Source organism: Eublepharis macularius, chromosome 2 (assembly GCF_028583425.1).
Source record: "Eublepharis macularius isolate TG4126 chromosome 2, MPM_Emac_v1.0, whole genome shotgun sequence".
NCBI classification, from domain to species: Eukaryota; Metazoa; Chordata; class Lepidosauria; order Squamata; family Eublepharidae; genus Eublepharis; species Eublepharis macularius.
Window position 1 is genome coordinate 21,340,612 of NC_072791.1, and position 72,089 is coordinate 21,412,700.

At 44.8% G+C, this 72,089-nt stretch overlaps 1 protein-coding gene across 2 annotated transcripts; it reads right to left on the minus strand.

Annotated features, from left to right (window-relative positions):
• Window positions 1-27,219: 27,219 nt before the first annotated feature.
• Window positions 27,220-59,521, minus strand: TNFAIP2 (TNF alpha induced protein 2). Of its 2 annotated transcripts, none has more exons than XM_054972691.1 (12): window positions 59,453-59,521; window positions 48,436-48,782; window positions 47,279-47,906; window positions 43,442-43,556; window positions 41,714-41,836; window positions 40,440-40,540; window positions 40,247-40,345; window positions 37,502-37,628; window positions 36,640-36,762; window positions 35,300-35,455; window positions 31,056-31,177; window positions 27,220-29,405 (listed from the first exon to the last, which is right to left on the minus strand). In XM_054972691.1, exons 2-12 carry the CDS (start codon window positions 48,638-48,640, stop codon window positions 29,264-29,266), a joined length of 1,941 nt encoding a protein of 646 aa, XP_054828666.1. In that variant the 5' UTR covers window positions 48,641-48,782; window positions 59,453-59,521; the 3' UTR covers window positions 27,220-29,263. The 2 variants fall into 2 exon arrangements, with proteins under 2 accessions (XP_054828666.1, XP_054828665.1); XM_054972690.1 differs by having other exon boundaries at window positions 48,436-48,826.
• Between the last annotated feature and the right edge of the window lie 12,568 nt (window positions 59,522-72,089).

Here is a 72,089-nt window from a genome sequence, read left to right on the forward strand (position 1 = left end):
CCCATGCCTGTGATCACTGGGATGGTTTCCGTTGTTACAGGATTCATGTTGGTACCATCCATTTGTTCAAAGATTACTGGATTTTGTAAATCCCGAGTTGGTAGGACTAGTCCATTGACTAACGCAGGGGCGATAATGTCTCTTGAGCAGCCCGAGTCAATAAGAGCTTGCACCCGAATGTGCATCTTCCTCTCTGGGTTGAGTAGAGTCACTGGCATGAATAAGATGGACCCAGGCGGCCGGTCCCGTGCAGGGACGGGCTTTTGGTGGATCTGTCGTTTGGGTCCTTTTACGACAGATCCATTTCGTTTCCCGACTGGGGACTTTCTGGATTGACTTCTGCGGTTGGGGAAGCGGGATCATATTCCATGACTTCTTCCGCTTCCAACCCTCTCTCTGAGGCTGGCCTTTGGGAAGTGCCACGACCTCTATTCGCCCGGGGTGCTGGAGTCGGGCGTTGGGGCGCAGGAAACGGAGCCGGAGTTGGACGCCGTAGTTGGAGCGGAGGTCTTTGCACAGGCCGGTAAGGGCATTGTGCTGCAAAGTGACCAGCCTGTCCGCAATGCAAGCACAGCCCTTGTTGCCATCTAGCATCTCTCGCTCCACGGGTGGCGTAGCTAGCTCCCCGTGCTGCCCTCTGTAAGGTTAATGGTCTTCTTTGTCCCGTTTGTTGTTGTTGTTCAACCAAACGGACTTCCAAAATGCGATTCTCCACTTCGCAAACAAGTTGGATCCACCCTAACAGCGTGGGGGGATTGTCTTGCATGAGGGCTCTGTCCAAAAGTCTCGGGTTAAGGCCTTGTTTGAACAGGATAATTTTGGTGGACTCCTCACACCTGGGGCACTTGGCTGCTAATTGTCGGAATTTTGTAACATAGTCTCGTGCTGACATGCTGCCTTGTTTAATGGCTTGCAATTCTGTTCGGGCCCTGGTTTCCTCTAAGGGGTCTTCATATTGAGCACGGATAGCATCCACTAACCCCTGAAGAGTATCAAGTTCTGGGGCCCCGACATTGTAAAGTCCTACATACCAGTCTGCTGCCTTGCCTTGTAAACGAGATCCAAGGTGTTCGATTTGACTGGCCTCACTGCCGAACAGGTGCCCCCAATGGTTGAAAAACTGTACCACTTGTACTAAGAAAAATCCCAGTTTGGAGGGGTCCCCATCGAAGGTGGTTTCCAGCTTTACCCAGCCCATCGGGAGTTCTTGTCTCGGAGCAGGCGCTGGGTAAAAGTCCATCGGCATTTCTAGTTGCCCCTGAGGTACAGGAGGAGGTAACTGGGGTCTCGGTAGGGGCAGCGGTGCCGGTTGTACTGGCGGCGGTTGAGCCGGCGGTGCCGGCTGGGGTTGAGCTGGTGGTGCGGGCGGAGGTTGCCGTGGTTGCGTTGTCGGGGTTGGTCTTGGTTGGGCCGGCGGCTGCAATGGCGGGCGAGCAGGTGGCGGTATTCTCGGTCTGGCGGGTAATACGGGAGGCGTTGGCGGTGGCTGTCGAGGTGGAGGAGGTTGGTGTGGTTGATTGGGGATCGGCCGCTGCGGAGGTGGTCGGAGGGGTCGTAGTGGTGCAGGCCGTCCCGGTTGGTTCGGAGGTGGTAAGACGGGCTGGTCCTGAGGCTGCTGCCCCGGTATGAGCTGCGGTCGAGGTAAGAGGGGCCGCAGCGGCGAGGGTTGAGTAGGTGGAAGGCCGCGCGGGCTTGCCCTTCCGGGCGTTGTTAATCTGGGAAGCAGCGGCTGGCCTCTGGGCGCTATTGGACCTTCTCCCGTAGGTTGCCCGACGGGGACAGTGTCTGGCGGTTGACGAGGGGTTCCCCCTTGGTCCGGCCGGACCGCTATAGGAGACGTAAGAGGGGGTATCACCGGTGTATCACTGGGCCTTTCTTCGCCTTCAGTAGGCCTTTCAACGGGAGTCTCATCTGGCGGCGCATCCCCTTCCTGGTTAGGTTGTTCGGTGGGGGTTTCTCCGGGTGGCTCAACCGGGTCATCCCTTCTCGGTGGAATTTTCTGCTGCTGCTCGGGAAGTTCCTCGGGTTGCTCTCCCGATTCGCCCGGATAGGTGCCCCCTTCGCCGGTAGATGACGGCTGCTGCTGGGCATCCTCCACCGGATAGGAGATGACACTTTGAAGGGTAGCTATCTGTATCGCCATCTCTTCAGGGGATAATCTTTCCCCTGCTCCCATTGCCGAAATTAAATGGATGGCATGAGCCAAACTTTCTTCCATATCTATTAGTTTAGCTTCTAACTGTTGCATTCGACTCGCCCCCGGTTGCTCGCTTATGGAAGCTTCATTCGTTGCACTCACCGGGGACAAGGGGCCCCAAGGAGGAGGGTCCCCTTGGACGACTCTCGATCTCGCGGCTAGAATTCCCTTGGCCATACCCGTCACAGCCGAGATGCTGGTATCCACCGCATAGGTGCGACCTTGTATTTGCTCCCAACTTTGTTCAGGGACCTCCGTTGGCTCTTTCCACGGAGCAAGTTCGGAGTAATCCCAACTCAGGGCGCCGCGGCGAGACGTGTCCCCCTCCGTCTGCTCGAGCGTCCTGTTCCAATAGCTCCATGATTGGCTGCTGTCTAGCTCCAGGACTGTTCCTAGGCTTCGGCGCCTTTCCATAGAAACTCGAGGATGGAGCCCACCTACCCGACGCTCTCTGGTTTCTCGGGGTCTGGCACCCCACTCCGACGGGGTAGGTACCGAAATCAAGGGGAGAGCGGTCGCTTTCGGCCTTGCCCCGAGGTCGGCTTCGGTCTCGGCCCGAGTACTGAGATCGATGAGAGGCGGGGTGGAAGTGGAGACTCCGTTTCCATTCCCGGCTGCTCCCAGCTCCTGGGAGTCTTGGGCTTGCACGGGTTGCACAGGTTGATTGTCGGGAGACACATACGGCTCAAACAAAGGATCCCTGTCCGGGACAGCCTTGGATTCCGCTGGGCCCGACTCAGCCATGATTGGTAACAAAATGTCAGACTGTGGCTAAATAAGGCACTCTCTACAGGATTCCCTTTAGAGGCAAACACAAGTCCAGTGTCTGGAAAAGGAAACTTTATTGCAGAAAAGGTCCATTATAGTCCACTGTCCTGAATAGGAGACTCAGGATGGTACATGATCATTGTTACCAATGAAGGGCAAGCATAAGGTACAGAGTAACAATACCCATCTGGATCAGCCTCCCCCCACAGTTCTCAAAACAACATCTCTCAGTCCTGGGAAGCTGCTCTCCTTCAAGGCCAATGCTTGGTGGAACGGCGTTAGACAAAACAGTCTCCTCTGGTGGGAATGCTGCCTGGGAACTGGTGCACCTAGGAAGAAAACACTCAAACACTAGAAGCATTAGAAAATGGAGTCAGTACAGTTTAGGTATACACTGGACCTGACATTGCCTTCAGCATCATCACTAGATCATGGTAGTTTTAAATAGTTTTTTGTTGTTGTTGGTAATAGCTAGAAAAAGAAGCAAACTCTTTAATAATCTACCTAAGGTTATCCTTCTACTGGTGACAAAAATAATGCTTCTAATGGCAATCATTTGTTTTTCAGCTTTCAATTAGATACCTGTCTTCTGTAGCAAACTTTATGGCAGATAGAAGATTTGAACTTAGATTTCCCAGAGCCTAGTTTGACACTTTTTAAAAGTTTCTTTTATTTTTTAAACAGTAAACAATGAATGAATGGTTTAAAAAACAAACAGCATACACATAAAATACAAGCAAAAAATTATCAGAATAATGAAACTACATAATATTTTCCCTCTCCATCCCCATACATACTTTACATACAGCCTTTTATATTTTACATTTTATATTCAACATTATATTCAATCTTATAATGTTGAGCATATTAACATACTAATTAACTATTTAGTTTATCTATTCATCTATTTTAATATTTACTTTAACCACAGCAGCGCTATCATTGAATATGACAAGGCATATCATGGAAAACAACAATAATAACAACAGGATAATTTATTTCAGTATTTAAAGTCATCATATGGCATAATCATAGAGGGATATAATACAAGATATTAGCTAGTCTGAGTTAGAAGCATTTTGATATTATTAAGTGTTGACTAAAGAAACCTAACTAATTTTGTGGACAGGAGATGATTTAGGAGATTTATTTGTCAGGAAATTTTTGCGCCTCCTCTCTGGAGGCTTAACAACAACAACAACAACAGCAACATTCGATTTATATACCACCCTTCAGGACAACTTAATGCCCACTCAGAGCGGTTTACAAAGTATGCTATTATTATCCCCACAACAAAACACCCCGTGAGGTGTGTGGGGCTGAGAGAACTCTGAGAAGCTGTGACTGAACCAAGGTCACCCAGCTGGCTTCAAGTGGAGGAGTGGGGAATTAAACCTGGTTCTCCAGATTAGAGTCCTCGCACTCTTAACCGGTACACCAAACTGGCTTTCTCTTCCTTCATGTGGAGTACTGTTAAAATAATACATTATCATTATAGAAACAAACAATTAAAATATGTGCAGGGACATAAAAACATCATATAACTATCCATAAAACAATCTTCAGACTAGAAGCAGACCATATAACAGCTAGAAAGATGAAAACCCAGTCAAAAGCCTGGAGTAAAAAGAAATGAATTGGCCTGGCACCTAAAAGTAAGGTAGGTACCAGGTGAGCCTCCAGAGGAAGGCCATTCTACATGTGCGGTGCCACCCAGAAAGCTCTGTCTCTAGTTACCACCTGTCTCACCTCTGAAGGTGCAGGGCACAGGGAGCAGCAGGACTTGGGAGGCAGATCTTGACTGAAGTGTCACATTTCTACCTTCCTTGTAATCTCAAAGGCTAATTTGCTTCCACTCCTACAACCCCCCACATTTATGCGAGTTAACCTCAAACAAGTATCTTCCACTCAAGACTAGAGATGAACATGAACCAAAATATGAACCAAAATTCAGCACGAACCAGGCCAGTTCGTGGTTCGTGAACCGTGGTTCATCAGATCCCATTACTGATGAACCACCACGAACTTTAGACTGGTTCGTTTGGTTCATTTTTTGGTTTGTGACTGCAGACAGCCTGGTGCCAATCAATCAGTTCCCTAGGCAACAGGGGATGGACTTCCTGCAGACCTTCTGCTGACCCGGAAGTGACCTTCTGCTGGCCCGGAAGTGGCCTTCTGCTGGCCCAGAAGTGATGATTTTCTGACCTGGATGTGACATTTTCATGAACCAAACGAACCGGTTTGTGAACCGGGGCAGGTTCGTGAAAGTTCGTGGTTCGTGACATTTGATGAACCACGAACTGCATGGTTTGGTTTTTTTCCAGTTCATGCCCATCTCTACTCAAGACACTCTCCCAAAGCCGACTATGAGGATGTCAAGGCACTTCCTTTGGGAAATCCTTAACTTTGTGTTTCTCCAAAGATCTTGCCAGAGTATAGATAATGCTTAGTCATGTGTAGCTTTCTTTGAATGTAAGAGATCTGTATTATTTTTGATTTAGGGTCAAAACAGTTGAGAGGCAAGGAACTTAAGTGGGGAAAATGTTGAGGGAGAAAGAGTTCAGAAGCCCATTCCCGCCCTCGTTGCCATAAATGACTGTCTACGGGAGGCTGAAGCTCTGACAGACATGAATGAGGCAGTTGAGAGAACCTTCCTTAAGAAGACATCCCTTCACCCAATGACCTAAACATTTACCGGTGTTGTGTACTGGGTTGAGTTAGGCCAAGCAAGTAAGGTAATTACTGTATTGTAAGGCCAAGTAAGGTAATTACTGTATTGAATGTTATGCACTGTTAGCTTCAGGTTATGTCAAGGTTCCTAATGCCTGCACTCTCATTGGTTACATTCCATAGGCAGCAGCCAATCGGTCCTGAGGAATAAAGACCAATCACTGGCCTGCCTATCTTATACATTGTATATAGTTCATGCAAATGACAGTATCGTAAAGTACATGTTCCTATTGGTTACTGGCTATTCTTGGGGTGGGGTTTCTGTGTATATATTGAGGGCTTCTGTTCAGCTTGTGTGTCATCTAGTGAGTAGCGTCTGCTGTCGTCTGTCTGTTCTGGCTTGCAATAAAGAACCTCCCCATGATTTTATTTATTTTAGCTCTGGTTTTAATTGTTTTAATGATGCATGTGGTGGTTTTAATGGTTTCTAAGTTGAGATTTTATTATGCTTGTTTTAATTTGTTCTCCATCTTGGTGCCCTTATGAGGGCAGATAGGTGGGGTAAAATTTTTATGAAATAAATAAATAAATGAAAATCCTGACCTACAAGCACAAGAGAACATTACAATGTGGGGTCCAGGTGTGTAGAGGGAAAGCTGTAACGTGCAGCAACTGTGCAATCCAAAATTGAGTAACTCCAACAGCTAGACCTGAATATAATTGCTTTGTGCCTTATCAGTTGTCATACAGGGAACTTCATTTATAGCGCAATCCTCTGCAGAGCAGAGTCAGTGAGTTTAGTCATTAAAGTTAATGGGTTTAGACTGGAGAAAGTCTGCATAGGATTTCTCTGTTATTCCGGGAAATTCAGTTATAGTGAGTTATACAGAAACATTTTTTTCTTGTGGTCTGTCTTTAATAAAACACAGTCTTTTCAAACATGCAAGGCATTCTAGGAAGTCATGTGATTTCATGGTTGCCTTTCACAGCGGTGATGTAACTACAAACTATTGCCTGTGCAATCCCCCAAAGCAAAATAAAACTATCCGCAGAAGAAGAGCAGTTCTGAGTCACACGCTTGCAGGAGATGGTTTCCCCCCTTATTTGCATTTTCTCTCTCTCTCTCTCTCTCTCTCTCTCTCTCTCTCTCTCTCTCTCTCTCTCTCTCTCTCTCTCTCTCTTGCATTTCAGCTTAGGTCAAATTCCAACATTATGGATTATCCCGGGAAAATCCGGAGTCAAAGAGACATCTGTGTCTGTCGAGCACATGTATCTGCTTGTTTGTCCATCCTTCAGAATCTGTTGATCTCAGATTCGGTGAAAACGCCCCATGATTGTAGATTATTTTCAAATAACTTTGATTTTTATACTACCCATTTTCCATGGAGGCTAAGAGTGACGTAAACTGGTGTCTTCTCCAATTTTATACTCGCAACTACTCTGGGAGGCTGATAGGGAGTGACTGGCCCAAAGTTGCCGGATAAATTTTATGCAATAGTTAAATAGCATAAATTCCATTGGGTGCCCCCCCCAGCAATTTTCCCTGCGTTGAACATCTCTGCTTCCTGGTCTATAACCAGTTCTGGATCACCAAGCGGACTTGTCCTCTTATCATGTGATTGATAAGATTACTTATTCACCTTTTGCAAGAAGATTTCTGGAAGCCCAAGTAGATATCTACTGTATTACCCCTGTAGAGACACTTGTTAATACAATTTTCTTTGGCTAGTGAGGTAGGCAGAACATCTGTTGGAGGAAAATGCCTTCCCTTTACTCCTCAGATAAAATATAGGAAACAACTAGCAAAAGGGATGCGAACTGACTTTTTCTTGTTTTCAAAACTTGCCTAGGAGATCCTGGATAACTCCAAAGCTTGGCCACTGTACTTCATATTTTCTGAAAATGAAAAGGTTGTTTAAGACAAATGGCACTTGTGAATCAAAATGTATGCTGTAATAGAGGCTCACCAGATTTGACATTTTGGCTTTGCTGAGAAAATGAAACCATACTTGAACATGAATTTTTGTGTACTACAGCACAATGTTGCCATCTGTATCCAAAGACATATCTGAATGGAAAGCTTCTTACTAGAGATGAGCACAAACCGAAATACAAACCAAAGTTCATGATGAACTGGGCCAGTTTGTGGTTCGCGAACCAGCGGTTCGTCAGAGCCCGTTCGTCACTGCAGACAGCCTGGCACCGATCAATCAGTTTCCTAGGCAACAGGGGATGGACTTCCTACAGACCTTCTGCTGACCCGGAAGTGGCCTTCTGCTGACTTGGTAGTGACGATTTGCTGACCTGGATGCGACATTTTCACAAATCAAATCAATCAGTTTGTGAAACGAGGCAGGTTCGTGAAAGTTCTTAGTTCGTGGTTCATGAAATGTGACAAACCACGAACCGACCGGTTCATTTTTTCCCCAGTTCGTGCCCATCTCTACTTCTTACCCAGAACTGGCTATCTTTGGTTCTCTGTATATATCTGTTATGTGAAGTTCGCATCTCTTCAAGTGTGCTGCCCAGGGCATGTGTTATGATGAGTCTGGGCCTACGTTGTGAGGCCTAGTGGCTCTGAGGAAATCTGTACTAGAGGGACTGTAGGGCCTACATTTCTCAGGCCTCCTTTGGACCCTGTGATTGGTTAACAGAGGAGTTGGAGAGGAAAATCACACCAATAGAGAAGTAGGGAGATGGTGCCTGAGAAGAAGGGATAAAAGTCCTGAGCCATAGTGGGAGAGTGTTCAGTCCTAGGGAGCGGAGCTGAGGAGAGGCTGCTGGAGACGGAAGTATCCCTCATCCAGAAGGGGTGCCAGACTGAAGCCAATCACCAAGAGGCAGCTAGGAACAGTCTAGATAGACACTGAGAGCCTCACTACAAGTGACATCTTTCACGCGAAGGGCACTTGATCATTTTCGCAAGTCTTTCTGGGTACTGAAGTTCCTCTCCCACACCCCTTTTCCTTCTGTTCCTTCCCCTCTCTGTTAGCACGGCTGCCTGAAGAGACGGAGAAAGCCTACAACAGCAGCTTTTGCAAATCGTCTTGCCGGGGGTGGGGTGGGGGGTGTCAGCTTTCTCTAGAGCATTCCCCACCCCCCAGCAAGACGATTTGCAAAAGCTGCTGTCATAGGCTTTCTCCATCTCTTCAGGCAGCCGTGCTAACAGAGAGGGGAAGGAACAGAAGGAAAAGGGGTGTGGGAGAGGGACTTCAGTACCCAGAAAGACTTGCGAAAATGATCAAGTGCCCTTTGCGTGAAAGATGTCACTTGTAGCGAGGCTCTCAGACTAAAGCAGTGTTATGTTCAGCAGCTCCTGTGAGTACAGCGATTTATTGTATTATCACAGAGTGATTACAAAAGTTTTATTTTGTTTGTTCAAAGTTTTTGAACACTCGTTACTAAGCCTCTTAAATGAAGTTGAATGAGGCCTGGGTCCTCATGCCTCATTCAGTCACATATAAAGTAAAACCTACTGGGAAAGAGTGGACAAAAGGGGTCAGGTGGGTGCTCCCCCCCAGGAGACCTGTACCAGACTGGTGGCAGCCCGCAGAGAGCTTCCCTGGTCCCCCGGCCTATGGCAGCATGTCAGACTGTGAGTATTTCCGGTCAAAGTAGTGGGTTGCTTTGGATAATGCACTGGCTCTACATGTGATGGGGAAAGGGGAGGTACCCCTTATTCCCCCAACCAACACAGAATTCAAACCTCACCTCTGATGCCAGCAGGCATCCATACTGTGCAGAGTTGTCTGATTTGGTTCTGGTTGGATTCAGCTGAAATTCATGAGCCTGTGATGGTGGGACAACTAGGAGAAGGCAAATGGACATCACAACAGAGTTGAATTAATCATGAATGCACTGGGTTGTCCTGAGTGTACAAGACAAATGGGAAGTGAATGGTTAGGGAAGCGCATTGAGGGCACAGTGTCCAATGTTCAACTCCGTACAGCTCTGGGGAGAAAATGCATAGGGTCCCCCTGCCTTTAAACTCTACTTTTCAGCCCATTTTGATGTTCTTAAAGTGCAATCCTACCCTGACCTGGATAGCCCAGGCAAGCCTGACGTCGTCAGATCTCAGAAGCTAAGCAGGGTCGGCCTTGGTTAGTAATTGGATGGGAAACATCTTACAAAGACAAAGGTTGTTATGCAGAGTCAGGCAATGGCCTTGAAAACCCCAGCAGGGGTCGCTATAAATCAGCTATGATTTGAGGGCAGTTTCCATCCATCCAAGCTCAACCTCAGGGCCTTTTTTCTGGGAAAAGAGGTAGTGGAACTCAGTGGTGGAACTCAGGACTGCACAATGATGTCACTTTCGGTCAGCTGGAACGGGGGGGGGAGTTTTTTAAAGTTTAAATCACCCTCGGTGAAAATGGTCACATGGCCGGTGGCCCCGCCCTCTGATCTCCAGACAGAGGGGACTGTAGCCTCCAGTGGGGTGGAGGGTGATCTAAACACCCCTCTGTCTGGAGATCAGGGGGCGGGGCCACCAGCCATGTGACCATTTTCAAGAGGTGCCAGAACTCCGTTCCACCGCGTTCCATCTGAAAAAAAGGCCTGCCCAACCCTATGTGTGCCTATTCAGAAGTAAATGCCACTATGTGCAGTGGAGTTTACTCCCAGGTAAGCATGCTTAGGGTTTCAACACTGGAGATGTTTAAAAACTAAAACAACACTTTCATTTTCTTGGTTGAGTCAGTTTATAAATCGAATAAATAAATATTAATTTATGACCAATGGCATTGCTGCCCAAACTGGAATTTAGCTTTAGAAAATGTTTAGAAGGACAGCTAGCTAATGTAAGAGTGAAGGCAGCCTTAAATGCATCTTGCCACTCTCTCTAAAAGTGGTAAGATTTTTCAGAGCAAGAGAACACACGCTTCCCAAGGGTAAGCCTTCTGAATTGAAACATGGGGTTAAGAGACGACAGCTGCGCAAGGTAAGAGGAAGGCTGGTGGACTTTCTCTCTTTGAGTGTTAAATAGCATCATGGGTGCACGACGTGAGTGTGAATAGCATATCGGCTCAACAGGGCCAGTCCTTTGATTTGTGGCAGGCTATAATTAAGTCCTGTTTGTGAGGGATGAAACAAAAACATTCTTTTCCTAAGATATAGTGGCACCCTCTTGGTAAATTACAGCTTTGGCTTTCATTGTGAACCATCTGTTTTTTGCTCTTTGCAGTTAGAAAAGATCTTTGCTGCCCTTTCAGAAGCCTGAAAGCATTAGAGGCACCTGACCTTTTTGAATACAGATGCCTCGTTGAAAAATCAGCACCGATCCCCCACTCTCAAAGTCAGAGCAACGAGTGAATCAATCTCTGTTTGTTACTCATAGATTCCCTTTCCTGGTGTGGTGGTGAGAACAGGGGGCCCAGTATGGCATCTGTGAGTGCCTCTGTGCCCAATGACACCTTACCTGGCATCCACCAAGTGTTCTGGGTGGGACAAGATGGACTTTTGCCCAGCAGGGCTCCTGGTTGGCCCCAGGAGATCTGACAAGTTGTTAAGATTTTTAAAAATATTGCTTTGACAGCAGCTACCACCGCAGAACAAGGATTATCACTGCATAACTGAAGGTAAGCTGTGTGTATGTATTTTCAAATAATATGTTCCTTCGAAAAGGCATCCTGTTAAACAGAGTTTCTCTCTAAAATATTGAAAATTTACTATAAGAGTTCATGCACAACCATGCTCCTTATCATTTTGTGTTTGGCTCCACCTCCTGTGGCAGCCATTTTGTGGTTGTGTCCATCACCCTGTATCAAAATTCCCATATGGGCCGTTTCCACACTACTCACCTTCATCTGGAACGCTGCAGAACGTTGCGAAAAAAACATGGAAGATAGTGTCTTCTCACGCAAGTTTTGCGCGATGTTGTGCGAGAAGACGCTATCTTCCATGTTTTTTCTGGATGAAGGTGAGTAGTGTGGAAATGGACGGTGTCCACAGGCTCAAAAAGTTTGGGGGCCCCGGGTTAGTGTGTTGGACTAGGATCTGGAAAAATCAGACTCGAATCCCTACTCTGCCATGGAAGCTTTTTGGGTGACCTTGGCCCATCACTTTCTTGCAACCTAGCCTACCTCAAAGGGTTGTTGCTGTGGGAATAAAATGGAGGAGGAGGGAATGATGCTGTAAACAGCTTTGGGTTCCCATTTGGGGAGAAAAGCGGGGTAAAATATCTAAATAAATAAACAAACTATGAATGCGTACAGTAAATTCCTTCTGCTGAATGATTACAGAGCCATCATGTTCCTTCCTTCCATCTAAAATAGTAATAGTTTTGGAGAGAGTCCAAAGGTTGTCGACTCCAATAAATAATAAACCATTCTCTACTCTCATAAGAATTCTTGATCTTATTTTATCTCCCCCCCCTCCCATTATAGAATCTTACTGAATGTATAAACATAACCATGGCTCGGGTGCTAAGCCTTGCTTCCACTTGGGTAAAAGAAGATGCTGTGTGGATCATGTTTCTTTGGTACTGGGTGCTAGGGGTACAGAATCCGGGTTCCTAAACCAGCAAAATAGCTGGATTTACACAGATCCAGCGTAATCCGGCTATGTCAGTTCACATAGAAGAACCTTGGATCCAAGCTGGGCAGCCAGACTCTGCTGGGGCTCATATTACAGCTGCAGCAGGCAGCCACATGCAGTGAGCCAGAGGGCAGCGGAGCAAATGGAGTGAAGCCAAGCTCTGCTCCATGGTAAGAGAGTGGCATGAGGCTGGTGGGGCAGGGGAGAAGGCAGCAGGTAAAGTGCATTCCCATCCCACTCCACCCCTCCACCCACCCCTAAGCTCCAAAAGAGTCTTTCAAGCCGCCACCACCAGCTGCCTTTTAAACTCTGTGGCTTGTATGCCCTTTCTTGGGATTCTCTGATTTGACACTGGGATCCTTAAGTTTGACATTGATTCTCTTACTGCAGTTTGGTTCTGTTGGGCTTTGTAGGCTAAGTTTGCAAAGGGGTTTAAATGTCCCACCAGAGAATCCCAAGCAAGGAAGGTAGGTGGACAAGCCGTGGAGTTCAGGAAACAACGGAGAGTGGCAGCTTGTTCAGGGGCCCAAAGTATTGGGGTAGGTGCTTGGGAAGGACCCACCATCTGTGGGCAGCTGAAGGATCATGCCACCATTGCCTGACCCCTATGCATGTTCACAGGCTGATCCTATGCATATTACTCATTTATTTCTTTTATTTATCTTCTACTGCCCTCACTGAGACCACTGTGTAAATCAATGCAATCAATGGGGTGAGGCCTCTAATGAGCAATTCAATAGGACTAGGATTGCACAGACCTGAAACAGAGTCAAAATTATTAGACATGCTATGTCAAACGATGCAGAAAATGCCATTACAAAGATAGAAGAAGTGATGCAGTGAGAGAATAATACATATAGCAAACAGATAGTATATAACATACCGTGATATAGTCCATAGACCTATACCCCTTATAAAACATCTTCCTGAACCATTCTGTTATACTATAACCCTTTTCCTCTTTACCCAGTTTCTCCTAGAAATCTAACAATCCATTTTTTTCCCCTTTTTAAGGAATTTGGAGTCTGTTTCTAATCAATTTTGATTTGATCAAAGAGAAATTTAAAGAGAGGAGGGGCAGGAAGAGAGGTTCTGCAAAAGTTCAGAATTTCACTCTGTAGATGCTCAGAGGCAGGCCCAAACCTTCCTATACACCTTCTAGACCATTACCCTTCTAGAGCATTCTTCAAAGGGAAATCAAATTCTTCTTTAAAAAGAGTTTGAAAAGAGAATAAGGAATCAAAGGCTATTTCTAAAAAAGTGAACGGGTGGGGGAGAGAATCCGCCTTCCCCATAACAACACTTAGGCATGAAATTGCATTAAGGAGGGCAATTGGATTTCAGATTTGAGCCAGAGGTGTCTTGGATCACTGCTGTGATTTGCACCACACAAAGCAATTGGCTTAACAGGGCCAGTTTGTGGCTTAGTGGCAGGCTATAATTAAGACCTGTTCAAATGGAACAAAAGAAAAGAATTCCTATTCTGCCTTCCAGGCCCCCTTGTTCGGGCTTTTATTGTCTGCCATCTGGGTCCCCCCCCTTTGCAGTTAGAAAGGATCTTTATCAAACTTTCAAAGGTCAAACATGTTCTCATGGCACCTGGCCTTTTGGGAAGACAAGACACATTGTTGACCAAAAAAAGGAGAAAAGAAATCTGTGTTTCATTCTCTCTCTCTCTCTCTCTCTCTCTCTCTCTCTCTCTCTCTCTCTCTCTCATCTTTTGAACAAAAGGTTCCCACTCATGTACCAAACTATGTGGGAGTCCCTCCTGCCTGCTGTTTCTCTGCTTACCTGTGTAAACTATGTGGGTGGAATTGGTGTCCCACTTGATTGGCTCCTCGGGAAGGAAAGTCCCAGGTGATTAGCCCTGACAAAGGTCTGAACATTTTCTGGGACCTATGTGAGTGTGAGAATTTTTGAGAAAGACCAAAGATAGTCTTACTTAGTATAACTTAGTATAACTCATGCTCTGTGGACACACTCTAGGCACCCAGCTTGAAAAATCCCCCAAATTTCCAAAGTTCAAGCAACACAAGAGAAGCCAGTTGGATGTTTGACTCTGGTCATGATTTATACAAAATGAACACAATATGTTTCCTCTCCATCCATGAAGACACTACATGGATCCAATTTCTTCAGCTTGTCACCGTTTTATAGCTATCCTTTTTAATGAGTATATTTGTTGCTGTTTATCTTAGAGCTTGGAACTGCCTTTGCTCTTTGAGATTCTTTCTTTTAAAAAAAGAAGAATGTGTCACATTTTTGGATAATGTCTTCTGGCTTGTGAAAGCTCATTCTTTTCACAAAGGAATTGCTGTGGAGAGGGTGCCTCATGTTATGGGGGAGGGGGTCATAGAAAGGGGAAGAGGGAGAGAGCTGACTGGACACTCTAAACAACTGAAGTGAAAAATGGCTGGCTGAGAAGGGGCATGCTACCTTTGCTGGAGGAACATAGGGCCAAGCTACAAGTGACGAATGACACTTGAAGGGCAAGTGAACAGACTCACATGTATTCCTCCAGGGCTTTTTTTCTGGGAAAAGAGGTGGTGGGACTCAGTGGGCTGCCCTTGAAGAAAATGGTCACATGACTGGTGGCCCTGCCCCCTGATCTCCAGACAGAGAGGAGTTTAGATTGCCCTCCGCACCGCTCAGCGGCGAGGAGAGCAATCTAAACTCCCCTCTGTCTGGAGATCAGGGGGCGGGGCCACTAGCCATGTGACCATTTTCAAGAGGTTCTGGAACTCCGTTCCACCGCGTTCCTGCTGAAAAAAAGCCCTGTATTCCTCCCTGTTCACTTGCGCACAAGTGGAGTACAAGTGGAGTGCAAGTGAACAGGGAGGAACACATGTGAGTTTGTTCACTTGCCGTTCAAGTGTCATTCGTCACTTGTAGCTAGGCCCATGGCCTCTCCCAGGATTGTTGAATTGCCAGGTCTCCTCTGGCAACCAGTGAGAGGGGTATGTGTGGGGAGTGAGCACATACATCCATGTGACTGTGCCCCCTACTTATGATGTCATTTCCAGTGTGACACTGTCATGCCAGGGCCAACTTTTAAAGAATCGGATCTAGTGCGATGATGTCACACTGGAAGTGACCTTAATGGTAGGGGGTATGTGCACCCATTTCATCACCTGCCTCCTCCCATGTGGGCACTTCTCCATGGATTATGTGGGGAACAAGTGGGCTGACTGCATGGGGAATGTGAGTTGTCCCGATAGAATCACTAATCTACAGTGCCACCCTAAAAAGAGTTCGAACCCTTCGAATTCCACTGAAATTAGGAATAATAATAACAATGATGATGTTGATGAGGATAATACTAATAATAGTTTTTATATACAGCGCTTCTAGATAGATTGGTACCTCACCCAGAGTGGAAAACAAGGTCAGTGAATGCCAGTGCAAGCCTAGCAACTGGCAGAAACATTGAGGGTAGAAAAATGGGAGGGGGTGAGCGACAGCAAATATGTCGCAATGTCACTTGGGGGGAACCAAGTAGGGAAGCTCTAGGAATCACTGGAAACTCTATGGTAAAATGGTAGGTTTTACTCAGAAGTGATGTCACAACATATCTGATATGACTGTTTTTTAACATTCTCCTGTTACTGCTCATAGTAGTGTAGGGTCCCAGCTGCTACCCCCTGCCACCACTCACCTGGTTGGCAGGGGTAAAAGGCACCTGTGTGGGAGAGACATACACCCAAAGCATACGTATGCGTCCTTATCATGCTGGGAAATGACATCACTTGCTAAAAACTAGCCCCCAACTGAACCCCTGCTTTGGCCCCAGGGACCTGGCAACCCTGCTTGTCTATCATCCTTGAGACGACACCCTGCTGCAGGATGCTCAAGTCTTGAGTTTGGCCTATGAGAATCCATTCCCCACCTCCACCCCCCACTTCTAGATGCCAAAGTATGCCTTATATTTCTCCAACCAAAGCTGAACTTTTGGCAAACCATGCTGGTGCAGAGGAGAGAACTTCTTGTGCAGATGCAATCCAAGCTCCTTGGGAGACTTTACAGAGGTGGCGAAATTGAAGACCGGCATCTGAAGGGAGGAAGAAAAATAGGCCCATGTGGATTTGAGCAGTCCATGGTATCAATTCAGTCCTTATGCTGTTTTAATTTAGGAGGAGGATCTTGAATCAGGCAGCTGAACAAAGACCTACCCAAGAGGGTTGAGTGCGGTTATTAGCACACCGCACACTGAGAAGGCAGCTCTTGACACGGTATCTCTTTTCGTGGGCTTGTTTCTTTAGCGTAACTCCTATGTTTTTCTTGCTGGCCTAGACTTCACACTGCTTCCAGCCAGGTCTGCCACCCATTATTTTGCTAGTATCAAGTTTGATACAGTTCCCACTGAAGCCAAAGGTAGTTCAGGGACTCTGAAGCCCTCGTTTTCCATATATTTTCAGAGCAGAATCAGCAGTGCCTAAAGCCGAACATGTAGAGCAATCCTATCTAGCCCAGCTTCTTGTTTCACTTAGAGTCTCTTTACATGTTACTAAGTAGCTAGGGATGCTCAAGTGAACCTTGTTTCACGTGTGTCCCCCCTTCAACTTCTCATGCACTCACTCACACAGTCACACTTCAATTTGCTCCCTGTGAGTATATTCATGCGTTCGATAACAATGCCCTCTCAACTGCTAAAAGTATACCAGCTTCTCCCACCTCCCATCTCCATTAATTGAAATGCAGATCTTAACACTTTCTCACACCTTAAAGAAATGCAAACTGGCAAGTCAAAGGAGCCTACAGTACTTGTTCTTGCAGCGAAAACAGAGCCAAATTGTCACTCTGCCCTCTGGACTCACTCACAGATGCGATCACAGAAAGGAAGCTCCTGTGAAAGCAGCATTCATGTGCTCTGAGCAAGAATAGCCTGCATTGAGGACCACACATAAAATCCTGCACTTGAGCATCCCCAGGTAATTCACAATGTGCATTTCCACTCACAGTGGCCAACCGGTTGTCCCAGAAGGCCAGAAAACAGGGCATAGAAACCAAAGTCCTTCCCTGAAGTTGCCTTTTAGCAAAGGTATCCAGAGATTTACTGTCACTGTATTTGTGTTACTCCCTGACATCTCTCTTCTTTTCCTTGAGTCTGTTTCAAATCGATTTTGTTTTGATCAAAGAGAAATTAGAAAAGGAGAGGGGTAGGAAGGGAGATGCGGCAGAATTTCAGACTTTTACCCTGTAGATGCCCGGAGGCCGGCAGGGTCAACTCAAACATTCCTACCCACCTGCCGGATTCCCACCCTGTGGTGGGTAACATCAAAAAACGCCTGCAAGGACTGAAGTTACAAAAGGGAGCATAGCCGTGTAAAAGAATGCTACAAGGAGACATAAAAGAGAAATTTCTCTTTTTAAAGAGAATAAGAGGAACCAATAGCTATATCTAAAAAAAGTGAATCTCAGAAAAAGAAATTCCCATAATAATGCTACCCTCGATATGGAGGATCCCCTGAATTGTCATGGCTGGTAACCATTCACAGAACTCTCATCCATGAAGCTGCATCACCCCCCTTTAAAGCCACCTATCCTTTATTTCAGCTTTATGTAGTGCTGAGGACAGCCACTTCCTGCCATGGACTGCCCAGGTTAGTGTGGAAGGATCCTCCAATGAGGAGGAGGAGCTGCCCCCAAGCTCCGCCCTAGCAGATGGTTGCTGCAAGGCAGATTCTGCAGTGCCTCCATGGAGGAACTTTTGCCATCTCAAGCCTGAAAAGAAAAGAAAGAGGCTGCTCCTGTTCAAAACTGTATATAAAGAGAGAAGAGACTCACAGGAGCCACTATTCAAAACCCATTTGAATATATAATCACAGTCAAATATATTAATGCATTTACTACTCAATAGGTGCTGGGGAAAAATAAGCGTCTTTGCCAATTGAAATTGAATAATAGTGAATGGAACAGGTCTGTCTTTTACAATGTAGTGTAAATTTATTTGATTGTGATGCCTTGTCATGGGTTTATGGATTTAAAAAAAGGACTTTTGGCATTCTGTAACACTGTATAAAAGACCTACATTGCTGTTTTGTAATACATTTACTTATGGATACTGTATAAACCACTAAAGTGGGGTTACCATTGAATGTAACACAAAATTAATTTTTCATTACAGTTATGAACCACGCCCCTGAAGAAGGGGACGAAATCTGAGTTTAGCCGGCCCCAGATCGGGCGTGGCTAATTTCTAATTTGCTTTGGAACCTGTTCCATACCTGGTAATTTTTCGTTTGAGAAGACTTTGTGAAGACTCTGCTGTTCCTCGTGGCCAAAGAACACACATACACACGATGGAAACCCTGGACTAACTTTATTGAATAGCTCATATATGCTTTATAATATTGAGTAGTAAATGCATTAATATATTTGACTGTGATCAATAACATTGAGTAGTAAATGCATTAATATATTTGACTGTGATTATATATTCAAATGGGTTTTGAATAGTGGCTCCTTCTCTCTTTATATACATCTCAAGCCTGAAGGCAGCAAGCAGCATGAACCCGCCCCCCCCCCAGACCTGTCACCAACTTCCCCAGGAGCACAGAAGGTGAAGAGCTAGAGCTGACTCCTGGACCAGGCACCGTAGTGCATGCCTGGCAGCCCAAAGCCTCCTGATAAGGAAAAAAACCAATAGGTCGCTGCATGACCCTGCTACTCTTCATGAGCAAAGGAACATCCAGATTAGATTACTGTAACTTGCTGTATGTGGGGCTGCCCTTGAAGACTGTCTGGAAGCTACAGTTTGTACAGAATGCTGTGGCCAAAGGGTTGATTGAAGAGGGTCATAGGACTGTATCAGTCCAGTGTTGTTACATCTTCACTGACTCCCAATTTGCTTCCAGGCCGCATTCAAGGTGCTAGCCCATGTAGTTTGGGGGCCAGCTTTCCTGGACCTAGCTATTCCTTGGGAGTAGAGGAGCAGACTCAGCTTGGGAGATGAGTTTGTAGGGACATTGCAGTAAGGCTGGAGCCAGTGGGGGCCTGACCAGTCTGCAATCTTGCTGGTGGGCTTATAAATTGAAACCTCTCTAGATGCTAGACCCTGCCTGCCAGGTAGGGTTGCCAGGTCCCTTGACTCCCCTGGCGGGAGATTGGGAGCCTGGCACCTACCTTGCTGTGCCACTGGGTTCTGGCGGCATGCACATGCTCCCGGCTTGCACAATGATGTCACTTCCGGGAAGTGACATCATCATGCGGGTCAAAGGGTGGCCTGGGAGCAGTCCCGCGCTGACCAAGGGGCTGGATCAGCCTGCTGCGGGGCACAATTTGGCCTGAAATGGGCCCATTGCAAAGGGTGGGAGCAGGGGATCCCCCACCCTGGGCAGGGGAATGGCACCCTTACCAAGGTACTGATCATGAAGAACTTAGTGATTGTCCTGGGCCTCCCCCTATCCCAATGAGCAGGACATTTACCTAGACTCCAGATTCTTATTATAGTAGCCACAAGGCTAGACTGTTTTAACATACTCTAAATGGGACTGCTGGTGAAAACAACCTGGATACTATGCCTGTTGCAAAGCATAGCCGATGGATAAATGTTTGGAGCAAACTGTCAGTTCCTGGCAGGTAGATCCCTTAGTCCCTCTCCAGTGAACACACATTGGTTCCAATAGAAAAGGCTTTATTCAGGATTTTACAGTTCAGGTCTGAACTCTGTCACAGAGCTTGGTAGAAGTGACAATTCAAAACAACAGGTCAATATTATACTTGAGTTTTCCCGTGTTCCAGCAACGGTTATGTTCTGGCACGCAGGATTACACTGGTTTTGTGAGAACCCATTATAGTTATGGCTAAGCAGTGAGTACACAATACTGAATTCCCAGCATCTGGGCAAAGTAATAAAGGCAAGCATTTGGAGTCTCCAAGGTCATTTCTAGCTTGGAGATGCATAGTTCTGTAAGATAACAGGAGGCCCATCCTGGCTGGAGGAATAAGTTATAATTAGACATGGGCATGAATGAACCCCCTCCCCAAACACCCTGTTTGTCGTTCGTTGCCATCCACGAACAACGAACGTGGACAAACATGAACTGTTCCCGGACATGTTTGTTGTTCATGGGGGCCAGAACCCCCCACCCCCCCCCCACTTAGTCTGTCCTCAAACCCACTTACCTGGCCCTTTAAAGATCCCTTTAAACTATCCCCCCTGCCGCCTGCCAGCTGATAGTTTAAAAGGCCCTGTCCTGGCAAAAACAGCAGTGTCTGCTGGCCGCTAGTTTGAGGGGTTACAAAAGTGACCTTCCCAATGTCCAATACCCACAAAATTTGCAGGGGACATAGTCCTCACTGTCCTCTGAAGTTTCAAAGAGATTGCACCCTGGGAAAGGCATGATCCCCGGGTCTCCCTGTTGGCTGTCATTTTCTCTTCACAGTGGCAAAAATGGGACTCTCTGCTGGAAGTACTTTGAAGGGTGAAAGCCAGAAGGAGTTCCTCCTTCCTCTGGTTGCCAAGGGGATTGATTGCAGCAGGTGCCAGACTGTCTGGCTTTCCAAAGGCAACAAAGGAGGCTTGCAACGACCACCTGTTGTTCGTTTAGGATGGGGCCTCACGAACAGCTTGTTCGAGAACAGCAGATTAGGCTGATCGTGGGTTAAATCTGTTCGTAATGCTGTTCATGCCCATGTCTAGTTATAATATGAAAATAACATGGCTACTGAAAGAATACAGCAGGTTAGACATTAGACATTCAATATACTGTGGCATCAGTGACAGAACAAATAAACAAACATGGCATGGATATACAGAAACACGACACAAACCACTGCATAGGTTTGCCAGCCTCCAGGTGGGACCTGGAGATCTCCCAAATTGCAACTGATCTCCAGACTACAGGGATCAGTTCCCCTGGTGAAAATGGCTGCTTTGTAGCGTAGACTCCACAACATTATACTCTACTGAGGTCCCTCCCTACCCCCAAACCCTGTTTTACCTAGACTGTATCCCCAGATCTTCAGGGATTTCCTAATCTGGAGCTGGCAACCTTAGCGTTGCACATACGTTACACCGATTCAAAGAACGTTGCGCTCGTTGCCTGTTTGTTTCTGAGTTCAGTTCAAGGTGTTGGTTTGTACCTTTAAAGCCCTGCACAGCCTGGGACCCACGCACTTGAAGGACCCAACATGACTCCTTGTGGCAGCTCTGATTGGAGCCCTGGCCGATTCCAGATGACTAACCTTAAGGCGCTTCATGCTGCCCTCTTCCGGATCGCGATGGGGAAAATGCGAAATATCGCGTTTCCTCACGCGAGTTTTGCACGATGACGCGCAAAACTCGTGCGAGGAAACGCGATATTTCGCATTTTCCCCGTCGCGATCCAGAAGAGGGCGGCATGAAGCACCTTAAGGTTAGTCATCTGGAATCGGCCCCTGTCACTTGCAGGTTTGTTAAATCTGGCATGGCTAAAAGCTAGACCAACCTGAATACCGTTTCTAACACTGTATATTTGATTGGTATTATTTCCTGGGTGTTGTGTAGTTAGTGCAACCTCCAGGCAGTGGCTGGAGATCACCTGGATCTCCAGACTACAAAGATCTGTTCTCCTGGAGAAAATGGCAGATTTGGAGGGTGGACTCTGTGGCATTATACCATGATGCGGTCCCTCCCCTCCCTGAACTCTGCCTTCCCCAGGTTTCTCCCCCAAATCTCCAGGAATTTCCCAGCCCAGTGTTTCCAACTCTATAGATCAATGGTTTGACTTAGTATAAGGCAGTTTTATGTATGTGTCTGTTGAAAGTGATCGTCTGCTCAACTGAACTCATATTCTGTGTCTTCCTTGTAAAGTCTGTTAACCTGTTTGTCAAACAACAATTCGCAAGCAAATAAATGTTTTTTGCTTTGCGATTAGGGGTTCATTTCTTCTTTTAAAAAAACTCAACGTAGAATGTCAATTTTTGCTTCACCCATCACAAAAAGGCGCCACTGATCGAGGAAGCCACAGTGGACAGAATGCTCTTTTCCGTTCGACACTTCATGGAACCAGAACCTTCCAGTTTGGGTGCAGCAGCAACTAAAGACTCGGTCTTGGCAGATCAGATCTCTTTGTGATTGTTTTCATTCTTGGCTCTGTCATCTTGAGAACCTTACAGTGACGAGGTGGGATATAAATGACTCTCGTCCTCTGACTTCTCCACATATTTGGGGTTTACTTGAAGTCTCCAAGATCACATTGAGACATTCCAGAACCAATATTTTCTCTCTCTTCATATAAGTTCAGCTTCCTCTCGGTTTCTCACTTGATAGCTTTGGAAAGCATTCTGAAGATAATGAGCAGTATTGAAAGCTCAGCCATTCTTCAAGATTTTTTTTCCAAGGGGAAGTCACTCAAGTCAAATGCCAGGTTAGTTCTGGATTAGGTACACAAATATTATCTGATCCTGCAGTACGTGTTCTCTCCAAGGCTGTATTTTTTACTATATCTGACACGTCGCTTTCATCGGAGCATCAAAGGCCCATTCTGAGAGGGTTTTGATAAGAGCAGAGTCCGGGGCTTGCTGCTAAGGAAGAGCACACATTCCAACATTTGGTGGGTACGAATCCAATTGCTGTAAATGCAAACGAGGTCAGAGAGTGGTCATAAAGAAGCATTCTTGTAGGAAAAGCTGGTGTGAAGAGGCAGAGAATTTTGGAAGTTTTACCTTTACAATATACAATAAAAGCCTGAAAATCACATATTCACATTGCTTTTTGAAATTTAGAAATGCATGCTATGTAAAGGAAATCCTAGCTGTGTCTCATCTTTGCAGGTAATGTCTGTATGCTGCAATGCCCCTGGAAGGCAGCTGGATGTCAAACCCTTGGGTTGCCATTAAGAAGAGGATGAACGCAGCCCTGGTATCTGAAGAAGTGAGCTGTGGCTCATGAAAGCTCATACCCTACCACAAATTTTGTTGGTATAGAGGTGCTACTGGACCCTTGCTCTTTTATACAGTCCAGGTATAAGATTGCCCGGCCTGGCCTGATAACCACTGGAAGATCGGTGGTAGAGTGGGGACATGGGGGGGGCAGGTGTCAGCTGGTGGTATGACCATTTCTGGGGAAAACGTGTAAGTGATATCACACCTCTCTAGGAATCAGCAGAAACGTGGTAAAACCATAGTATTTCTGGCAATTCCTAAAGAGGACTGGTGTCACTTTTATGTTTTCCCTGGAAGTGACATCCTACTAGGCTTCGCAGTTGCCTGCCAGTGGCAGGCGATCTCTCAGGGGTTTGCCCCATTGCTGATCGCTGGTGATTGGCAGGAGGTAGCAAGCCCCCTGGAGATTGCCTGCTACTGGCAGGCAACCCAGGAAAATGTGCACTAGGTGCTCTCCCAGCGGAGTGCAATGCCACATCCTGAAGTAATATCATTCAGTGGCCATGGGTACGTTCCTGTCTTTGCTGGGACCAATTTTGGCCCCAATTAGGCTAGAATTAGCTCAATGGGAAGCGCTGGAGCACATCCATGGCCAGCATGATGGCATCACTTCCCGGAAGTGATGTCATTGTGTTTCTCTTGGAGTGTGCGGGTGCTTTTGGGAGCACAGGTAAGTCTCTGGCCCCCTTACTCCTCTCAGGAGGGTATAGGGACCTGGGACCCCTACATCACACTGTAGGCCTTAAGGCTGTTTTTTTAAAAAATCGTCCGGCCAGCCTGCCCAAGACCCTCCCACCTCTGCCCTTCCTCCTTCATGCTTTCAAACTGGCCCACCCCCTTCCTTGCAAGCGAGAGGAGTTGCCTGTGGTCTGGGCAGCGTTGATGGAGGTTGGAGTTAAAGGGGCCTCCCGAGCCCCCAGGAACCCCATTGGAAGCATTAGCAGTGGCTGTAGACCCTGCTGCCAAGTTGGAGTCCCTTGAACCCCTCAAGGGTGAGGGCCTAAAGGCTGCCATCTTCTAGGCTGACTTGACCACATGTTAAGAAACCCAGCAAATGTAGGCCATTTCCCTCACAGAGGTAACACTTCCTCTTGAGTTGGAGGTTCCATTTAGCTATCACGACTGGTAGAACCTACATCACTTTCAAGCCTTCTAAACTAGGGTCATCATGACCTCTATCTTTCTACACAAGATTCAGGGGCACGTGTCCATCAAGTGTTGGGAGGCGCAATGTTTGCTGGGAAGCACAGTTTTGAAAGACAGAGCCGGCAGAGATCGCTCCAGAAAGGAAGGATTCTCTCATAGCCCTCCATGCCGGACTGTCTCCCCTTCCAGAGGTTTTACCCTGCTGGCCTCACTGCTTAAAAATTTGCATTAACCGAGCTGTGACAGGGCAAAGCCTCTGGGAAACGCTAGAGGCAGCAGAGGGCTGTGAGAGAATCCATCCCCTCTGGAGCGATCTTGACCGGCTCTGTCATTTAAAACTATGCTTCCCAGCTAACATTGTGTCTCCCGACATGTGAAGAATATGAGTCGAAAGTATTGTGTAGAGAGACTCCATGTTACTAAGCTTTGAACATGAGCAGCAAGATAGGAGCATAAATGCATATGGAACAGTCTGCTAAACCCATATGTATGACAAACGTGGGCCTCATGTTACATATAATGGAAGGGCACATTGCAGTGTACTTCACACATCACACCACTTTGTGCATGGTAGAGAACGAAGTGAGAGAAACGCTTATGGGAATCTTCTCCCATGACCTCTTCTGGAGGGGGCAAGGTATGTGGAAGAACTTCAAGTTACTATTATTACTTTTGACTGTGGGAAGGGCTCAGGGTTGGAACAAGTTCTTTGCATGGAGAAGTTCAGAGATGCAATCTTACGGAGTTCAGATGGCAAATGGTGAGAAAAACCTTTCTCTATCTGAGATGCAAGAGAATCGCTACCAAGCAGAGGAGATGATTCTAAGCTAAATGTCTCACAGATCTGGCTCTAAATAAGTTATCTTTGTATTTTCATCACATGAATCTGATTTGGACCATTGAGCATCAAGCTGGGGACCTTCATTTGAATCCCAAGTTCACATCAGTAACAGGAAACAGATGGACGAAACCACAAAAGTCTCATTTTTAAAAATGTGTGTGACTTAATGTGAAAAAAAGAATAAAAAGATCCCAACCACAAAAAAGAACGTAAAAACTTTTATTCAGCCATAACACCTGCAAAACGACAACGTGTGTCCTTGAGCTAGATGCTGTACAAAAACTTTTAAAACTTGCTGTTCCCATCTTTTAAAAAATCTTAAATGAGTCATAACAAATATATAAAACAAATATATAAAGGGGAAATGTATAAAAATAAAAAGGGATACACTTTCCCCACATTTTGTTTCTGTTTATTGTTGTTATTATTATTAATTATTACAATGTTATGATTTATTTCTGTGTTCACTGTAAAGTTTGAGGCCAGCGCTTGCTTTGAGAAAAGCTTCAAGGGAAGATTCTCTTATAGAGATGCAGAGGGAACAAAATAGGGCATTTCAAGGAATAAAACAGGGCAGTTCTATAGAAAAGAATGTGTAAACCAAGAATGCAATCCAAAGCCAGATCATCCCCTGACATTTTTAGTGGTACACAAAACGTCAAATGAATGAACCTCTTTGATGAAAGGATTGCAGCGCTTGTCATATTGGATAAGTGTTTGGCTATGGAATAGCTGAGGATACGATACAATGAAAACAAAACTTAATGAAAAACAGAAATGAATAAAGTGAAATACAACATCCAAGTGTTTTAACTATCCATTCTAAGCAAAGTCACACACCCTTCTAAACCCATTAACTTGACTGGATTTGGAAGGGTCTAATTCTCTTTAGGATTGTCCTGTGAAACCTCAGTCTCATGAGCTCTTCAGACTAGCCCAGTTCTCACGTCGCCTTGTACTGATGGATTTTTAAGAAGTTTTTGTTTGGCAGCCAAGATATCCAGAACACCAGTCCATGGTAATTGCAAGAGTCTGTTGGGTGGATGCAACGCAGAGTTAATCTGAGGCTGTGCTTTTGAAATGGCTTGCTGCCAGAATCCCAAGGGATAGGAGCTTGAAATCCCCAGTTTGGGGGAAATGCTCATTTTGTATCCTGTCCAGGGGAATAAAAATGTGAAATCCCCAGTTTTTCAGCAATGCTAATTTCCTTTTCGGATCACTGTCTGCTAAAATCCACTAAATATCAATCACCAGTGGCAAGCCATCTCGGAATTTCTGAGGATGAGTTCTGGGAGTATGACAAAATTATTATACAGGGGGCCTCATCAAGCCATCTGTGAACAACAGAATATGGTGTTTTCCTGTGTTCCTCCCCATGTCTGCAGCCTCTTCTACCACCACTCCCCAGTTCCAAGATTGTTGGACCGAAGAGAGGATAACAACAACATTCGATTTATATATCGCCCTTCAGGACATCTTAATGCCCAGTCAGAGCGGTTTACAAAGTATGTTATTATTATCCCCTCAATAATCACCCTGTGAGGTGGGTGGGGCTGAGAGAGCTCTGAGAGAGCCGTGACTGACCCAAGGTTACCCAGCTGGCTTCAAGAGGAAGAGTGGAGTCAAACCCGGTTCTCCAGATTAGAGTCCCATGCTCTTAACCACTACACAAAGTTGGCTCTATTGGGGGGAGGGGGGGAAGGGGACTCAAATAGTACAGCCCTCCAGTTTACATTTTTTACTATTGTGTGATGGAGAGTTTCCTTGAGGCTTATAAGACATCCTATTCCTTTTAAAAACTTTCTTTAGGCCGGCTCTCTGCAGAGATCTCCCTGATATAATCATTACCAAGGTCCATCCAGCCATAATGGATTATATGCCTCCATATCCATACCAAAACTTCCCTCAGATCCTGTAGAAAACTTTGGTGAGGAAACTGTCAATAGGTCCCCTTCCAGGCAAGTTGAAACCAGTCACTGTAATTATACCCAGGGCTTTTTTTCAGCTGTTACGCAGTAGAATGGAGGTCCGGAACCTCTTGAAAATGGTCACATGGCTGGTGGCCCCGCCCCCTGATCTCCAGACAGGGGGGAGTTTAGATTGCTTTCCGCACCACTCAGCGGTGCAGAGGGCAATCTAAACTCTCCTCTGTCTGGAGATCAGGGGGCGGGGCCACCAGCCATGTGACCATTTTCTCCGAGGGCAACCCACTGAGTTCCACCTATGTTGTAATGGTTGTAATGGCATCCACAGTGGAAAAAAAGCCCTGATTATACCTATTGTTACGTTGGATTTTGGTACAGGGTCCATACAATAATCTTGTTCCTGGAGATATTTGCGGCAAATTTTGGAATGTGTTTAAATGTTTGGCTAAAACATTGTGTGCAGTTATGTACTGTCATGCTTCTGACTTATGACCCTATGAATTAATGACCTCCAGAATGTCCTGTCATCCACAGCTTCGCTCAGGTCTTGCAAACTGAAGGCCGCATCTTCCTTTATTGAGTCAGCATTAGATCACTGTCTCTTCCCATGACTGTAAATGAAGATATTAATTAATTTATAGCCTTTTGTTTCATAGCCAAGTTTCATGGAAGAAGGGGGAGAAGGGAGCTTGATGACTTTCTTTGGTGTCTCATAATGTCCCTGGAAGCATCTCTACAAGATTGGTACAGCCCAAGATACTTTGATGCCCCCAGTAGCATCCCTAAATAGCTTCCTCTGCTAGTAAAAATATAATCATGAAGTAAAATCTATGTTGTAATGGCATCCACAGTTGGTTGCATCAATTTGCCTAATTGTAGGGAGTGCCTTGAGGCAAAAAAGTGTATAACCATATTCAAACATCATCTTTCCCCCCCTCTGCTGCCCTGCTTCTAGAGTCCAACATACCCATGAAAAGTGTGGTAGAACCTCCGTTGATATCTCTTCCTGCTTTAAATTTGTCCCCCCACACCAATAAAATCCAGCTCTTTAAAGGCATTGGGGAGGGGAGGGGGGAAGCTGTCCAAAGCAGCAAATCAGTTATTTCTTAAGCATTTATTAAGAAAACGTATTTCTTATAGAAAAGCATCTTATTTATTTAAGGCACCTCTCCAGAAGAACTCAGTGAGGAGACTCAACAACAACAATTTGAACTAGAAAACAACAGTAAAAAATGGGTATCAAAACACTGGCCCGATCTGAAAAGCGGAAATCAAAGGAGAGGATATTTACTAACTTCATTTATACTGCACCTTCCTCCCCATTTGGGACCTCAAAGTGGATTACGCTGTTCTCCTCCATTTCATCCTCACAAAAGTAGGTGAGGCTGAGAGAGAATGAGTGACTGGCCTGAGGTCACCAGCAAGGTTCTATGGTAGGGTGTGGATTCGAACCTGGGTCTCCTACATTTTAGTCCAACACTCTAATCACTGCACCCCACTGGAGTAGAGGGCATGTTCACATTCTGCAGTTGTTCTAGAGAGAAGCGTATTGTTTTTTTCCTCCAAGCAGCTCAAGAAGTCTAATCCCACTGATGTCCTCAGAGACTGAGGCCAAGATTACCCAGCAATATTCCACGGTTGGGGATATGAACCCAACTCAGTAACCCACTACATCACGTCATCTCTCCCTCACTACATTGCACCATCTCTCCAAAGCTGCTCAGCCAAACCCTGTTCTCTGCTAATATATGCTGGGGAGTAAGACCATTTCATAGCTGCTTGTCTACAGTTTAGGAGGGCTTTCTCCCAACGAAGAAGCCCCAGAACATTTCCGCTAGAACATCTCAGCAAATGTGCATCCAAAAACGCTATTCACATGCGCCTCCGATTGTCCCTCTAATATAAACAAAGGCATCTCCCCCCCCCGAGAAATCTTATGCAGCCATTGAGATTCTTCTGAAAGTGCTTTAACAAACCATATAAAATGAAGGAGTCTTATAGCATCATATCTGTACCAGATATATGAGAGGTTTGCCTCCATTTCCTAGATGGGAAAACTGAGGCAGTAGAGGAAATGTTCAAAACCTCCCAGGAGGTGGATGGAACTCTTAAAACTGCTGTTTCAGGAAATCAGTCACAAGGTCTCAGTTCCATCCCAGGTTTTTTCTAGGGGGCATTAAAGGACAAGTGCCTCTTCCCCTGAACGGTGGCAACTTGAAAAAGTTCCCAGAGCAGAGTTTGGAACCGCCTATGCAGTTGCTTGAATGCAGGCCTCCCTGAACGGCAACGCTGTGGTATAGAAGTGTTTCTCGGCCAAGTCTAGGAAGGCTTGATGGTTGAGAACAAGGGTGTGGGAGGGAGCACTACACTCAAGCGGATGTCCAGCACACTCAAGATGCTTTTGCTGTCGCTGCTGGATAAGTTGCCCTTGAAGTACAAGATGGCTGCCAGATGCTTCTTGCTGTGAATGTAGAAAAACATTAAGTGTCAGAAACAGGGAAAGAGAAAGAGAGGACAGACGACAAACTGAAGAATGAAAACCTTGCTCTGAACAAATTGCTCAGATTAATAATAACAGTAAAATTCGATTTATATATTGCCCTTCAGCATAACTTAACACCCCCTCAGAGTGGTTTACAAAGTATGTTGTTATCCCCGCAAAAACAAGCACCCTGTGAGGTGGGTGGATTGCCTTTGAGATGAAAGGGACGTTCAACACAAGCAGGAATATTGATCTCCAGCCCAGGAGAGATGTGCAATATGTGAGCAGCTGTTTAAATGAAATTTTAAACTGATGTTTTTATCTTTTTATGCTACCCTGGTTGATTTTATATCTTTTGTTTGTAATCTGCTCTGAGCCTGCTTGTGGGGTAAGCGGAATATAAATCTAATTAAATTAATAAATATCCGAGAGTTCCTACATGGGTCTCCCAGCTGTAAAAGCAACACAGAGAGAGGCCAGGAACCGGAAAGGCAGGGACTGTAAATGTTATGGTAATTAGTTGTACTAAGGAATCAGCATTGTTATTGTTAAGAAAAGGTAATGATAAGATGGGGTAATAATGGAATGAGTTTTTTATTTTTTTAAGATGAGTAGAAATAGGTTTGAATTCTGCACGTTGTTTATTTGAAAATATATATGCTAAACATTTTAAATTATTATTCTAATATCTTTAAAGGTTATGATTTTTGTACTCTGTACTTTAATAATCCTTGTAGCTTTATATTTGTTTTTCTTGTCCCCTTCCCTCTTTTTTCTGTATTCCCTTTTTGTTATAATAAAATAAAATATTAAAAAAACTGCTAGTCTATGAGGTCTAGTAGTAATAATTTGGGGATATCTCCATCACTCTGTGAATTGTAAGGGCCCAGCCTGGGGGTGATCCCTGGGAAAGGACCTCAGCAGGGTATAATGCTGTAGAGCCCACCCTACAAAGCAACCGTTTTCTCATGGGGAACTGTTCTCTGCCATCTGGAGATCAGTAGTAACTCTGGGAGATGCCAACAGTTCATATGGGGAAAGCCTGTTCTATTCCAGTAAAGCTCTTTGCCACTTCGAAGCTAGAACTTGTTTGGCTGTGTTTTCTTGTTCTGCCACTCTGGTGCAGAAGGAAGTAAAAAGTATTGTGCAACAACAGGAAATGTGTGGTTGTGGGGGAGGACTTGCATGTTGCCACCTGCCGCTTGAGACACTGCTGGATGACAAGCATGTGATTCCACCAGCAATCCTGGCTGCACGCTGTCAAGATCTCCAGGCCAGATGGAGCAGCCAGGCTGTGCCATGTGTCAAGTGAGATAGATGAGGGTGCATTGAACCTGGGACTGTGGGTCAATGGTAGAGCATCTGCTCGGCATGCAGAAGGACCCAGGTTCAACCCCCAGTTGTAATGATCAGAGAGTGGGTGATGTGAACTATCTCAACTCTGCTTACAAGAGACTGGGGAGCACCTTTTACTCAGAGGAGACAAGATGGACCTAGATGGACCAATGATCTGACTCATTCAACAGAAGCGTTGTGCGTTCTGCGAGTGACGAACTTGCATAACCATTCCATTGCAGACACACTGCTTTAGCGTTGCCAAGAAACTCGACAAATCGTTTTTTCCCCCACCTGATATCGGGGTATTTACTGGCAAGCCCACCAACTTCGACCATGATGGCATTTGTATCTTGAAGCTTGATGATTTCAGCCAGGCTTGGGAGCACGGGGGCTAGCCATTTGGCCTTTGATCCCTAGCAAGGGAGAAATAAAAAAGAGAAATTGTATCCGATCATCCATCATAAAGATTATAAATCCTTCCATCTACATGCTGAAGGGATGCCCTAAATGTAGAATCACAGGATGAAAAAGAGCAGAAGACTTTGCCTCTTGTTGTTAATAATAGTTATTATTTTTGATGTATTGTTGAAGGCTTTCACGGCCTTCGATGAATGTATCATCCACAAACCTTCGATGAATGTATCATCCACAAACCGGAACCATACACTGGGTTTGTGGGGTGCTGATTCTAGAGCTGTTTTTTCAAAATGTTCCATGTAGAAGTTTGCTATAACTGGGCTGAGTGGATGATACATTCATCATTTGGAGCCATGGGGAGGAAGAATTGAGGGAGTTTTTGAATCATCTCAACAACATCCACCTGAACATACAATTCACAATGGAGAAAGAAAGTGAGGGAAAACTCTCATTCCTGGATACCTTGGTCATCTGCAAAGCAAACTTTCAGTTAGGTCACAAGGTCTACAGGAAACCAACTCACACTGATCGGTACTTACACAAAAACTCCAATCACCACCCCCGACAGAAAAGAGGCATAATGAAAACATTAGTGGATCGTGCAAGACGGATATGTGAGCCGCGCTTTCTCAATGAGGAAATTAATCATCTAAACCACGCACTTCAGGCAAATGGCTACTCCAGAAATGAAATCCGAAGAGCAATCAAACCCAGGATGAATCAAACAACCAAGGAAAAACAGTCACCTACAGGAAAAGTGTTTTTGCCATATATCAAAGGAATTACTGATCAGATGGGAAAGCTTATGGAAAAGCATAACCTTCAAGCAGTATTCAGACCCACCCGAAAAATACAACAGATGCTACGATCAGCAAAAGACAGCAGAGACCCCCTCACCTCTGCAGGAGTATACCGTATACCCTGCAGCTGTGGACAAGTTTACATCGGGACCACAAAGCGTAGCATCCAGACAAGAATAAAAGAACATGAAAGACACTGCAGACTTGGACAGCCTGAAAAATCAGCAGTGGCTGAACATAGCCTAACTCAAACAGGGCACAGTATCTTATTCCAGGACACCAAAATACTGGACAACACTTCCAACTACTTTGTCAGACTGCACAGGGAAGCCATTGAAATTCACAAGCATAAGCAAAACTTCAACAGGAAAGAAGAAACCTTAAGAATGAACAGAGCATGGGCTCCAGTTCTGAAAAACACCAGGCCAACAAAACACTCCACACCCGACAATAGCCCTGCAGAGAAGATTAGCACATCAAGCACCAATCCATATGCAAAAGAACCTCCTCAGGATACAGTGAAGCCTCCCGCCATTAGCATTCCACACCCTGGGAAACTCTTACAGAATGACTCAGCTCAACCCCACCCCTCCTGAGTAGATACAAATGACCTACATCTTTTCCACACTGTGACACTGAGAGATCTCTGTCTTTTGGTGCTACACCTCTGAAGATGCCAGCCACAGCTGCTGGCGAAACGTCAGGAACTACAATGCCAAGACCACGGCAATACAGCCCGGAAAACCCCCAACAACCATAGTTATTATTTTTATTAATAATAACAAATGACAAATGATTTAATAATAATTGAATATTTAGAATATCTTGAATAACATCATCTTTGCATAATGTTTAACTATGATGAAAGATGAAAATAACCATGGCATACCAAATAGGGAACGTTGTTTTAAAGCAGTGTTTTTGTTATAAGCCATTTACGTTAGATTTTTTTAGAAATCTGGCTAAATTATACCCCTCTCCAGGTAAAATATCCAGACAAAATTTCACACTGCCGACTTTTTATAATAAACAGGGTTTTCGGGCATTATGATGACAGAATATGAAAAAAACCAACATGCAGTAGCTATTGTATCTGTCTAATTTTTTAATATCCTTTTCAGTCTCCCTTCACTACTCCAGCTCTTGGCACTGTCAAAATGCTTATTTTCAACATTTGGATTTTTATCTCATATATCTTTAGGCCCCTGCCATATATGACAAAGAGATAGAAACCGGGCTTTTTTTCTGGGAAAAGTGTTGGTGGAACTCAGTGGGTTGCCCTCGGAGAAAATGTTCACACGGCTGGTGGCCCCGCCCCCTGATCTCCAGACAGAGGAGAGTTTAGATTGCCCTTCGCGCCACATGGCGTGGAGGGCAATCTAAACTCCCCTCTGTCTGGAGATCAGGGGGCGGGGCCACCAGCCATGTGACCATTTTCAAGAGGTTCCGGAACTCCGTTCCCCCGCATTCCAGCTGAAACAAAGCCCTGGTTAGAAATCTACACTTTGAAATTACAGCTTCACAGGTTTAAAGAAGAAGCCGTAACTATATGGACAAAAAGTACACCTCTGGCATTGTCTATAATCCAATTACTCTTCCCAGAAAGCTGAGTACAGAACTGAGAATTCTAGTTTGCCAAAACATCTAGAAAATGAAGGAAAATTTTAGGGGAGTTTGTGTTCAAGACATATTGGACATAATCCATTGGCAATGCATCCCGCATATGCCTTATTAAGCCAAAAATGAAAATATAAAACATAGAATAATACAAAGTACATTCATGTTCCATTTTTGTGTGTGTGTGAAGAAGACTTTAGTGAGCTAAATAATAAACTGTCAGCAAAATTCTATCCTTCTGTAAGCAGAATCCCTCTTTCCTCATTGGCAGTTAATAGGCTGAGTATACCCATTGTGACATACTCAGCCAATAGCTGTGAGAAGCCCATTGGGATGATGTGAACTATCTACTGACATCCAACAGGCCACTCTCTGACAGGGCTGGGCACACAGGGATACCTTTGCTTGGAGCATGTATAACATACATGCCAAGGCCTTTGGGGAAAAGCGGCTCAATGGATGCGACTCTGGCTGCTTCCATTCAGATGTTTCTCTTTGCCTTTGCTTTTCCATCACTTTTGGGAAGGAGTGAATATTTAACGGTGTTCTCCATAAAATATCTTAAATAATAAAAGAGAACAACATTGTTCTCTAATCGTCAACTGTCCACATCTTCTCCGACTTCAAACACAGTGTACACTAGTTACCGTATATCCTCAAGCACAGTGTACTGGTTGATCTTTACTACAGTCTTTTTGGAAAGGGGAGTAAGCTGTCTGGAAAGGAAACTTTGCATCTTCAAAGGTCCCTCCCAAATTGGCACTCTTTTCCTTCCATCAGGCACTCACGGCTGCCATTTTCCCTATTATGCCACATGAGCAAAAAAAATCACTAAACTGCTACAGCAATTGCCATTTTTTAAAAAAAACCCTCTGGTAATGCGGCAGGGAAAAAAGCCGAGGAAATGGTTGCTGGCAGCGGCAAGTGTGCAAAAAACCCTTGTGTGAAAGCTTCATTATCAATGTGAATGTGTCTGCATTTGCAGCAGTAGTGAATACAAAATGGCAATACCGGTGTACAGGTCTTTTGAATTCTCCTCCATTGTAGCCTGATCCTATGCAGCAATATCCAAAAATCTCACTGTTCTCCAAAGGACTTTCTCCTAACTAAATGTGCATCATATTGAAACCATATACATATGAATACAACTTAGCACCTTAACACTGCTTGCAAATGCTGTCTGCATTAGCCAAGTGAAGTGTTCATTTCTCATACGGAGGGCCAAAACAGATGTGATGGAGATCACAAGTCTCTGCCAGGCTATAATTGGTACATTGCACTCATGTAGCCACAAGTTGCATTGGGTCCATGCAACAAAGGGAAGAAGGGGTTTAACCCTTCAACCGCTACTCAGTTTCACTGAGCTTCATGAGCTGGGATTAATACTTTAAAGGGAAAAGGACTGGTTTTTAGAAGACACTTCTTTTCCCCCTTTAAAACATGATAAAAGTGTATCTGCATCTGACGAAGAGAACTGTGATTCTCGAAAGCTTATGCTACAATAAAGTTGGTTAGTCTTAAAGGTGCTACTGGACTCTTTTTGATAAAAGTGTAGGAACCTTATTTTTGACTAGTGAACCAATCAAGCTTGCGGGGTTGTCCCCTCTTCCCTTGCCATGAGGCCTCAATCCAGCCTGTAGCAGCATGTTTCATAGACATAATTTTGCTTCTGAAAAGCACTTGGTGAGCAATTCAACTTACATTTTCTGTGCAAAAAGTGTGCAATATGGAGGCATTGTTTTGGATGACCTTCGACAAATTGTTTTGCTGTTCTGCAGATTTCAAGCTGACTTTCTTCTTTACAAGCCGGGAAATGTGTTCACGGACCAAGTGGAGGTGAATTTTCTCCATGATGGCCTAAATAAGACAAGGAATTAGTCTTTTGCGATTAGATGGGGAGAAAAAAAATCAGAGTTATAATCAGAAAAGTCAGAGTCGTTGAGAGAATACCTCCTATTGTATGTTCCCCCTCACGCACCAAAATCTTTTAGTGTGGCTCTGCTCTGTGTTCCTTTTTCAGATGTTATATTGTGCAGCAGGACTTCTGCAGTAGTGGCAGCCATTTTGTGGGGCCTGAACGAAGTCTATCTTGTTCCCATTCTGAAGAGTTTCTAACAGCAGGTGAAGACACTTTTACTTCCCTTAAGGGAGACTTGACATATTTTTACTGGACTGTCATGTCACTCTTATTATTGCAACTATATAGGCTCCAACTACATGTTACACAGTTCTCCACTGCCTGGGTCAGCCATGGGAACTGTCAGACGCACGATTGCTCATTCCCAGGCATGTAGCATCCGGTTTAGATTGGAAATGAGGCACATGAGGAGAAGCAGCGACTTCCCCTTCCTTTCACTTCCTTGATCTGAAGAGGCTTCAAGGGAAATGCCTCTTTGAGGGTAACTTTGTGTAGCTTTATCAGTACACACAGAACATGCAACAGGGAAATTGTGCCCCCAGGCCTATTTCAGATCAGGAACATATGAATAACAATAACAACTGTCCTTATATACTGCTCTTCTAGATAGATTAGTGCCCCACTCAGAGCGGCGAACAAAGTCACTGTTATTATTTTCTCCACAATACAGCTGGGGAGCTGGGCTGAGAGGAGTGGCTTACGCAAGGCCCCAGAGAGAAAGCTAAAGCTCCTTTTCCTCATTCACCATGCTTGGAAATGGGCCCTGCTGCCAGGGAATTGAGTTAGAGGTGGGAATTCTCAAGCCCATGAGGAGCATGTGGACTCAGAGAGGACAGAAGGGGGAAAGTAATGTGAATTTAGGCCTGAAGACAATTTTTAGAGCATTGAAAAAGACTTTAAAGAGGAATTGTTTCTCCTGGGGTGTTTCTCTCTGTAAACAGGTTTTGGGAGTCATTTCAGAAATCTGAAAAACCTGCTTGACCCGCATCAATGAATTTTGTGTAATCATCATGGAAAATAGAGCCCTTCTCAAAGCATTTTAAACCTACTGCCTGTCCCTAAAATCCTCCCACTGAAAGCACAGATGTCTTCGTTCTTAGGATTGGTCACTGGTTTAGTTTACCTGTCGAAAAGACTCTTTAAGGGTCTGGAATGTTGACAAGTGGTGGCTGGTGGAGGCTAGGATTTCATTCATAATGTCAGTGCAGGAGAGCCACGTCTTCTGGGTAAATTTCTTAAAAAGAGGCTAATAGATGTAAGAGAGACACAGAGAGAGACTAGTTAATTTCAATGGACTTTGAATGCCGCTTACGATTGTACGTACTCCCATAACAGCCAGACTAGTTTAGTGGCTAGACTTGAATGGGGAAACTCCAGGTTCAAACCCCCACCCAACCCTGAATCTGGCTTGGTAACCTGTGGCCAGCCAGGCCCTCCTGCCCAGGGCTTTTTTCTGGGAAAAGAGGTGGTGGAACTCAGAGGTGGAACTCAGGACCGCACAATGACGTCACTTTGGGTCAGGTGGAACAAGGGGGGAGTTTTTTTTAAGTTTAAATCGCCCTCAGTGAAAATGGTCACATGGTCGGTGGCCCCGCCCCCTGATCTCCAGACAGAGGGGAGTTTAGATCGCCCTCCGTGCCGCTTGGCACAGAGGTCAATATAAACTCCCCTCTGTCTGGAGATCAGGGGGCGGGGCCACTGGCCATGTGACCATTTTCAAGAGGAGCCGGAATTCCGTTCCACCGCGTTCCAGCTGAAAAAAACCCTGCTCCTGCCTATTCAATGTCACAGGGTTGTTTCCCGGATAAAAATGATAAGGAGACTTGTTACTGCCACCCAGAGAGCCATAGCGGAAGGGTAAGATAAAGAAGTCATAGCAAGTGGGGTCATTCCACCAATCCACCTCCTCCTGGGCTTCCATGTGATAGAGAGGAGGAGAAAACAAAAGCCACAGAGGGTGGCGTGACAAACAAGCAGACGCTTACCTGCAATTCCTGAAACAAGCCCTGAAGCAGCACATCGAAGCCTGCGCTTTGAATGTCACTAAGTACAGTAAAAATCTGTTGCTTGACATCCTCCAGACCTGGTGTCGTGCTATCTTCAGTGTGGGTTCTGCAAGGAGGAAACAGGAGAGGATATGAGTTGTTCCACATTTAGTTGAAGAATGCCTTATCTCTGCATGTGAGGCTGCTTTTTAAAAATGAAATGCCACCATGACTACAACATAACAGTGATAGCGAATACACAAAGCTGCTGCATCCTGCTGAGTCAAACCTTTGGTCTACTGGCCAAGGACTGGCTTTAGCTCTGTAGCATTCACCTAGCCAGGTTATTGAAGGACCTTTGACAAGGGGATGCTTGCTGGGGATTGAACCAAGGACCAAGCTGGGGAAAGCAGCTGCTCTGCCATAGCAGTATGCGCCCGTTTGACGTTAAAAACATTGATCTAGATATTTCTAGCTTGCCTTTCCTCCTGAGACCTCAAGGCAGGTTCTCTACGCTTCTATTTTACCAACAGAACAATCCTCTAGGGCTGGGAAAGTCATCCTGAGTAGAAAAGACTTGAACTTGGGTTTCTTAAGTCTAAGGGCCAAGCTACAAGTGACGAATGACACAGGTTGGACACTTGTCAGCTTCCCTCAAGTTTTGATGGGAAATGTAGGCAGCTTGGCGGAATGTTGGACAAGTGACAGTTGAAAAGTCCATTGGACAGCAGTCGGAGAGCCAAGGTGCAAGACCAGGACTCCTACATTTCCCATTAAAACTTGAGGGAAGCTGACAAGTGTCCAACCTGTGTCATTCATCACTTGTAGCTTGGCCCTCAGTTCAACATTCTAGCTACTACACTGCACAGGTTCTGACATGTGCCAAGTGCTTTATGTACAATTTCCTCTCCCCTACACTGTCTCATTCTTCCTGAGGTCTAATGGCTGAGATGAGATCTGAATTGAGGCCATTGCAGGAGATGCTCTTAGTTTAGAGTTGCCAACCTATGGGTGCGGCCTGGAAATCACAGAATCATAGAATTGGAAGGTACCTCCAGGGTTATCTAGTCCAACCCCCTGCACAATGCAGGAAATTCATAACTACCTTCCTCCTGGAATTACAACTGATCTCTAGACTACAGAGATCAGTTCCCCTGGAGGAAATGGCAGCTTTAGAGGGTGGACTGTATGGTATCACCACTGAGGTCCCTCCCTTCCCCAAACCCTGCCCTCTCCAGTCTTCCCCCCCAAATCTCTAGGAATTTCCCAAGCTGGGGCTGGCAACCTCAGCCCTCCTAAAACATGATCTGACAGAGGTGGCTGTAACTGCAGCAGCATATAATTTACTCTGGAAGACATTTTAGCGGCAGCCGGACTTTAATGTTCTAGCACAGTGAACGGGCAGGCAAGTGAGTGAGCCCTGAGGTATGGGTTGTGGCAAAAGGGATGTAGGTCAGTTCGCCAGTGAGTTTGTGGCTGAAGTGAGAAAATTTTATATTCTGGGTTGAATTGGAATGCTCTGCTTAGCTAACAACAGCATTTTTTTCCAGCACAAAGACCACTTTCCTGTTGAACTTCCCTTTTTTGCCCCTGAGGAGACTCTAAGCACAGCTTCCTCGGCTAATACATAATCATATGGAATGAAGAGCAGAAATATTTTTTTAAGTAGGAGGAAAAACAATGTAGCTAAGCCATACAGGATTTTAAAAATTATTGTACATTCAGAGACTTGCATAGTATGTATGTATATATATATATGTATGTATGTATGTATGTATGTATGTATGTATGTATGTATGTATGTATGTATTTGGATATCCTGTTCTTCTTCTGAAGTACTCAGGGTAACACACACGGAGCTGTCCTATTTTTTTCTTCTTCACAACAACTCTATGAGGTGGTTTTTATTGAGAATGGATGACTGGCCAAAAGTAATTCAGTGAAATTCATGACTGTGAGGTAAAAGACCTTTATTTACTGGACCACATTGGCTTTTGCTAGCAAGAGGTCCCAGGATTTTAAGGCAGAAGCAGTGGCCGGTATTCCTCAGAAGGAAAGTTATTCAGTTGTTATGGAATGGTGTTTCAGTTTCACTAATCTGGCCGTCGCTTGTAATGTCACTGTATGAATAACAGCACTGGAAAAACTTTTGCCTGCTGGGAAATCAGACTGCACCCTTTGCCAGGGCTCAGCCACCGTTTATTACTTAAAGAGCCCAACTATGTCTACGTTCAGAGCAAGAGAGCAACAGAGAAACCGTATAAGAAAGCCCATTTGTCTAAATGAAACTTGACAACTCTACTGATAATTGGCACGCTGATTCATAATCCATAAAGTTTCTGCAGCCCAAACACTTGCTGTTGCGCTTTGTTAGGAAGCGGCAGACACAAGGTCTCACAAGTAGGAATAAATATACACAGGGGCACCCTGTATGACTGTCTCCTTGTACCAACCTGTTCATGGTTAAGACTTGGAATTACTGGCAACTGTTCATCTCTATAATTTCTCTGTCAGGCATCTCTAAGAAACCCTGTAGCTGCATAAAAATCTTTGCTTGCCATTCCCTTCACGTACTGGTTAGCCCATGGTTCAAACCTTCTCTCTACTCTGAACTCATTAGGTTCTTTCAGCCTCCCCCCCTCCCATTTACAACAGTGGCTAATGATAGGGTGTATAAGGTGCTTTGACCCTTGAAAGCAATATATAAATGCTAAGCGTTGGTCAAAACTATGGCTCCATTCTTACCGAAAACTCAAACAGTTGTTAATATTTGCAATGACATTTGCCTCAAAATATCGGTGCTGTCTGTTCTCCTTAATGAAGCGTTCCAGTTCCTTCTTGTAGCTGCAGAGACATCAGAGAAAGAACGATCAGAACATTCGCCTGGGAAGGGGAGCTTGCAAAGCTTGCAAATTTACCCAAGAGCTTGCCATCCCACCTTTGCAGAAAGGTCAAGAACTCCGCCAAAAGCAGTGGTGAGATCTGTTTGCCCAGGTCTGGTGTAATGTCCTTTGCTCGCTTTTGTCCTCCGTACACAGCCTAAAGCACAAAAACATCACGGTGTGACTCTTCAGTAATATCCTAGGATCTACCGTTTATGTGTCTCATGGCCATGATACTCCACTGCTGCTCCCCAACCACCCTAGCTTGTAATTAAAACAAAATTCCTAACTTTTCATGAATTGTACTGCCTCAAACAACTTGTCACTGTTATTTGCATTCCAAACATTGTGGCCCCAGCTTCGGGCATGCTTAGTCCTACTGGTTGCGATCAGGGCTTTTTTTCAGCTGAAACACAGTGGAACGGAGTTCCGGAACCTTCTTGAAAATGATCACATGGCTGGTGGCCCCACCCCCTGATCTCCAGATAGAAGGGAGTTTAGATTGCCCTCCGCGACGGCAATCTAAACTCCCCTCTGTCTGGAGATCAGGGGGCGGGGCCACCAGCCATGTGACCATTTTTGCCGAGGGCAACCCACTGAGTTCCACCACCTCTTTTCCCAGAAAAAAAGCCCTGGGTGCGATGATACAAACACTTTCAATTCCTGAGTTCTCCTGTTAAAAAGATCTCAGGTTGCGAGTTTTGAGGAAGACTCTTCCCTCCCAGAGATCTCCTGGATACCTGAAGGTCCGACTGGAGGATGCTGAACTAGAAGTACAGCCTTGGTACAAGGCAGCTTTCAAATGTTCATTTCTGACTTGCGAGCAACAGGACTTCTTGGCTATGACTGGGTAATGTTACCAGAATCGTCATGTATTAACTTGAAATAATTTTGAAGTTTGAGTTGGATTATAACAACATCTTGTGTACAAAGAAGAGAAGGTTCTGAAGGGGGCAGCAAGCTCTAATTAGACAGGACTGTAGGGGGAGTACCTGCTTTCTAAGAAGGGGTTTTCTTCCTTGTCTGTCTGCAGAATGCTACTCTCAGGGTAACCTCCTCCTCCTTCTCAGAACTCTATAGAACTCTCTTAACTAGCAAGGCAACCAATTTATTCTCTTCTCTTTCCTATTCAGTTTGTTAATTCTATTAATAAAGCTTTTGTTACTCTGATTCAGTTCAGTATCCTGACGGCTGCATAGGCACTCTGCCAACAGTCTGAAGCCAAGTCTTTCAGTTCCACAAATCCAGACCCCAGATACATCTCCCTGGTCTGACTACTGAGGGCTAGGGACTTTTAAAAAATGAGACACTAATATATATTGTTTATTACCTGGATGGCATCTATTGGCAGCTCACTGTGAAAATGACCATCCAGTTTCTCTGGCTCCCTGCCTTGTGTCCACCTTGTGACTTCCATTTCCAAGCATCTGGCCAGGCAGCGCTTAAGAGACTCCTTGACAGAGTAAGAAGAAAAACAGAAGTAATCAGCTGGAGTTACAGGGCAATAAATCTGTGATGCCATCAACCAGTCCAGAACCCATCTATTAACTTAACATTGAGACAAACTGGAACTAGATCAGAAGAATGCTATAAAGACACAGTCTGGAAAACAAGTCCTATGAGGAAGGAACGATATGGAGAACAGAAGACCAAGAAGGGACATGATATCGCTCTTTGAATACCTGAAGGGCTATCACGTGGAACAGAGCGAAGACTTGGGTTTTCATCCACCAAAAGATTTCCATGGATGGAGATTTCCATCAATGGAACTAGCCCCTCCTCCTGCATCCCCAAATGCCCCCCTGAAATGCCACTCCTGGGGATAGGGGACCCCCAAAGAACAGTATGAAGTAGAAGTCAGAGATATATGGTTGGATATACAGGTATCAGAGATCAACATCTGGAGAGGAATCAGGTTCCGGCGGCAAAGGCTCCGGAGTATTCGTTTCCGTCTCCCGGTCCTGTATCTCCATCTCCTGAGGATCCTCCCATCTATCCTCTCAGCAGTCCCTTTCACAAATCAGGAAAGTCAGTTCATCTTTGAGGAAAAGCTGCCTGTTCCTCCATTCCATCCATGGTGGATCTATGATCTGAGGTTCCAGGCAACAGATAAGCCTAGACTTGTTGGGCTTAAGTTACAGGACAGCAGATTCTGGCTGAACATTAGGAGAAAATTCCTAACAATAAGAGTGGTTTGACAATGGAACCAATTTCCGGGGGAGGTCTAGCAGGGCACTCAGCGCTACAGAAGTTTCTTAATTCTTACATTACAAACTTATTCATATGCTTCATTCAAAATATTCAATGGATCAGTATTTCAGATAACAACAACAACATTTGATTTATATACCACCTTTCAGGACAACCCCCACTCAGCAGTTTACAAAGTGTGTTATTATTATCCTCACAACAATCACCCTGTGAGGCAGGTGAGGCTAAGAGAGCTCCAAGATAGCTGTGACTGACCCAAGGTCACCCAGCTAGCTTCAAGTGGAAGAGTGGAGAATCAAACCCGGTTCTCCAGATTAGAGCCCTGCCACACTTAACCACTACACCAAACCGGTCTTCTATAGAGAGTGAAACAAAAGAGCCAGTGTGATGTTGTAGTGAAAAACCTGGGCCATTTCCACACAGCTTACCTCTGCCCGTAATGACCCGGTAGATTGTGCAAAAAACACGGAAGATCGTGTTTTCTCACGCGAGATTTGCGTGACATGACGTTGCGCAAATCTCACGTGAGAAAATGCGATCTTCTGCGGGTTTTGCGTGATCTACCGGGTTGTTACGGGCAGAGGTAAGCCGTGTGGAAACGGCCCTGGACTGGGAGACCTGAGTTCAGTTCCCCACTCAGCCATTGAAATATACTTGGATGACCGTGGGGCCTGTACACTCTCTCTCAGCTGTGCCTACCTCACAGGGTTTTTGTGAGGAGAAAAGGAGAAAGATGGAGGCAATGTCTGTAAAGAAAGAGAACAATTAAATTGTAAAATTAATAAGGAAAAAAGATTGGTATAGATGATCAGATTCTTCTTAACGGCAAGAACAATTATTCTCTCACCGACTCATTGATTAGGTAAGTCTCTTCAAGATGCTTGATCTGTCTTGATGGCAAAAGGCTTCCTAGGTTGGCTTCTTCCAGCTCTTTCTCTAAAACAGGATGTTTTTTGATTTCGCTGGGGGACAAAAATGAAAAAAAAAGCACCTATTAGCCAGTTCAGTTCAGAGGGCCCATTGACCCAAATCCTTCTTCAGATTTCCAAACAAACTGAATGAAAAGCAGATGTGAAAGGAGGACAACCAGGAACATGAGAGAATACTTGGATGCAATTTGACCACCACCTGGGACTCCTAGCCAATTTTAAATAAATTTATTTCAGGCTTGTTCACGGCATTAAAGAGACAACACAGACAAGTTTCATAGTGGAAATTCAAATATGGTAAGTTTTTTGTATGGGCTGGTGAAGGAGTGGGGGAAAGTGGGATTTAAAAGTCATTTTTCCAGACAGCTGCCAGAAACTGCTCAACTACTTGAGGCACCAAGGGCAAGTTTTTTTTAAAAAAACACCATTTTAAAATGTTTTGAAATACCTACCTCTTGCTATTGTTCTGCTTGCAAAACCAGTCACTGAAGTAAGCCACAAATGGCAAACAATCCAGTGAAACAGGAAGGGGGGTTCCTTCATGTCTCCATTTTCTAACAATTCGTATAAAACTAACATGGGACTACAATCTTGCCCCCCTGAAGTAAGACCTATATAACTCAGGGTCAAAACAGATGATACCAGAGGATCAGATTTCCAGTGTGCTACTTATTGTTAAACAACAGCAGTGCGGAAGGTGTGTGTGGGAACTGAGTTGGATTGGGACCATGGGCGAGAAGGGTTTAACCTTTTCAGTTGTGCCATTTCCAGACCTCAAATTTCTCCCTGAAGCTACAGAAAAGAGCAAGAGTCCAGTAGCACCTATAAGACTAACAAAATTTGTGGTAGGGTATGAGTTTTCGTGAGCCACAGTTTACTTCTTCAAATCACAAAATGTTGTTAGTCTTATAGGTGCTACTGCTCTTTTCTACTGCTACAGACAGACTAACATGGCTTCCCATCTTGATCTATCTTCCTGAAGCTGCTCTTTACCCTGTTGGGAGAAACTTTCTGGCAACATTCCAGAATGTTCCATCTGGGCTAGTAGTAATTCTGGTCTGTATGTTTTATCTGTCTGAGGCTGGAAACTAAGGCTTCCAGCCTTCAGATGGGGCCTGGTTTCCTGGCATTACAACTGATCCCCAGACTACAGAGATACGATCCCCTGGAGAAAATGACAACGTCAGTGGGTGGACTCTATGACATCACATCCCTTCTGAATTCCCTCCCCAAACTCTGCCTTCTCCAGGCTCCACGCCCAAGTCTCCAGGAATTTCTGAAGACAGACTTGGTAACCCTACTGGAAATAGCAAGGGGAAAGAGCACAAGGACATGGGCTGGTCATGGCTGGTGCCTCCAACAGATGGCTGAAGAGGAGGAGCATCAAGGGCGCATGTTAGGGCTCTGCGGCAACCCACCGGGGCATGCATTGAGGGCTGGTGGGAATTAGGGACCATCCACGAACATTTCGTGGAGCGGGTTTTCCCAGGATCCTCAACATCTTTCCAGAGTTGGCCCATGCTATCAGGGGCTACGCTTATGGGGGAAGGTGTACCCCTGAGTTGGTGGGGCTAGAGTGAAGGCAGCACCTGGGGTGGTGGACCCATGGTCGGGGATGGCCTTAATGGCTGTGTTATTGCAGAGTTGGGGGAGGCTAGGGCTGGAGGAGGACTGAGCCACTGAGCATCAGGATAATGCTTTGGAACTTGCCTGGCTGTAATAAAATTCTGTGGGTTGGCTGGAAGCACCATCTCCTGTCTGTTCTTTGGAGGTGCGCCTGCATGGAGGGGCTTTCGCTGCCTGGTCTGCTGCAAACTCTGATGCTGTTGGCCCCACGAGGCCCACTGCCCTCAACAGCCACACCCACTGGGGCTACAAACACCCCCCATTTTTTCTTTAATAGCTGATCTGGATTGGGACCATTGGGGGGGGGGAGTTCAGTCTTCCCTCCACACCATTTTCTTGGTGTGAAATAATCCCATGGGGCTAAATAAATGAGCAAGTCTTGAGGACGATCCTGGACTTTTGCCCCAGTAGAGCAAATAATACCTCTATAGGGGTCAATTCAGGTAAAAAGAAAAACTGAATAGGAAGGACTTAAACTCCTGTCATCCCATGCAACAGTCCCGATCTGAACTGTAGACCCCCATTCTGGCTGTCTGAAAGAGAAAGAAGTGAGGGGAGGACCATACATGGAAGTCCCAGAACTTCCGCTCACATGGCTTCCTTTCCCTGTGCCATGGCCCTGATCCAAAAGAACTGCCCGCCCTACCTAGCTGCTATTTAACAAAAAGCACACGGAAGAGCTAATCGTAGATTCTGGAGCATCTTATCATTTTTGACCTTTTCAACAAACAGAATGACACCCGACTCGCAGCGCCTGGCCCCTGCAATTCAATGTCCTCTGCAAAGGGTAATGCCGTTTCTGACTTTTGGAAGTGCTGAATGGTTGAACTTTCAGAGTTCATTCTGGGATTCTCTTTAGAAAATGATTATTTCATTGGCTATCCGTTCCTACAGCAACTGATTTTAGGGATCATTCAAATGTGGGTTTCTCCCTAGTTGCATTCGGAAGCGTTGGGAGATCCATGCCAATCAATTTTTTTAAATGTCTAAATCTGCTCTTAATTGCATTATAAAATTGTGCTGCAGCTTCACATTTGTCACCAGATCCCACTCAAGCTAACAAACCAGTTCTTATTTTAAAAACAAAACAAAAAGCAGAAGTGTGGATTCCAAACAGCCTTTTGCATAAGAGGAAGCAAGGGGAAGAGGCTGCTGGATTTGTTTCTCACCTGCAGCTCTTTTTAAATTTTATTGTTCATTGGTATTGAGTGCAGAATTTGTGTTTGCTTGGTGCAGAATGTTGACCTGGTTAGTGGAGCAACAACGAAAGGGAAAAGATGAACTGATAGCGCTCTCCAAAAACAAATAATTAGATAGCTATCTAATTTGGCTGGTGATGGAAAACCCTGCCTATGTATTATGCAGTACACATTTTGAGGTGTCTATTGTTTTCATTGGCTATTGTTGCCGTGTTAGCTGCCTTGAGTCATAAGATATACGGCAGGATATAAATATGTTAAATAAATAAACCACCTTGATCAAGTTTTCATGCAAAGTGTGAGTGTCTGAAATAAAGAAATGTGCAAGACCAATTGCTAGAGGCAGCATAGTGTAATGATTAGAGGGCTGGACCAGGATCTAAGAAAATAAGGTTCGAGTTCCTGGTTTGCTGTGGAAGCTCACTGGAGACCGTTGGACCAGTCACTCTCTCTCAACCTAACCTACTTCAAAGCAGAGTTTCCATCCAGTGGCTGGCACCCAGCAGGAGACAGGGGCAAATGCAGACTTTCCAGTGAAACCATAGAGTTTCTGGTGAATCCTAGAGTATCGTGTCAATGAATGATAACACCTCCAGCATACCCTGGAAGTGACATCATGCCATCACTTCAACACTGATTTATGAGGCATTACGCCCCATCGTCCTACCAAGTGGCAGAGGTTGGGGGTTGCTGCCCTACTTCAAAGGGCTGCTGTCGTGAAGATAAAATGGAGGAGGGGAGAAAATATTGTTAGCCATTCTGGTTCCCAACTGGGGGGGGGGAAGTGGGGTATAAATGTCTAAATACTTTGAATAAATGTTCTGCATCCAGGCGATAATTTAAAATGGAGATGAAAATGATGTTGTGAACCACTTTGGGTTCGGATGAGAAGAAAAGTGGGGTATAAATACTTAAATGAAGAATACTTACTTTGGATAAATGTTCTGCACCCAGGTGAGCAGGAGGGTGTTGTCCCTGCTGCCCAGTTCAAACTGAGCAATTGCCTCCAGCTGGGAGGAGAAACACTGGTAGTAACACTCCGCATAAATGCAGCACACGTGAAAGTCCTTGGAGTAATGCGGCTTAATATGTTGCACCACCGTGATGAGATCGTCTTTCATCGTCTTTCCCATGTGCAGGAAGCTGTGAGCAGCTGCAGAGAGGCCTTCGACACCATCGAAAGAAGGCACTTGCATTCGGTCAGCAACACACTCTTGGATTGTTTTCTTCCAGTCCTCCTTCCATTTTCTGGGCCGGGAACTCAGAACTTTCCCCGGTACCTTTTCTAAGGCGTCTCTCTCGTCCTCCTTCACTTGCTCTGCGATTGCTCTCACAGTGTTCTGAAGTAACTCTGGATTAGTGAGTGCTATTCGGATAGAAGTCTTTATGATGCCAAGGGCCTCGTGCTTCAAAAAGTCATACAGTTCTTTGATCTCACTCTGATCTACCCCTTTTCTTTCTTCACTCGTCTCGTCGTAAGGCTCCTTCTCTAGCATAAGGAGATGTTGACCGGCTTCAAATAACCTTTTGTCATCAATGAGCTCTCTGATTTTGTCAACTGGCAAAACAAAATGAAAATATTGTATTCAACAGGTTAACATTTAATAACGATAATTCACCTCCACACCATCTATTCACTGGAAAGGACACCATGTTGTTTTGCATGGTGCAAAACACAAGCAGCTCTTTAACTGGCACCCCAATGACAAGCTAGTTTCTAATTCCAGGGAGCTCTAATGCTTTGAATCTCAGCAGTACCACTCTATGTGGCAAAATGGAGCATGACAAAGAGACACAAGGCTGCCGCTGAAAACTGCAGCCCAGTGTCAAGCTCTCCTTTCCCCTTTCATAGCATTCAGTACTGCTTAGACCATATTTCTGTGTTATTTTCCCTGCCCTTATTCCTTAGCATTGGCTGCTGCTAGAGGGAGTTTGAAAATGTATGAGGTAATAGCCTTGGGACATATGGAAAGCCGTAATAAATATTACAGAGGAAAGTCAACACAGAGCTTCCGTTTTCAGAAGCAACCCACACATTTAAGTGTAATTCTGCTCCTCCATAGCATATGCTGATAGTTAAACTGTACCTGTGATAGGTTTGCTTTCTTCCTGTTTACAGTCTTTATTTTTAGGTGTTTTTTCAGGTCTTCCATCTGGAACGTGAAAGATACCAACTAATTTCCCTCGGATTCCTTTAAGTTTGTTTTTCGCAGGCTCTGAGGTGCCTTTCCCATTGATTTCTGAGGGACAGCTTCCTAGGGCAGGAGCCTCTCTGTGGTTCCGAGTTTTCATGTCGTCTTTGGGTGGAGCCTCTTCTGCCGATGATTCGATTGACACGGTGTCAGATTCGGACTCAGAGGATGTTGAGGGCTTCGGGGCAGTCTTGCTTTCCGTCCCACAATCGTTATTGCCTGGGCTCTGTTTGATAGGACTTCTGTGGAAAAAGGGAATCGCTTTTATCATCTTCCTTCTTTGAGCCTGCAAATTACATTAAGAAGTTGTCAGGCTCTGGGACTCACATTAAAAAAACAAATAGTCAAATAATCTAGCAGCCAAATGTGACATTGAGGAGGAAAGGTTAATCTCCTAAAGTTGCCTCAATTGACTGTGAAAGGAAGAACATTTTCATACAGAAGCTAAGATAATCATTCCAAGCATTCCGATGGTACATTTCAAAGAATTAACAAACTCCACACATATTATTACATTTTCATGTAAGGGTTAGAATTCTGGGCTAGGACAGGGTTGCCAACCTCCAGGTGCGGCCTGAAGTTCTCCTCGAATTACAACTATGTCCAGACTCAGTTCCCCTAGAGAAAATGGTAGCTGTGGAGGGTGGACTCAGTGGCATAACACCCCCCTGTGGTCTCTCCCCTCCTCACACCACGCCCTCCCCAGGAATTTCTTAACCATTGGCTAGGATCTAGGAGACCCAGATTCGAATCCACACTCAGCCATGGAAATTCACTGGATGACTTTGATCCTGTCTCTCTGTCAGCTTAACCTACCTCACAAGGTGTTACTCTGAGAATAAAATGGAGGAGGGGAGAACAATTTTGTAAGCCATTTTGGGTCCCCATTGGGAAGAAGCGTGAGGTACGTACATACGTACAAACAAACAAACAAACTTTAGTGATACAACAGCCCTTTCAGGTTGGCTAGTACTATTAATAATAATAATAATAACATTCGATTTATATACTATTAACTTCTTTGTTATACTTGTATTCTGCTCTGTCATCAAGACCATGGGATTGGTCTATGTATTTTGTTTTTATTTTACTTCATTTAGACCCCACCTTTCTCCCTACTGGGACCCAAAGCAGTTTACGTCATTCTCTGCTCCTTTGCTTTTTCCTCACAACAATCCTGCGAGGTAGGTTAGGCTGAGAGTGTGTGATTGGCTGAAGGTCACCCAGAAAGCTTCCATGGCAGAGTGGGAACTCTTACCTGGTTTCCCAGATCCTAGCCCATCATTCTAGCTTCCCTCATCTAAGTAGTCTACTCCAAACACAAAACACAAAATTTAGGTGTTCATCTAGTTATATATGGTTTCCAGGTAGTCTTTCCAACCTAAAAGACACCATTATTCATATTTTTGGGGAGGGAGGGGGAGGCAGGATTCAATGAGAGACTTTGGTGTGAAATTGCCAAATTAGAATTTATTTACCTCAAATTTAAGGCAGTTTATCAATATAAGTAAGCAAGTGTTATTCAATTCCCTTAGCATTCAGCCAAGGCCAAGGCGTTAGCTCCCGTCTCCGGAGTGCAATTGCCAAATTAGAATTTATGAAGCAAGCTTGAACCTATGTTCCCTTCACAGATGGGAAACTGGCAAAGCAATGCTAGGAAGACGGTCTTATCACCATTTGCAGCTGACAGTGTTTGATCACTGTGCTTGTTACAAAAAGGTCACATCCTGGACTTCTGGGTTTATGGCCTTTTGAGTCCACTGTTTTTCAGATGCTTATATATCTGCCAAAGGAGGACGGCCAAGCATGTGATTAAATGGGCTCTAGTTCACAAAATCTGACTATGCCACATTAAGTCTGTTTGTCACAAGAAGCGCTGCTGTTGTTGTTGCTGCCACGAACTAGTATGACTGCCCTTGAGGAACAAAAGAGCAGATTCACCCTCTCAACTTTCTCAACAAAACACCCTGTGATGCGGGTGGGGCTGAGAGAGCTCTGAGAGAGCTGTGACTGACCAAAGGTCACCCAGCTGGCTTCAAGTGGAGGAGTGGGGAATCAAACCCACTTCTCCAGATTAGAGTCCTGCCACTCTTAACCACTACACCAAACTGGGCCTCAATAAGAACATATACACATGCAAACACAGATAACCAGGGGTCATTTCGTAGAAAAAGACCTGGAGGGACTCATTAGCATAACTCATTAGCATATGCCACATCCCTTGACATCACCACAAATGTGTTATTAGCATAACTGATTTGCATATGCCACACCCCCTGACATCACCTATCCTGGCTGTTTTGGACCCAATCCTGGCCATTCAGGACCGGAATTGGGCCCAAAATGGCAAAAAGGGGCTGAAAATGGCCACTGCTGAGCAGGATCAGGCCACTGCTGAGCGGGAGCATGATCCACCACCCGTCAGAGGCCCGATCTGGGCCATTTCGGCCCCAATTCAGGCCGAAACGGGCTCAAAATGGCCGAGAGTCAGGTGGGCAGGGCCACCTGACATGTGACCTCTTTGGGGAACTGCCGGAACTGCATTCCTGCACATTTTCCCTCAAAATGAGACCTGCACATAACACCAAAACCAGGGGGAAAGCCAATAACAGTTATTGGAGGTATGGCAGAAACAAAGCAAAAGTCTTCTCCTGCTAGTGGAAGATGACAATAGAAGGAGACATTCTAGCACTCTCCATTTCATTCTCACCTATGCTTCACCCTCACAACAACAACCCTACAAGGTAGGTTAGGCTGAGAGTTACTGGCCCAAGGCCACCCACCCACTTTCCTTGGCAGAGTGAGGATTTGCACCCAGGTCTCTGAGATCCTGTTCTAATTGCTATGCCAAACTGACTGGTACGTAAATCTCTTCAAAAGTGACAATGAACTCTGGATGACAAGTTGACCTTGCTGAACCCAGTGGAAATATCTGTCACTTATTTCAGGAGATATAATTTCATTTTTTCCCAGCATTCCCAGTAAGGTGGAACTAGTACATCACTACTTGGAACGAACAAATGATTCATGGACACATGAGTGACAGGTGCCTTGCCATTGTAACAAATTCAAGGAATGGATTGTTGTAAACTATTTCTTTGTTTAGTGGTGACAGGGAACTAGGGAAATCCTGTGTCTCATGAATTACATTTCAAGGATATAGATCCAGAGGAGTTAACCGTGTTAGTCTGTAGTAGAGATGGGCACGAACTGAAAAAAATCGAACCATGTGGTTCGTGGTTCATCAAATTTCACGAACCATGAACTTTTACGAACCTGCTCCTGGTTCATGAACTGGTTTGTTTGGTTCATGAAAACATCACACCCAGGTCAGAAAATCATCACTTCCTGGTCAGCAGAAGGTAACTTCCAAGCCAGCAGAAGTTCACTTCTGGGTCAGCAGAAGGTCTGCAGGAAGTCCATCCCATTGCCTAGGAAACTGATTGATTGGCACCAGGCTGTATGCAGTAATGAACCAAAAAATGAACCAAATGAACCAGCCTAAAAGTTCATGGCAGTTCGTCAGAAATGGGATCTGACAAACCGTGGTTCGCAAACCACTAACCAGCCTGGTTCGTGCTTAATTTTGGTTTGTATTTCGGTTCGTGCCCATCTCTAGTCTGTAGTAGCAAAATAGTAAAGAGTCCAGTAGCACCTTTAAGACTAACCAACTGTACTGTAGCATAAGCTTTCGAGAATCACAGTTCTCTTCATCAGATGCAACTGGTGCTACTGGACTCTTTACTATTTCAAGGATAATGGCTCTATAATTTTCTTTACCTGGAATGTTGTCAAAAAATACAGGAAAGGGTTGTACGATTTGAAGAGCCATCTTTCATAAAGTACACTCTAGAATACCAGTAAAACTTAACATGCATTTCAATCCTACGCATGTTTATTTGGAAGCAAATTCCACTGTGTTCCACCAGGCTTACTCCCAAATATGTATACACAGGATTGCGGGAGTGGGGGGTGGGGTTGTTTTTAACTTATTTTGGAGACACCATCTATTAATGCAAAAAAAAGAGAGAGAGAAGTCTACAGCCTCTGATCTATAAAATGTAAAAGCAATAAAAAAACAAACAAAAGCTATAAAAACATTCCAATGGTGCAATCCAAAAATAACCCCTTTTTATGTCACACTGATTTCCAGTAGAGAATTAAGCAACAGCTCTGCTTCAACTGGATTATTATGCCTTTGCAATGCTTTGATCAAACCTGTTAAGTGAGAAGGTCTGAGCCATCAATGACTAAAGAAGATTGCGCATGAAGGCACTCCTTTGTGAAATGCTGAGCACACCTCCATGCCTTGATGTAATAACAGGCAGCAACAAAAGTCCAATGCAAGTTCTGCATTAGGAATCACCCTCAGTATATTGAAAAAGTAGTGTTTTTTAAAAAATAATTTAACTAAAATTCAAAATTCAAAAGCAAGCATTTCAAATCATTCCGTAAACGTATAAGAAATTTAGAACCCTCCAAAAAGTAGTTTGTAAGGTCAGTCTTAAACTGGGGGTTTCATGTGGCATGCTTCTCTAACTCTCCTTCCTGTTTTCTCTTTGCAAAACATGATCATGTGAAATACACAGACCATTCAGGAGGCTGATGAAGGAAGGATTCTTTTTTTGGGGGGGGGAGATGGAAGTTGATGACTTGTTGTCCCATGACATGCCTTCTTTCTGCCCTACCATTCTATGCAAACTGCACTTTCAGAGGACAAAGAAAATATTTGCATCTATAGGAAATATTCCTGGAAGTATGCACAAACTATACTTCTATAAATGTTCATTCATCGAGTCTTTGCATGTATGCATAATCTGTAGGCATAGATTGCACTGCACTCAAATGATGCTTGACTGTTGTCCAACTTTTATTTGGTTCTTGCACAAAAAAAGATCCAAATCTCTGTCTATGGAAGATGCTATCTTCTTTTGGGATTCTTTCTATTTGTTTTACAGTAAGAATCTCCCAGGCATGACAGAGCTGGCCACCTCCAGCAATACGAAAAGTCTGTTCATTCCATTCGCTTAAGCTAAGTGGGACGGCCAAAGGAGCTCTGTAGATTCTAAGATAGTCCTCCGCTCTTGACAAACACAGATTCCAGGTTTGTGTGTCAAAACTAAAGCAGATTCCAGTGTTTGCGTTTTGAATTTTTATAGAGGTTTACTGGTAAACACAGCATGATAAACACAATCCAAAAAACAGCCCTTAACCTAAAGAAGGTCTGCCTGCCTTCACACACATTGATAATGCACTTCCAATGCATTTTAGCAATTATTTGCAAGTGGAAAAATCCAGTTGCAAACAATTGCTAAGGTGCATTGGGAATACATCATCCAATGTGTGTAAAAGCAGTCTTTATCTGATGGAAAGTGCCGTCATCATAGCTGACATGGCACCCCCTTCTGGGGTTTTCAAGGCAAGAGACTAACAGAGATGGTTTGCCATTGCCTGCCTCTGCAACCCTGACCATCATTGGAGGTCTCCCATCCAATTACCAACCTAGGCCAACCCTGCTTAGCTTCTAAGATCTGATGAGATTGGGCTTGCCTGGGCTATCCAGGTTAGGGCAGCTCTTGTCTACAAAGGCGCAAAATGAATCTGATCCACCTCATATTAATACAATACATAAAAATAAATAAATGGCACCTATCATACTTTGGTCACATTGTGAGAAGAAAGGACTTGCTGGAAAGGCCAGTAATTCTTGCAAAAACTGAAGGCAGCAGGAGAAGAGGAAGACCCAGTGAGAGAAGTATTGACTCGATCAAGAAAACAGCATCCTCCAGTTTGCAAGAGCTGAGCAAGGCTGTCAACGATAAGCTATTTTGGAGGCTGATAATTCTTGGGTCACCCTCAGTTGGAAGCAACTTGACGGCACATAACACACGGTTTAAAAAAAAGCATGTGTTTGTAGAGAAGAGCTATCTACATACTTTAAAGTTGATTCACTGAAAGATGATTTCACCCATATATAATGGGTCTCAGCAGTTTGCACTGGATTTAAAAGAAACTTGATCCCATGCAAACTCCTGGAGCAAGAAGATGCTGTTGAAATCCTCCTTTAATGAGCCAGTAAGACTGCAGTCCTGAAACACTTTCCTGGAAGTTAGCCCATTGAATAAAATGAGACTTACTTCTAAGAAAGGGATCCTAAGTAGGTCTACTCCAAATCCTACTCAGGTCTATTCCTTGTGGCTTGCTATTGGGGAAGGGCCCTTTGGATGGCACCGTTAAAACTTTTCCCAGCAAAATGTAGGATGATTTCCCCAGCATATATAATTGTTTAAGCAGCTGGCAATCAAAGGTTCTGCAAATCATTTTTTGAGACTGTTGCGCACACACAATATTTTTTCAAAGTCTGTCAATAGTGATATGTATACTTTTTGATAGATATCTTTTGGTTATTCGATGTATTGTCGAAGGCTTTCACGGCCGGAGAACGATGGTTGTTGGGGGTTTTCCGGGCTGTCTTGCCGTGGTCTTGGCATTGTAGTTCCTGACGTTTCGCCAGCAGCTGTGGCTGGCATCTTCAGAGGTGTAGCACCAAAAGACAGAGATCTCTCAGTGTCACAGTGTGGAAAAGATGTAAGTCATTTGTATCTACTCAGGAGGGGTGGGGTTGAGCTGAGTCATTCTGTAAGAGTTTCCCAGGGTGTGGAATGCTAATGGCGGGAGGCTTCACTGTATCCTGAGGCGGTTCTTTTGCATATGGATTGGTGCTTGATGTGCTAATCTTCTCTGCAGGGCTATTGTCGGGTGTGGAGTGTTTTGTTGGCCTGGTGTTTTTCAGAACTGGAGCCCATGCTCTGTTCATTCTTAAGGTTTCTTCTTTCCTGTTGAAGTTTTGCTTATGCTTGTGAATTTCAATGGCTTCCCTGTGCAGTCTGACAAAGTAGTTGGAAGTGTTGTCCAGTATTTTGGTGTCCTGGAATAAGATACTGTGCCCTGTTTGAGTTAGGCTATGTTCAGCCACTGCTGATTTTTCAGGCTGTCCAAGTCTGCAGTGTCTTTCATGTTCTTTTATTCTTGTCTGGATGCTACGCTTTGTGGTCCCGATGTAAACTTGTCCACAGCTGCAGGGTATACGGTATACTCCTGCAGAGGTGAGGGGATCTCTGCTGTCTTTTGCTGATCGTAGCATCTGTTGTATTTTTCGGGTGGGTCTGAATACTGCTTGAAGGTTATGCTTACTGATCAGATGGGAAAGCTTATGAAAAAGCATAACCTTCAAGCAGTATTCAGACCCACCCGAAAAATACAACAGATGCTACGATCAGCAAAAGACAGCAGAGATCCCCTCACCTCTGCAGGAGTATACCGTATACCCTGCAGCTGTGGACAAGTTTACATCGGGACCACAAAGCGTAGCATCCAGACAAGAATAAAAGAACATGAAAGACACTGCAGACTTGGACAGCCTGAAAAATCAGCAGTGGCTGAACATAGCCTAACTCAAACAGGGCACAGTATCTTATTCCAGGACACCAAAATACTGGACAACACTTCCAACTACTTTGTCAGACTGCACAGGGAAGCCATTGAAATTCACAAGCATAAGCAAAACTTCAACAGGAAAGAAGAAACCTTAAGAATGAACAGAGCATGGGCTCCAGTTCTGAAAAACACCAGGCCAACAAAACACTCCACACCCGACAATAGCCCTGCAGAGAAGATTAGCACATCAAGCACCAATCCATATGCAAAAGAACCGCCTCAGGATACAGTGAAGCCTCCCGCCATTAGCATTCCACACCCTGGGAAACTCTTACAGAATGACTCAGCTCAACCCCACCCCTCCTGAGTAGATACAAATGACTTACATCTTTTCCACACTGTGACACTGAGAGATCTCTGTCTTTTGGTGCTACACCTCTGAAGATGCCAGCCACAGCTGCTGGCGAAACGTCAGGAACTACAATGCCAAGACCACGGCAAGACAGCCCGGAAAACCCCCAACAACCATCTTTTGGTTACTTTATATGGGAACAACATTCAAAGGAAGCGGATCACATTTGAGAGGCAACATTGTGGAGTGGTTAAAGTGTCAGCTGAGAATCTGGGTGGCGCAAAGTGTTGGACTAGGATCTGGGCAACCCAGGCTTGATTTCCCGCTCTGCCATGGAAGCTCGCTGGGTGACCTTGGGCCAGTCACACACTTTCAGCCCGAACTTCCTCACAGGGTTCTTGTGGGGATAAAAGGTGGAGGAGAGGAGAATGATGTAAGCCACTTTGGGTCCCCCTTGTGGAGAAACTAGAGTATAAGTAAAAAAAAAATAAAAAAATAAATAATGAAAATTTATTTTATGTGCATTTAGAAAAACCAGCCTTCTGTGAGTCAAGGATAATAGCTTAAAGCCTGTCAGCAGAAATCCCCCAAGCAGCAATTTCGGTGGAAATGATTCAGCCCCAGAATTCCCAACAATTCAATCATTCCAAATACCAAGATTAGCGTGTCTCTGATTTTTGTTATGAATGCAAACGTGTGTCGTGGTTAGAGTGCTGGACTCAGATCTGGGACCCCCGGGTTTAAACCCTACTCTGCCATGGAAACTTGCCGGGTAACCTTGGGCCAGTCATAAACTCCCAGCCTAACCTACCTCTCAGGACTGTTGTTGTGAAGATAAAATGAAGGAGAAAAGCATAAGTCACTTTGGGTCCCCATTAGAGGAAAGGCAAGAATGAAGTAAATAAATAAATGAAATAAATAAATGAAAAGATTAAGGGAGGAAATTAAAGGTACTCAGGTTGGCTTGTGATTAAATTGGTCTACAATGCAAAATGCCTAGATTTGATTTCAGCCACTTATCTTGTGATCCTACCAGGGCACACACAAGAAAGAGGCTGGTGCCCCTGAGGATGCTACTCACTGAACTCTAATTGTCCTTTCTCTGTCCTCAGTACTTCCTTTCCCTCACTTACTTTGCTCTGATCTTTTTGGGAAGAGCGCAGTTCAAATACCCTATCGTGCCACCTAAACCAGGATACATCCCCAGATATATAAACGTTATAGCAACTACTTGTTTACAAAAAGCCTTCTCATGTGTAGCAGGGAAAATGGCAATTGTGGGGGGCCGACAGCCAGAAAGTGTGCAGAAATGCCTGTACGTATGTATGTGCTGTCTAGTCACAACCAAGGCAAGTGAGAAGCAGGGGTGATTTGCCATTGCCTCCCTCTGTAGAGCCTTCCACTGTAGTCCCCCAACCAAGTACCAACCCTGCTTAGCTTCTGAGATCTGATGAAATCAGGCTATATTTTATCATTTATTTATTTATATCATTTATAGTCCACCTTTCTCACTGAGACTCAAGGCAGATTACACAGCGTGAGATTAGTACAGTCAGTATCAAGGACATTTCCATTAACAATGCCACAGGGTAAATAAACACAAGTTTACAAAGACACGGCATTAGCAAGAATCCAATACAGAGTTGAAGAAATGCTGAAACAGAACATAAGCAATTCTAGGGATGAGTTAGACAACATGAAACCATGCCACCTTCCCTCCCTTGCTCCTTCCCTCCCTGTATCTACTGGGTGTCAAAATACACATGTCATAAAATATATATGCACCATGATTTAACTGCCATCAGGACTCACACACTGTCTGAATGCATTGTGATTTAGATTTGGGAGCATGCATAGATGGCGGGCTGCTTACATCACTGCATATCATTGGTTTAAATGCAACGCTTTTCAGCACAGCAAATTCTCCCCTTCAGTCTTAGAGTAATATAAGTGATGCCCACTGCCAAGGGAAACAAGCTTTCCCGTCTCTGGAGCAGCGGATCAAATTGCAAGTCGGCTTCAAATCCTGCTGAGCATTTTATAGGAGTAGCAACGCCAAGCAGGCCTCCAGGGGCACCTTAAAGATACACACTATTTGTTCATATGAGAGCCAGTGTGGTGTAGTGGATAGAGTGCTGGACTAGGATCTGGGAGACCCGGGTTCGAATCTCCACTCTGCCATGGAAGCTGGCTGGATTACCTTGGGCCAGTTGCACCCTCAGACTAAACAACCTCACAGGGCTGTTGTGGAGATAAAATAAAGGAGAAGGTAATTTTGTAAGCCAGCTTGAGTCCCCATTTGCTACAAATGACATAAAATAAAAATAAAATAAGTATGTGAGAGCTCACTTGATCATATGCACAAAGTGCACACCTATGACAGATATATTTATGTGTTGAAAAGTTGCAAGCGATATAGAAGCAGGAGAAGGAGATGCTACAAAAGAGATGCCCTCTGCTTTCTCTTGCTTGTAACTTTCAGTATAAATACATCTGCTAAAGGATTTCACTTCATGCAACTGATGAAGTGGGTCCCCCCCCCATTATACTGGAATAAACGTTGTTAGTGTTCAAAGTGCCACTGGACTCCTGTCTTGATATCATTGCTGCTCCGACTCCACTCCCAAGGAGTCCATTGGCCTGGCGAGAATTTGGGCTCATCCTAATGATCGGAAAGGCAACTTGGAGAGCGAGGGAGAAAAGTGCAGGAAAGCAAGTTTGAGGTCACCCCTCTTGGCGAATCTACCCGAAAGCTCAAACCCTGGACATCTAGTCGGACTCGAAGGTGCAAGTGGACTGGGACCTTGCTCTTCCCGGCACTGTGAGCTCAGCAGGTGGCCTTGGATAAGCCTCTCCTCTCAGCCCAGCTCCCCAGCTGTATTGTGGGCAAAATATTTGGCCCACCTTTCTGAGTGGGGCACTGCTTGGTCTCAAAGAGCGATGCATAAACAGAAGCGCCGGCGAGAGGACCGCAGGCGCTGAAGGTCCTCGGCTCGGATTACAAGGTCGCGGAGGGGCCACAAGTGGAAAGCAGGAGGCGAAAGACCGGCGAGGCAGGGAGAGAAAGGGGAGGCCGCGGGAAGACGCCCCTAGCAGAGCCCCCGGGCGCGGGGAAGGACTTACAGTGGCCGCCTGTCCGTGGCTGGGCTCGGCTGGGCAGACGCGCACTCGCCGCCGCTTCCCCGCAGCGCAGTTTCCAGGCGCTCAGCAGGGCGCGCTCGGCGCTATATAGCAGGCAGGCAGGCAGGAGGCGGCGCCGGGCGACCCTTCTTCCTACGCGCCTGGCTCGCCTGGGAAACTCCGCCTCGGAGAAGATGGGCTGGCGGGCTCCGGGGAAACCAGGGCAGGCGGAATTTCCTCGGGTGCGGACGAAGGTTTCGGAACCGGGCCGGGGCCGGGGCAGCCTGGCGGGGGATGGAAAGGGGGGCGAAATGAGCCGTCCTGCCTCCCTCCGAACGCCCCAGCGCAGGGACCTCTTGTCCAAAGGCCAGATGAGGCTGCCGGTACAGATGTTAGGACTGGGGTTGCCAGCCTCCAGGTAGTGGCTGGAGATCTCCTGGAATTACAACTGGTCTCCAGGCCACAGAGATCAGTTCACCTGGAGAAAATGGCTACTTTGGGGGGTGGACTGTATGGAATTATGCCATGCCAAGGTTCTTTCCCTGCCCAAACCCCACTTTCTCCAGGTTTCTCCAGGTTTCACCCCTCAGATCTCCAGGAATTTCCCAATTTGGAGCTGGCAACCCCAGTTAGGACAGAGAGCCCGAAATACAAATCTATGTTAGATGAAGAAGGGAGCTGTGACTCACCGAAGCTCATCCCCTACCACAAATGTTAGGTGCTACTGGACTCTGGCTCTTTTTCTACTGCTACACAGGGCCGGATCGAGGGGGGGGCAGGTGGGGTAGTCTGTCCCCGCCGCCACCAGGGAGGTGGCACGGGTGGCTGTGCTGCCTTTCGCCTGCCCTGCAGGGCAGGGGGTGTGCAGCAAGCCGGCCGCCCCCTGTTCTGCGGGGCAGGCGAAAGGCAGTGTGGGGGGCCGCGAGGCGCAGGGGGATGCTGCCTGCGCCCTCTGGCAGCTGCTCCTGGTGCCCCTTCCCTGTGGCACGGGGGGCAGACTACCCCCTGCCCCCCCTTGATCAGGCCCTGTGTAGCAGTAGAAAAAGAGCCTGCGGGGAGGCGAATGGCGCGGGCGGCTTCCCAGCCCCACACGCTGCCTCCACTGTTCCACCCTGTGTGATGACGTCACTGAAGTGACGTCATCACGCAGCGCGGGGAGCACGTGCGTGCTGTGTGCGCACGCGAGGTGGTCGGGCTAGGGTTGCCCTGGGCACGGGCAACCCTAGATCCGGCACTGCTGCTACAGACAGACTAATGCGGCTACCCATCTTGATGGAAGATGGTCAACTTTTTAAAGATGGGGAGGGGGTGTTAATTGAGCGTTTATATTTCAATAAATATATAGGAAATGAATCAAGTACATTTATAATGCAATTCTAAAAACACTTTCCTGGGAGGAGAACAGCAGGATTTGAGTCCAGTGGCACCTTAGAGACCAACAAGATTTTCAAGGTATAAGCTTTGGAGAGTCACAGCGCTCTTCATCAAATATAAGTATCTGCAAAGGGAGCTTTGACTTTCAAAAGCTTACATCCTGAAAATCTTGTTGGGCTCTAAGGTGCCACTGGACTCACATCCTGCTGTTCTACTGTAGACTAACACAACCGCCCACGTGAAACTTTACTGGGAGTAAACACCTTCTTCATTGAATAGACATGAGTAGGATTTTAGTAGAGTTTAGTATTACCCTGTTAAATATAGAATAGAGCAAGAGTCCAGTAGCACCTATAAGACTAACAAAATTTGTGGTAACGTATGAGCTTTCATGAGTCACAGCTCACGGTGAGCTGTGACTCATGAAAGCTCATACCCTACCACAAATTTCGTTAGTCTTATAGGTGCTACAGGACTCTTGCTCTTTTCTACTGCTACAGACAGCTTAACATGGCTATCCATCTTGCTCTATCTCTTAAATATATTTGTGTTACAAAAAACTAAAACTTTTTTGGAATATACTGAAAACTTAAAGAATAGTAAAGAAAAGCAAGTTTCAGGTGGGTAGCCATTCTGGTCTGTAGCAGAAGAGCAAGATTTGGGTCAAATAGCTTCTTAAAGACCAACTAGATTTCCAGGGTATGAGCTTTCGAGAGCTAGAGCTCCCTTCATGAGATGAAAGGAGTGCTGACTCTCGAAAGCTCATACCTTGGAAAAGAAAAGCAATTTACCATCTTTGATCCTTTTTTATTCCCTAGCACACTGGCACAGCAATCCTATGCAGTTACTCCTGTCTAAATCCATTGATTTCACTCACACTAGAACTAAAGTAGCTTCTGCCGTGTGTCCTTACCTTGCCACTCTCACTAATTAAAATCCTGCTGCACCAACGAACCAGCTAGAACCTTAGTTACAATTGAATAAACAACTTTTAATAAAGAATAGTAAAAATTACCTTACAATGGAGTCAACAAGTACCATTTAATAAGTAATTCAATAAAGAAAACTTAATAAACACAATTAGAAACTAATGGACAACTTAATAAAACAAAAACAATAATGTTTTCTTTCCCTTTAATACATTAATATGCTAGAACCAAAAGAGCCTATACCGTGTTTCCTTAACATGCTGCGCTGCTAATTAAAACTGTTCCCCACCAATTAATCAAATGTAGTTGCAAAATGTGTAGCTTAAAATGATTGAAGCTGGCACCCACAGTTATAAACAATATTCACACAGATTGTACAGCATTAGTTGACTGTGTCGAGGCTCCCTTTTAAGTACAATGTTCTCTGAAGCAGGGCTAATACTTTTTCCTCAGTAAGGAAACCCCTATTATACTCCAGCAGCGGATGCCATCAAATGCTGTATATTGTTCTTGGGATTTTAGATTTTGATGGTGGTGCTGGAGAGTGCCCTCAAGTCATAGCCGACTTATGGCGACCCCTGGTGGGGTTTTCATGGCAAGAGACTAACAGAGGTGGTTTGCCATTGCCTGCCTCTGCAGCCCTGGTCTTGATCGGAGGTCTCCCATCCGATTACTAACTAAGGCCAATCCTGCTTAGCTTCTGAAATCTGACATGATCAGACTCACCTGGGCTATCCAGGTCAGGGTTTAGATTTTAGATTAGTGCTTTTACTGTACATTTTCAATGTAGTTTTCTTGTGTATTGTTTAAGGCTGTTGTAACCTGCCTTGAGTGTGGAGAGGGCAGGCTAAATATCAAACAAATAAATAAATAAATAAAATGTGTTTATTTTTACTTATATATTTGTAATTTGAGATTGTATTTCTTTTGAATTTGATGTAAACTCTTTGAGTCCCGTTGAGTGGGAGAAAAGTAGGTATATAAATATTTTAAATAAATAGCACCTATAGTTAACATTCCTTAGGAAATACCAAGGAAAATGAAATGACCCAAAGGGGGAGGGGGTTGAAGCAAGAGGCTGGATTTCAATGGAGCCTTAAAACTGGGGGCACCCAAGAGCTAGATAGAGGGCATTTGCTCTTAAGAACTCTAAAGTCAGGTTCTGGTGTGAGGCCTGCCCAGCTGAAAAGCAGTCGCAGCGATAGAACTGGCCCAAACATTACAATGCATTCTTCTGGTTTGATATTGGCTTCCAGTTTTCTATTAGGTGGGGCACCCTGCTATTTCATGCCCAGTGACCCCGGATCAACTGCCAGAATCCGGTTTCCTCTCACCCACTTCTGCTTTTCTATTCTTACTCTGGGGTTGGGCTGAGGGTCAGAACTTGTGGTATGTGTGTTGGCCAAATTATTAAAAGTATTTATGAGTCATGCCATGCCTTGGAGCTTAGTTAAACCCCTGTCTTATTAATTAGGAAGGATAGGGAATATTTGGGTGATTGAACTCTGCCTGATGAAGAGTCCTGTGCAACTCAAAAGCTTGCATACAGTTTTGGAAGCAGGTTGCCAACCTCAAGTTAGGGCTTGGAGATCTCCTGGAATTACAACTGATCTCCATATGAAGAAAAAGAAGAAGAGTTGGTTTTATACCTGCCCTTCACTACTCGAAGAAGTCTTGGAGCAGCTTCCCTTCCTCTCCCCGCAACAGACACCCTGTGAGGTAGGTGGGGCTGAGAGAGCTCTGAGAGAGCTGTGGCATACCCATGGTCACCCAGCTGGCTTCATGTGGAGGAGTGGGGAATCAAACCTGGCTCTCCAGATTAGAGTCCTGCCACTCTAACCACTATACCAAACTGGCTCTCAGACAAACTGATCACTTTTCCTGGAGAAAATGGCAGCTTTGGAAGGTGGACTCTACGGCATTATACCCAGCTGATGTCCCTCCCATCGCCAGGTTCCACTCCCCAGATCTCCAGGAATTTCCCAGTCCAAAGCTGGCAACCCTACATGGAAGCCTACCTTTTACGCAGACAGTGCCTCCGATGAGAGAGTCTCTGTCTAAGGCAAAGGATATTCTTGATCCACCAAAAGCGGTCTATGTACAGAAACCACCCTTTTGGATCTTGCTCTGAGTGTATAACTAGATAAATCTGAAGCAGCCTTATATGGAGTCATATTATTGGTCCACCTAACTACATATTTTCTACTGCAACTCATAGTGGGTCTCCTGTGGTCTCATACAGAGAAATGTATTCACCCTCGCTTGACTCCAAACCTTCTTTTCAAGACAAGAGTTCCTTAGAAGAGTCCCTACTCTCCTGGCTTTCCACAAACGATGCAAAAGTGAATTATTCAAAAAAGCTTTTTACTCAGATTGGAAGGCTGTATTGTAGGGCGGGGGTCTAAGATGCTTCATTAAGGAGTTAGGGACCATAGACTTCACCATTATGTTGTTTAATGTCCTATCTGTTGCTTAAGTACGTGTTCCTATGTGCTACCCGTGCTTCACATATGATCCTACTGGGTAGTTCTGTGTTGTCCTAGAATTGCTTATGCTTGTTTCAGCATTTCTTGATGTAAACTAGGGTTTGAAGATCTGTAAGATGAATTCTAGTTTCACAAATGAATCACAATTAAGATAAACTGCGGTTTTATGCTGTGTCTGAACTGAGGCAATATTTTAGAATCGCACGTGTTTAATTCTTTTAAAATCAAAAGTAAACAAACAATTGAAACAATCCCATTGCTTCCATAAGCCATTTTTGAAAGTTCGGTTTTGGCACTCCCAACTGCACATAACAGGAGCATGTGCAACCTGCAATCTTACCGATATGCACAATCGCTCCTTTGTGTTGGTAGGGCAACATACATATATTCTAGCTTTGGTATGTGCAAACTGAACACTGGATTCTTGAGAGGATGTGTGGACGCACATCGTGAATCAGTTCACACATGGAAAAAGATGCACGTTGCTCAATTCTCACAGAATATTCACTGTACATATTGGAGGGGGGGGATTGTGGACGGCACACGCTTCCATTAGATGTGGTTGGAGTGCCCAAACTGACCATCTGAAAAGGGCTATAGTGCTGTCCTGAATTTGTGGATTCCTTCAGTTTGGTAAACTGCTGCTTTCCATCAATGTATGCGTGACGAATGGCTCTTACTGAATGTGTCATGGAGTCCTGCTTTACAAGATTTGGATAAGCTACTTAGTTCTCTTCTTTTGAACAACGGACAATTCCTCCAACTAATCCAAGCTCGAGGGCTTTCTTTTATGCAGTCATTCGTCCACAATGCTTGAACTGTCACCAGATTAATGTTTTGGTGTTTTTTATGGCAAGGTAAATAGGAACTTTACATTGAGAGATTATTTCTTTTCCTCATCTGGGGTTTTCCTAAGGTGAATTAAAGTCTGACATTAATCTACATTTAGAGTTAGTTACTGTTAAAAATATGCAGAAGTGAAGCTTTTAATGGAGAAGTGAGAAATACATTTCTTCTGGAACGTGCAAAATCATAAAAGGTTAGAGGTTTTTGTTGCCCCGTTGACCACGTGCTCAGGTACAGCTTTTCTTTTTTCACTCAGAAACAAATTTCAGTACATAGTGAAATTTCTAGATCAGTTCTCTCTCAGTTCAACACGAATAATCAATTTCTACCTTGGTGCACTTTTTTTTTGCTATCTGAAAGTTGAACGGGGTTTGAATGTTGTACAATATTGAGCACTGCGTCATGAAGTTGTTTATCTATAATATTGATGTATTTTATTCTATATTGTGGGTTGTTTTATCTTTTATATGTATGAATATATGATGTTGTATTGTCGAAGGCTTTCACGGCCGGAGAATGGCTGTATAGCCATGGTCTTGGCATTGTAGTTCCTGACATTTTGCCAGCAGCTGTGACTGGTGTCTTCAGAGGTGTAGCACCAAAAGACAGAGATCTCAGAGAAGATGCCAGTCACAGCTGCTGGTGAAACGTCAGGAACTACAATGCCAAGACCACGGCTATACAGCCCGGAAAATCCACAACAACCATCAATATATGATGTTGTTGATTCGTTTTCGTTTTCTCGGCCATGTCGGACGCTCCTCTCCGCAGGTCCAGGAGGAAGCGCCCGAGCAGCCTGACCGGGCAGCTGACCTGCAAAGGTTAGCCCCCAAGACTCCCAGTGAGGGTGTCAGGGTCCGGAGCGCGACGGGAAGAACCCCCCGAAATCGATGTGGGGGGTAAATTGCCCGTTTGCTCCTATGGATGCCGGCAGACTTGCGCAGCACTTCGCGTGCTGCCGGGCCATGGAGAACGGCAAAAAGCAGATCTAAGGTGAAAACCTGTAAGTAGCGAATCCCTTTTGTTACTACAAGCGTATGCAAAGGATTGGTGGGATTTGAAGCTAAGAAGGCTCAGATTTCTTCCCCCTCACTGAGTATCGAAACTTGGCTGGCGGATCCCCCCCCAAGATGGCGACGGAAAAGCAGAGCCCCGCTATGGGCAAATCTATCTCGGTTGCTTTGCAGGGGAAAGGAGAGTCTCTGGAGGAGCTAGTAAAGCGGTCGGTCGTCGAAGCCATAAAGCCCTTTGTTGACAAGTTAAACGAAACTGATCAAAGGGTTGGCTTAATTGAGACTGAAGTGAAAACCATTAAGGAAGCAGCGGGGGGGGGGGGGCGGAAAAGTCTGCTTGGGAAAACGCAGCACTCATGAGGGCAACAAACAAAGACCTAAAGCTGTTGGAGAACCAACTGATTGGGTTGCAAGTGGATCGTGCTCAGACAATATTGCGTCTCCAGAATGTGAAGGAGGAGGAAAATGGGAATTTAAAGGATCTGGTGTCGGAACTTTTGGCGATACCCGCGAAGACAACTAAAGAAGAGTTAAAAAGCGCCATTTTGGAAGTCCGTCGGGCTTCTTCAAAATATGCAACGAAGCGTCAGCTGCATCGCGAGATTATTATTGACTTTTCATCTAAGAAGATCCGGGACACCATCCTATATAATTCATACAATGCGGACTTGGACTTTCTGGGCAATAAGGTCAAGATATTGAAGGACATTCCATTTTTAGCTCGGAAAAGAAGATTTAAATATAAAAGGTTTGCAGCTCTTCTGAGGAAACGTGAAATAAAGTACAAATGGTTATTTCCGGAAGGTATTTGGTTTAGCTATAAAGATCAAGCTCACAAGATAACATCAGAAGATCAGCTAAGAGACTTTGTGTGTAAACACCAAGATTTTCAGCAAGAAGAAGAGGATTTCAAGCCTGAAGGGGGAGGGGAGGAGGGAACGAGCACAGTGACTGTAGCTGTTCAGAGAGAATTGCGACCGAGACCCAGAGGGGGGAAGAAGACCTAATCCTGATTGTAGTTTGTATTATATAAGATCTACCAATCTAACAGCATTTTACAAAGTTCTAATGTTAAATAATTCCAGTATGAAGGGAATGCTTTACTTGTAGATGTAGTGTTTTTTTGTTGTTATGTGTTGTTTCTTCCCCTTCTCCCTGTTCCCACTTTTTCCTTTTTGTAGTTTTGTAGTTCTAGTAATTAAAAAATAAAAAAAAATTCAAAAAAAATACGATGTTGATATCCACTCTGAGCCTACTTGCAGGGAGAGCGGACTACAAATTTAATAAAATAAATAAATAAATAAATAAATAAATAAATAAATAAATAAATAATGCGGTATGCAGCATTTTGAGAGGATATGCTACTCTGTCTGATTTACTCAATGGAAAACACACATCTAAATGAATATACTTCTCTCTAGCTCTAAAGTGATCAGTCCATTCTTAAAAAGAAATCTAGATCCTGATTTCTCTCACATCCAGTCTCGCACATTGACTAACTATGGTGATCCCCAAACCACACATTTCAGAACTACAGTGCTAGGGTATGCCTTCTATAATTTCTTGGGGACATATATTGTGCTCATATCTGTCCCCTTCCCCGTGTCTACCACAGGTCCTGTCTATCAGACGTGCACTTGAAGATCCATGCATGGAACTGAAGTCCGAGGCACGTGGTGGGTAAAGTTCCTAGCCCTGCAGCTGGTAATCCCAAGAGTTTTGGTTGCTAGGGCTTGGACTGTTGCAGATGCTGGGACATTGCAATCCTCTAGGAATTTCCCCTATCTCTATGGTAAAGACCTTAGAAATGAGGAAATGCTTAGAGTGTTGTAGATGCCGTGATGTTGTGTCTCCCTCCATATTTCTCCTGTTGTTCCATTGCTCAAGTGTAGGTGATAGAAAGTGGGAGTGGGAGCTTTTCCACCCACAGACAGACAACTGGTAAGCCTAATGGGATTCTTGATTTGGATTATTAGTTTGGTATATAAGGAGGAGGGCTCCACACGGCTGATCTGGTGATTTGGATTCATGTCATGGTAACATCAAGACTAGACTACTGTAATTCACCTTACATAGATCTTCCCTCAAAGTCAACTCACAGACTCCAACTGGTGCTAAACGTTGCTGCTCATTTACTTTCAGGGGTTAGAAAGAACATGCATTTCAGTCTCATTTTGCAGTCACTTCACTGTCTACCCATCAGGCTCCATTCAAAGTCATGACTATTACATGGCCTAGGCCCCTCGTATCTGTGAAATCGCTTCTCTCCCTCTGTTCTGCCATGGCAGCTTCGTTCATCTGAACAGGGCCTTCTGCAGGTACCAGCAGCTGGGCAAAATCAACAGCTGCCCACACACGCGCTTTCTCTGTGGCACCTGTTACCTTACAAAACAGTCTTCCTGAGGAGGTCAGGAGAGCTCCCACTCTCCTGGCTTTCTTCAAACTATGCAAGACTGAACTATTCCGGAGAGCTTTCTATTCAGATTATAAGAAATAGCTCAAAGAGATACCTTAATAAGGGACAGGGACTACAGAGTAAGCTATTGGATACTGTCTGCTGATGTAGATATGCTCTTACTATGTAATGCAATAGAAAAGAGCCCAGTAGCACCTTTAAGACTAGCCAACTTTACTGTAGCATAAGCTTTCGAGAATAACAGTTCTCTTCGTCAGATGCAGATCCATGCTGGCCAGCTTTCGAGAATCACAGTTCTCTTTATCAGATGCAGATCTGATGAAGAGAACTGTGATTCTCTAAAGCTTATGCTACAGTAAAGTTGGTTAGTCTTAAAGGTGCTACTGGACTCTTTTCTATTTTGCTACTACAGACTAACATGGCTAACTCCTCTGGATCTAGGTAATTCAATGTTACAAAAGATGTCAATGTTAATTACTTATGCTTTGGTTCAGAAAGCTTTCATCTCTGCGTTCAGCTTTCTGCAGGCTTTCAAATTTGTTGCTACCATACCCTATTGTATCTGTTTTCATTGAATGTTCTATTGATTGTATTGTAGTTTTGCTCTGTGAATGTCCAAGCTATTGATTATATTGTATTCTCTTGCAATATGTAATCCACCTTGGATCTCAGTGAGAAAGATGGACTATAAATAAGTAATGTCGATAATGATGTGAGTTTCCCCAGAGTGGCAAAAAATGACTCCCCGGAGCTGATTCAGGTTGAGAAAATAGCATGAGATGGAGACTTAGACCCCTTCTCTCTGCACAGCACAGTCGAAATCTCAATCAGGATCCTACACACTTAGGAATACAGCTGTGAACATGGCACTCCCCAGCACATGACCGGTAGCAGAACCTGCAGCAGACATCAGGGTGGGGAGACACGAGGACGACGTACTGTATTGTGCAGGGAGGCCCTTAGTCATTGTTTCCGGTATGCCTTCCAAAAATACTCTGCCCACAAAGGCAGCTTCCATACATTTTACAAATACCCATAGCCAGAGGGGCACACGAGCTCATACCACAAATACGGGCTGCTCCTTCGGCAAATATGATCCCTTTCCTTCAGCTCCGGTTCCAGAGTTCCGAGGTCAGATTTGGTTCCAAGAGCCCTGCTGGTTTTGAAGTTGATTTCACTTGTGGCCAAATAGGGCAGAGTTTTCAGGCAACCCCATTCCTGAGACTCACAAGGGCTGCTCAAGGGTTTGGAACTATCAAGAATTCTTGGAACAAAAATAAAACAATCGATTAATCAGTTTCAGGAGGAGACAAGGTCAGCTCCATGAAAAAGGCAAATTCTTCTAGGAATTATTAGGAAAGGGGTTGAATTTAATATCAATGTATTTAATGGCCCTCTGCTTTAGTCTAACAACAGCAACATTTGATTTATATACTGCCCTTCAGGATAACATCCACTCAGAGTGGTTTACAAAGTATGTTATTATTATCCTCATAACAATCTCTCTGTGAGGGGGGTGGGCTGAGAGAGCTCTGAGAAGCTGTGACTCACCCTAAGTCACCCAGCAGGCTTCAAGCGGAGGAGTAAGAAATCAAACCAGGCTCTCCAGATTAGAGTCCTGCCGCTCTTAATCACTACATCAAACTGGCTTTCATAGGTCCTGAAATAACCCTGGATATTTTTGAGTTTTGTTGATTTTCTTTATGTAAATGGTATTGTATAAAATTACTGGAGTAATTCATGGGATTTTCTACAAGCTGGGTTGGGTCTCTAAACGAACGAGCAAACAAACAAACAAATGTTCTTGGCTTTCTTCCATAGCACAGGATATCTAGAATTAATTGCAAAATTAAAAGTGTGAGTCCGCTCCACAATCTTCCATGAAATAACCAGTAAAAGCATATCTCATTTCTGAATAAAACTTTGCGGACACTCGTTCCGTCTCTGAGTATTATGGCTGGCTCTTTGAATTGTGTCTGGGTTGAGTCAAAGGGAGAACCTTACCCAAAGAACATCTTTTGGCAATGGAAGTAACGCCTTCAGTCGACAAAAAGCCGTTGGCTGCCTGGAACTGACCGGACTGCTTCAGTGACTTGTGTGTGTGTAACAAAAGGATGGGATTTAATGTTTTCCTGTCAGTAGGACTGATAATGATCTAACAGGAAGAACAATTTTCATGAGTGGAGCAAAGACTACAGAACAGTAATGTAGAGGAAAATGATTACAATAGAAGCTAAGGATCTTAGAGATGTGCCACCTATTATATCCTTCCTTGGGCTTTATCTGTAACTATCTTTGCAAACAGAGACGGGTTTTTTTTTCAGTAGTGGCACATCCCTTACGGGAATGGAATGCCCTTCCCCGTGAGAATTGCCTGGTGCCTACATCGGGTTTTTTTAGGCCAAAATGTTTCTGTTCACCTGGACTGGTGATTAAGGAGTTGCTCTTTTAATGGCATTTTTAATCAATTTAATCCATTTTAAAACCATTATTTTAAACTTCTCAATAATCTATGTTTTTATGCTCTGGCTGGGTTCTTTAAATTCTGGATTTTAATTAATAACTTTTAATATTTTGTGTTATTATTATGTCTTATTTTGTAAGCCACCTCAGGCAGAAATGTTTTCTAAATCTATATATATATATAAAGACAAGTATCCTGACTGATTCAACAATGCCCAGCACAAACCCCTGGACCTAGAAACGTGAAATTTGGGGAGGACGTTCCTTTCATGATGTAAACACCCACTAAGAAGGGATTTTAAGAAATTCACCCCCAAAGGGGGGTAAAAAGGGGTAAAATATGTTTTCCCAAAGTGAAACAGATTCCCTGTGTGGCTGGCAGGCTGCTGCCTGCTTGTGTCCCTGCCCACTGCCAACTTGGCCACTCTTCCCTGATTGGACCAGCCTTTCAAGGTCATTTGCATATGTGGGCTGATTAGGGCTCACAACATGCTACCTCTCATCCCTCGCACAGAGACAGTTGGAACACAGAGGTCATTTGTGTATGTGGCCTGATTGGTCCTCCTCACCCCCCCCCCCTTTCTAAACAGTAGGCAGTTGCTATTGGGAGTCATTGAATGTGTCCTGAGGTAAAATGCACCTCCCAGTCTTCCCCTAAAAGTTCACTCAGGTTGCCAATCTCCCTGTGGGGCCTGCCTTTCCTGTGTGTCATGTAGCTTTATAAATTAACAGCATTATGTTTTGCAATGTCTTGATGTTTATTGTATATGTTATGCAGTGGTCCTTAATAGCCCCTGATGAAGTCCAAGTGACGAAATCTGCCGTTTAGTTGGCCTCAGCTAGGGCTACCATCTGGAACGATCTTCAGTTTGAATAATAGGAAGACACCTACAGCAACAAAGAAAAAAAACCATATTTGGAACATTGCAATTATGAACTTACCTCATTTATGAACTTGGAGTGCTTGTCCTTGTTCCCTGAGTTGGACAGAACGGGGCTTTTAGTCCCCTTATATAGTCTTTGGAAATATTATTGTATGAACTGTATTTCTTTGTGTTCATTGCATTTATTATTGGTTATGTAGAGCACTGTCACTTTAAACATAATTAAGCA

What these genes read in the sequence shown, in the direction of transcription:
- TNFAIP2 (XM_054972690.1), bottom strand. Translation starts at nt 48,811, where the DNA reads ATGATAAAAGCGATTCCCTTTTTCCACAGAAGTCCTATCAAACAGAGC. An exon ending in GCTTGTTTCAGGAATTGCAG is followed by an intron (nt 36,763 to 37,501) that starts GTAAGCGTCTGC and finishes TACATCTATTAG; the next exon opens with CCTCTTTTTAAGAAATTTAC. An exon ending in ACACTTTTTGCACAGAAAAT is followed by an intron (nt 31,178 to 35,299) that starts GTAAGTTGAATT and finishes CTCCCTTGCTAG; the next exon opens with GGATCAAAGGCCAAATGGCT.